Raw genomic sequence first — 72,089 nt, 5'->3', positions numbered from 1 at the left:
TATCTCTATATGGATAGTTATTTTATTTGTGAAACTTATTAACAATTACTAACATTGTTGTCATTTGTCTCCTTAATTTTCATGTTTTTGTGCTCTCCATGCTATTTACTTATAATATTAGGAGATTTTTTAAATTTTCTCTCTACCTTCCTCTCTATCTGTATCTCATAATCTTTCTCTCTCCCTATTACAAACATAATATGAGCATTTTGGTAATGGAGCTTGATTATCTTCTCCATTTAGAGGTTTCATTATAGTTGTGTTTAGATCCCACCAAGTGGGTGCATAGTAGATTTGCTAAATGACCTGTCAATTGACCTCACATATTGCATGCATACATGCAAAAAATAGAACAAATTTTTTCATAATTGACCTTCCATATCTCCTCGGCGTACTCATTGCACACCAAGATGAAATTGCTAGTTTTTATCCCATCGACGGTATGCACTGTTCAAGAATGAATGCAAGACAATTCAATGCATCTTGTCCGTTCAAAAAATTTCATCATTTTTAATGCTAATTTGCACTCCCAGTTTTACACGTCCACTCGGAAATGTTTTGCACGCACTTCTATTTGTTCGTCAACTGTACTCACTATTTTCGCTGTCATTTTTTATTCCTCGGCATCAGTGACAACACGTCACTACATGCCTCAATTGCAGCGATGCCTTTTTGTATTCATTTGCGTCTCTTTCACGATACGCGCGTCTGTCCTGTATAACACTGTACTTTTATCGCCATGTGTATTTAGTTTCAACAGTGCCTTCCTCTTTTTCGTACAATGTTGACTATTAATTATGGGATAAAATAATTATTCTATTGATTAGATAAATTTAGAATTTATTTTATTGTTGAATATAAAGTTGATAAAAAAAATATATCATGGATAAATGTATTTAATTTTAAAATTATTTTGTTTTACTTTATAATCATGAGGATAAGAATGATTTTTCTTTATTTATATTGTTTACTCAAGAACTATTGATATTTACTTCATAATTTTAGGTTTTTAATATTATTATATTTCTTAAATAATTAGTTTAAACAATAAAAATAAGTAAAAAATATCTTTTAAATAATTTCAAAGCAAAACATTAATTAGGATTACTTTTAATGTTTAAATTTTATTATTAATATTATAAATATTTAAATAAGTCTTGCTTTCCAAGTCAATTTTTAGTCTATGTGAACACTACACAGAATATTTAATGTTTTATTTAATTTTTAGTTTTTTAGTAAATAATATGTGAACTTTAATCATGGTAATCATTAATGCTTAGATTTGTAACCCTCAAGATTCATAAAATCTCATAATGCCTATTTTTTGCACCTGTCTTACTTTTTCATCAATTAAACTCAATCCAAGATAGTTTCAATGTGTTTGTATGTTCAAAAGGTAATGTTCCCCCTTATACTTTGATTATTCACCCAAGTGTCAAAACTCAAATTTGTCAAAGTGTTTTTCCTTAATGATCATTGAATTGCCTTTGGTTTTGATTTCTATACCTCTCACTCTTCATTACTTGCATGTACATCGACATCTCTCTCTCTATACATGTCTCTTTCCATCCATATCTTTCTTCCTCTATTTGCCTATCTCTTTAACTTATTCTCTAACCCTCTCCATACCTCTCTCTCACTATATATATCACTCTATCTCCAACTCTCTATTTATCAGAATCTCTCTAACCATACTCTTGTGTGTGTGTGTGTGTATCTCAATCCCTCCCCATCCTCTATCTATCTCTCGTCTTTTCTTCTCACATATATCTATCTCACTCTCTTCTTCTTCTCATATATCTAGATCACTTCCTCTTTCTCTCTCCTTGTCTCTCTCTTTCTACCTCTCTTTACCTTTATATATTAATCTCCTCCTTCCTCTTTCCCTCTATGTTCATCTCTCCCTCCATCTTCTTATCTCCCCCTCTATCTCTACATATGTCTCCCTCTCTCTTCCTATGCCTCTGCCTAGACTTTTGCAATTGTATATCTTTACCTCTATAGCTCTTTCCCTCAATATTTCTTCTTCCATCTCCTCATGTATCTCTAGACATGTCTCCCTCTTTCCCTCTTCATCTCCCTATTCCTCTATATTGATATATCTTTACCTTTTTAGCTTAAGTTCTCACTATTTCCTCCTCCATATCACCCTCTATCTCTATCTTATTATCTATCTCTCTATCACCTCCTATATCTATCTTTATATTTCTCTCTTTCTAATATACCTTTATCTCTTCTATCTCTATACATCCTTCTCTCCTCTCTCTTTGTCTCTCCCTCTCCTTCTCTACATATCCCTCTCCATCTCAAAATATCCATCTCCCTCTATATCTCTATCCCCTAAATCTATCTCCTTACCCCTCTCTCCATCTCTCTCTCACTATTCAATCCTCTATCTCTTCCTAGATTTATATATCTTTATGTCTCTCCCTATTGCAAACATAACATGAGCCTATTCATAATGAATCGTGATTGTCTTCCTTATCTTACTATCACTTCCCCACTACTACCTTCATTGTAAAAGCAAAATTATTTTCTAAATTGTCTCAATTGATCTCATGTACTATACTATTGTATGCAAATAATAGACCAATTTTTTTCCTAATTGACCTCCCATACCTATTCGGCGTACCCATTGCACACCAAGGTGCAATTGCTAGTTATTTCATTTACTCAACTTCACTTTAGTTTCCATAATATTCTCCCCTCAAATGACGTAACAAAATACTAGGAAACTTCACATTTGTACCAGGCACCACTTCTACCCATTCCCCACTTCAAAGGAAATCGAGATAATCCTGGATGCCCCACAAACAAACGTACCAATCACAGCTGGATGTGTCAGGATTAAGTTTCCTGGAAAGAGCTCGATAAGCTGCCTATTGAAACCCCAAACTGGTAGTGCCCAACACACTTGAGAAAATGGCCTTCAATCCCTCCTTCGAAGATGAAAAGCGTGTAGTGGTGAACCCTGAGAATTTGAGGTTCACCCAGCTCGATATTGGCCCTTCTTTCGCCGATCCCGAGTGCCCCAAAGTTAAGGAAGCGATCTCTCTAATCCTTCGGCACCAGCTGGATCCAGCTGTGTTCGGTGATCTCACTGTGCACACAGACAAGGAAGGCGTAGTGTGGTGTGAGAACAATCGGCGTCTGTATGTTCTCAGAAAGGCTGAAGTTCCTTCTGTCCGTGTCAAATTTGTGAACAATGACTACATATCTCGACGAATCAAAGAAGCAGATAAGATTAAGCTGAATGATTCCACCTTCATGCCCAGGATCAGAGGTGAACCATCGGGGGTTCAAATCCCGCCGCCGTCCACTGATCAAGAGCAAACGGGGACTTCTCTGTTAGGAGTTGTAGGCTTTGCTTCTGCTGCTCTTGTGGCTTGTTTTTTGGGATGGAATCTTTATAATAGCCAGAAAGACAACGAAGATGATGATGACGATGGCAATAAAAGGTAGTATTTGGGATCTAATTTTCTGCAACCTAGTTAAAAGTTTGGGTATGGGTTTTGAGTGCTTAGACTAATGTTGTAAGTTTGAAGCGTGTCTGGTGGGGATCTAACACAGAACTCAGTCTGTCTCAACCTGAATTAAACTGTGGTGGGTACTTTGTCAGAGTAGCGTATTTTGTGAGACTGTGTGAAGAAATCTAAATGTAGTATTTTGATATTAATCCATAATTACAATTAAAAATGTCTAAATCGTTGATTAGAACTTTCTCATGTGTGTAAGATGAAGTGTTAAGACTACACCGTCATTGATACCAAGTTGAATGTTTAGATCATCGTAATTCTTTCCCAGACGCATAAAGCACATTTGCTCGTAGATCTGAAAGTGTCGACAGTCGAATTTTGGGGCTTGCTCTTCGTCATCCAGTTCATGAAGAATGTTGGTCATATCTTCTTTTTAGGATGGATTGTGCAGTGATGGGAAATAAAGATGAAAACATATAAAATTGATTTTAAAAGTAGACTTTTGAATGGGTGTTTAGAAATTAAAAAACAAATATATGTATAATACATACCTAAAAAGAAAAGAAAAGTCTCAATTACTTTATTATTTCTGATTATCTGTCAACCCATTCTAATTTCTGCTTTATTCTGCTATAATCATATTGAAAAGAAATAAATTGGTTTTATGTAGAGAAACACAATTATATTGAAAGAAAAAGTTAGATTGTAATGGTTAATAATTGTGGATAGCTTTTAGACATGTGAATTTAGGCTATCTAATTTAATTAAATAATGAAAATAATAAATATAATTAATTTAGATAAATAGTTTAAAATTGATATATAAATAAGGGTATTTAATTTTAGATATATCTATTGAATAATATATTTTAATATAAATGATGTAATTTGATTTTTATTTATTTTTGATTGTGAAGTTTAGATTATTATGGTATTGTTATTAAGATTCAACTATGCACTTTTTGAGTCAAACTCATTGATTCATGTTTCATGAATAATGATTCACAAGAAGCCATCTCTCATGATAATGCATGCTTCACTTAGAGCTCATTATATCTAGGTGATGCTCACAGAGGTGAAGCATTGGGCCTTCTCAAGAGCTTACCCATCTGAGTACTACTCCAACTCAAGCGTGCTTAACCATGGAGTTTCCTCCAAGATTAAACCCACTTAGCTTGCAACCCCATCTGCAAAACCTTCACCAAGTGTTGTGCCTTATTAACCATTCATTATAGAGCCCCCTTTAACTCACCAATTGATAAGTAGGAGATATTTTCCATAGTAAGTCAAATTATGATATTGCTACCAGGATTCAATTGTGTAGTTTTCAAGTCAAACTCATTGATTGATGTTTCATGAGTAGTGGTTCACAAGAACCCATCTTACATGAGAATGAATTTTTCAGTTAGCACTCATTGCATCTAGGCGCTGCTCACATAAGTGAAGCAATGTGCCTTCTTGGGAGGTCACCCATCCCAGTACTACTCCAACTCAAGTGTGCTTAACCATGGGGTTTCCTCCAAGGTTAAACCCACTTAGCTTGCAACCCCATTTGCAAAACCTTAATCAAGTGTGTTTCCTTATGAACCATTCATTATAGAGCCCGTTTAGCTCATCAATTGATAAGTAGGAGATATTTTCCACAACAAGTCAAATTATGATATTGCTATCAAGATTCTACTATGTAGTTTTTGAGTCAAACTCATTGACCCATGTTCGTGAGTAGTGGTCCAAAAGAACCCAACTCTTAGATAGCCTAAGAAATGAGTTGTGCATTATTTTGTCATCTTACTTGTGATTTTTATTTCTACACTTAACATTTAATTCATGTATCTATGGTTCAAAACTTGTATTGTGGCCTTGAAATCTATTTTTGTTAAGATTTTTTTTTATTGGAGGGTTTTGTATGGAACTCATAGAAACATTTTTGTATAGAATTGATGACTGTGTAGGTCTATGATGTTTCTAGTTTTAGATCTAAAAGTGGTTAGATCAATTGCCTCTCTCAACATATTTAAAATATGAGTATGGCATTCATGTTTTTTAGTTTTTCTATTTTTAACATAATGTTTGTTTATTTTTTGGCACCATTGAAACCCTAAAGAAGGGTATGCTTGAAAAATATTTGGGCCTTGTTTGAAGCAAGGTGAGGTGCAACAATAGAGTAAAAAGGTGGTTTAAAAAAAACAATTGAATGAGAACTTTTGACATTGATTGAGAACTTGTATATTTTTAAGAAGAGGTAATTATAAAAAATGTAAACCTCAAGCTATTATTATACATTAAAAAAAAAAGAAAATAAAGAAGAAACCTCATGAATATAGGCCATTACATAGTTGAAAAGGCGTAATGAGAAAAAATAGAGAAAAAATTGACTATAAATAAATAGAAATTGTATGAAAACTTTGAATATAGATTGAGAAAGTTGTGCATCTTTAATATGAAGATGTCATTGGAAAGAATGCAAAGATCAAAAAATATTATGCATTTAAAAAGTAAATAAAAGGAAGAAGATATCCCATGAATAAAGGTCAACACAATTAAAGGATAAAAAAAGGAGTGAGTGTCATATAACTAGTGAGCTTGGTGAGGCACAATGAAAATAAAATGACACAAAAAGAAATATTAAAGTGCAAATATTTATTTTTTGTTTTTTATATACATAAACTAGCATTTGTATCCAATGTTGTAAAATTTTCACACATTGCTCCATTGTAAATGGGGACCCCCACCTTTTTTTAAGGATAGTTGTAGAGTCTTTAGCTATTTGTCGTTCATTTGTAAGATGTGTAGTATCTTAGATGGATAAAAGGTAATGAAGTTAAGTCTCTCACTTTAGGATGAAGTGAGGTCAGTAAAATTTCAAGGCTTAGGAAATAAATTATTTCATGATGATCATTTCATTTAATCATCATCTTGCTAAATCAAAGTTGAACTGCTAAAATTTGGCTAAGGCAACTTGTTTTTAGAGGTCAAATTTTGAAGAAAAGAGAGAGAGATGAAGTTAAAATTATCATGAGAAGCTTGGAGGAAATTGATCAAGATAGTGAAAGTCACCATTTTGGAAGACTTACTTTGCCTCCTTAAAAGTGTGACTCAATCTTTCAGACTTCCTTTGACTCCACAAATCAGCGAACTATGCTTTGTGTAGCTCATTGCTTGAACTAAGGTCATGATCTTGCTAAGTACATTGTTGCAAGGTTAATTAGTAGCAACTTAGGAAGAGGATTGATCACTTCCAATGAAGGCCCAAATCCATGACCTAAGGATTGATCATTTTCTTTCATGCCTTAAGTGTGTGACCTAAGAATTTCGGTACCCAAGCAAAAGTGTGATCCTTCCTTCCACTTCCCTCTCCACTCCTTGCTTCTCCCAGTGTCGTCAATAGGTGCTCAAACCTAACCACTCCCATTTCCATATCCTATCACTTCTACCCTTCCATCTCCTCTCATTTCCATTCCCTACCATTGCCATCCCCCTTTCACCTTTCCATCTTTCCTTTCACTCTTCACCACATTCTTCGCTATCCATTTTTCCTTCCTATCTTTCCACTTCACCTTTCACTCCCATCTCCTTCCACTACCTTTCTTTATCTTTCACCTTCTACGCATTATTTTTCTTCCATCCTCTATCCTCCATCCCTTATCCGTCCATCTTCCTTCAACTTTCTTCCTTTATCACTTCCTTCCTCTCACCTTCACACCCACTTCCTACCTTTCTTACATCCCTTATACCTTCATTTCCTACATTTTCTAACCCACATCTCACATGTCTTACCCCCCATTACTTCTCTTATCCTACTCATCCACTACCCACTTTCATTTCCATCCTTCATAACTCTGATCTTATTCTAACCAACCCCCCTTAGTTTCTTCCTTTTCCACAACATCCCTTTACCCCTTATGACTCCCCACTGGGACACTCATCCTACTCCACATCCTTTGTTTAACTTACCCCCGTGGCATCTGCTAATCACTCCCTCTTCTTCACTACATCCCTTTAAACTACCTTTGATCCCCTTCCACTACCATGCCATTGCTTGGGCCACACAAACTTTAGAATGGAGATCAAAATTTTTAAGGCATTAAAAACGCCAATTCACAAGCCAAATCATGACTTCCTTTGACGCCTTCAAAGAATGAGCTAAGCATTGACATTTCTTTTGACATTGGAAATGTGAGACATAAGCATTTGATGACTTACTTTGACATTGGAAATCAACAACTTAAGCATTTGATCACTTACTTTGGCAATGGAAATCAGTGACTTAAGGTTTGAGTTACTTCCAATGACACCCCAAATGTGCAGTTGACTTAAGGAAATATGATTTAGCAATAGGGAAACATTTGATATGTGTACCAACAAGGATAAGGAAGGATAACTCATAAAAGGAGGCATTTGATTTAAAAGATATGACTGTTAGCATTTGAATCAAAAGAAAATGAAACATTACAATGACATGTCAGCCTTTTCCATTTGAAAGTAGGAAATAAATAAATCATTAAATGGAAATCACCAAGTTGACTAAGGCAAGTAAGAGGTACGACTCATGTTTGGGGAAGCATATATAAGAGAGTTGCTAAGTTGCATTCCAACATCATTCAAATTTATTTCAAAGCTATTTAAGGAGTATACTGGAGTGTGAATTGAAGGTGAAGACATAAAAATCAGAGAAATCCTGAAGGATCAAATCAAATTTAAGAGAATTTCATCATCTTTATTTCTAGCAAGAGCATTCATGATTTTGGAAGAAAAAAATTTAGGAATTGAAAAGGACATTATTGTTACAAAGTTGTAAGTGAATCATCATTAGGACTCAATGGAAGAAGAGAAGATTAGTGCCACAGTCGAAAGAAGAAATTTTTCAGACCTGAGAGTAGTATTTTTATATTTTTTAAACATTCATTTCCAAAATTTTGAGTTTGTAGGAGTAAAATTAGAAATTTATAAGGTCTAATTTCTGGAAATTTTGAGGAAAAGTAGAGTTTCTTTATTCATTTCATACTATTTTTCAAAGAAAAATTAACATGGATATCTTTTGGGTTCCTAAAGATGGTTGTAATTTTATTTGATGTTTTGTATCTTGCAAAGAAAAATGAGAAGATGGCAAGGATGGACTTGCCATTTGAAGGAGAGGTCAAAGTTTGAGCCACACAAGTAGGCGAATGAATGATTCATCAACATATACACTTCACCATTTCAAAATTTGAAAAGGAGAGATAAAGGCTCACCTTCACTAAGGAAATATATCAACGTCTTCAAGGCAAGATCAAGATCAAAATCGTGAAAGTGAAAAATAACTTGTGATGAGTTACAAAGATCAATCAATATAAGGTGGCGCTTAATCAACACATATCCAATCGCATTATTTCAAGATAAGGCATCCAGATTCAATGCACCTAACTCATCCATCAAAGAGGATAACTACCACATATGGGCACAAAGTTTGATGTACCTACCATCGACATCTATTGGTCAATCATTCAATGAAGGACATATGTCCATTTTAATGCAATTTTATGATTGGTCAAACATTAAATGGTTTGTAATGGGTTTAATAAACCTTGATTAGGGTTTCTATCTTTCAATCTTGATAATTGATGAGGGTTTGATCCTGACCGTTTATTGTAATGAGAGCACTATATAAGGCTCCACGTCTTCATTTTTAAAGGTTAATTTAGACAATAGCTAAATAATTTTGTTTAGTAGTGAATAGATAGAAAGAAAATAGTTAGAAGTAGAGTAGGAGGAGAAGGAAAATATTGTTGCCAAGACTTTGTTGTAAGAAGCATGTAAATTTCATTGAAGACATGTTGGACTATGTATGCTGATTCAATAATTTGCACGGTCTCTACTTCTCATTTAATTTCTATGTTATTTCAATGAATGGAAGAACTTTATGCATGATGAATGGTAAAATTCATACATCCATACTACTAACACCTTGTTGATTGTAAAGTGCCTTGTGTAGTTAAATGGATCCATCTTAGCCAAGCTTAACTTCAATTATCGCTTCTTCATTGATATGCTTCACCTTGAGGGTATCTATAATTCTAGTGGTGATTTGAAAATTGTTAGCTATCCCTAGAAGATCACACTAGCCTTGTGGAGATGTTTGTTGCATGTCAAAGAAAAACTTAAATGAGTTTCACCAAAGATTGTCCATTGCTCTTCCATTCCTAGGATTAGAGTAGCTTCCTAAACCCTGTCTCTTTTGCTCCTTTTTTTAACACTAACTCATTTGGGTGCATTTTCTAATGGAAATTTTGGATGAACTATGGGATTTATTTTGTTTTTTCAGATCTTAAAAGATAGTTTGTTGCAATTTTTTTTTAAAAAAAAATCTTCCCTGACGTTTGTTGGAATTCCGATGAAACCAATTATTGTCAGAATCTTGCCCGACATTCGTCGGAATTCCGACAAAAAACAAAAAAGTGAAAAAGTAAAAAAATATAAAAAACCCTTAGGGTTAGTCAAGTAAATAATATAAAAAATCATGTGGACAGTTTTTTCGTACTTGCGATATCGTTTTGCTTGGTTTGTGAAGGTTATAGACCGAATTTTCCATAGCCTGATTTTTTTACCTGTGAAGAAAAATCATGTCAAATAATATCAATGAAGAACAAAATAAGGAGACAATTGCTTGATTGTGGTCTAGCTTGAAAAGAAAAGGTGATGAGAAATGTTATTGTCCCTGCAATAATTGTAAGGGCTTAAAGACTAGAAGACTTTTAATTACAAAAGTTGAGAAACATTGTAGGTAGCATGGTCACATTGTAGGGGGCATGATTATCGTCCATTGGTAATTTATTCCTTATTTATGTTTATATTGATTGCATTTGTAAATTTTAATATCGTTTTAATAATTTATATATAAAAAATTACTTGTTAATGAGATAATGATCATGGTTTATTTATGTTGATCATTTTTATATAGGTGGGGCACCCTAGGGCACATGATATGGACTACCACGACCCGGAGAATGTGGTTTTCCAAGTGGAGGAACATGGAGGTGTGAATATCGAAGTTGAAGATAATGATCCTATGGAAGAAGATGATCATGCACCACAAAACACAGTTGAAGATGATGGTACAAATACATTGATCATGACACATTTAGTACTAGCGTAGTTGATTATGATGATCAAGATGACTTCAATGTTGTTCATGATTTACCTGTACTTGAGAAGGCTTATGAGCCCCTTTACAAAGGCTCCTGAACAACTCTTCTCTCTGCTGTATTGTTGTTGGTGAACTTGAAGGTTATGAATGGTTTAATCAACATATGAATCTCACGAATGTTAAGTTATGTCATCTTTTTTCATCTATTTTTGTTGTTATTTCATCACTAGTAAATAAAAGGTGAAATATGTAACATTAATATTATTTATATTAACAAATTAATTTTTTCATTCTAGATTGATAAGTGATTTTTTGTTACCACAATCAAATATTCTACCTTGCTCATATCGAGAATTATCTGCCATTATGAAAGATATTGGAGTGGAGTATCGAGCAATAGATGCATGTCTCAATGATCATACTATATATCATAAACAACATGAATTTGCAACAGAATGCCCTGAATGTCATATCAGTAGATATTGAACAGATCAACTAGCAAAAAGGGTGCCTCGAAAGGTTCTTTGTTATATTCCCATTATTCCATGTTTGCAACGATTATTTAGGTGCGAAATCTTGGCACAATTTATGGATTACCATGCACACAATAGAAGTCAAGATGATATTCTTCGAATGCCTAGGGATGGTTTTGCATTTACGGACATTGAGGAAAAATGACCACACTTTAAAGAAGAACCTCATAATCTCAGGCTTTCATTGGCAGCGAACAGTGTCAATCCATTTGGAGAGCTGAGATCTATTTACTCGGTGTGGCCTATTTTTGTTATCAACAATAACATTCCTCCATGGATGTCAATAAAGAGGGATCACATAATGTTGGCAATGATTGTTCCAGGTATTTTTTTCATTTTATAGTCATGTACATTAAATTATATATTGCAGTAAAATGGTTATAATAATTATGTAATATTTTTGTTCATTCAACTAGGTAAGTACCAAGTTAAAGATATGAATGTATATATCGAGCATATTATTGACGAGTTGCTAGAGTTATGGAATGGTGTCACTATGTATGACGTCTCTAGATCAATAGGACAAAGACAATTTCAATTCCATGCAATGCTTGTATGAACAATTCATGATGCCCCAAGGCTAACACATTTTTGTGGTATGTTATAAGGTTCAACTTGCACGGTTTAATAATGTTTAATTTTTTAAAGTATAAATCATGCATTTTTAAAAATAATTCATTCAATATATAATTATAAAAATTAACATATCTAATCCAATTATACATGATCTTGCAGGTCTTCAAACAAAGGGAAAATTTGCATGTCCAGTTTTTGGTCCAAAGATGAAATTTGTCATTCAACAAGTTTAGGAAAGTAGGTGTTTGATGAGTATAAGCATTTCCTCCACAAAAATCATAAGTATCGAACTATTGAAAAACATATTTTCAATGGGAAAGAAGAGACTACATCAAAACCACGAAGAATGACACCTCGCCTATGGAATTTGGAATATAATAGAATTAATCATCAAGGTAATGTCATTCAATCTAATTGTTTATCTATCATGTATGATATGTTTTAAATTTATATTTTTATATTGTGTTTTGTTTACTCATGCTATAATTGACAATGATTGTCATTGTTAACTTTTTAAACTTATATGCTTCATGAAGGTCGTCAAGGCATTTATTACCACCTTCCAAAGGGACTAAAAAGTTATCCCAGATAATTTATTAGGTTGCCCTGCTATGAGAAGCTACAAATTGTGCATTTGTTTGATACTATGCATATTGGAAAGAATATAACAGAGACGCTATGTAAAATATTGGATGGAAGGCGTGACAAAGAAAAAATTATCAAAATTTGTAGTGACATTCATAAATCCAATCATGCAATGAAAAATGTCATTCAATTAAATAGCGATGGAGACCAAATTAATAGAAGTGCCCTTCCTTGGTTATTAATGGAGCAGTAAAGCAATGCTATAAAAGAGGTCATACAAAAAATTTGATTTCCCACAGGATTTGTTGTGAACATAAACAATCTCATAACAAAGAAAAGTGAATTTGGGTCAGGGATGAAAACACATGATTGGAATACCTTCATTAAGTTAATTTATTTTCTTGTATATTTAATATATATTCAAGTATACTTCATGTACTTTTCATTATATTATGTGTAGTACTAGTATTGGAAAAACAATGAAAAGATCATTTTATAATTGCTGTAGTACGTTCTACCTCTATCTCTCCCTAACCACTTCGATAATAATGTCAAGCAAGTTATATATGATCTTGGAAAATACATGAGGTAAGTAGTGTTATTTGTTCAATATGTTGTATAGTTATTATATTTGCCATTTGTTTTACTTGTTATGTAATATATTGTATATTATTGTTTTAAGTCTCATTAATATATTTGCATCTTGAATCACTTGTAGATGGTTGTCATCTAAAGAAATCCATAAAGAAGACATAAAATATTTGAAGACAAAAATTCCACGTCTAATGTGTAAAATGCAAAAGTGTCTACCTTCGACATTTTTCAATGCACAAGAACACTACCTCATACACCAAGTTGAAGAGATTGAATTGTGTGGACCTATACATACAAGGTAAATGTGGATGGTTGGGAGGCACTTGAAATTTTTGAAGGCTTTGGTTCGACAAAGAGCACATCTTGAGGGTTTTATGGTGGAGTGATATATGGTATACCAGACTATGGTGTACATTACTAAATATCTTCCTAAGTTTGCAGCAAAGATCCATGTAGATTGCATTTGGGATCCCAACTCCATTAACAAATTCGAAGGGGAGTACCTGATGGGGAAAGGTAGATTGAGGAAAGTGAGAGGTAATTATTGGATGTTCATGGAAATTAATATGAATACATTTTACATTTGGTTTTTATATATATTGTAGTTAATTAATTCTTAATCTTCAATATACATCAGTTGTAAATTTTTAGTTATTTTTTCTATAGTTGCTCCAGAGTGGGATACACTACATTTGTATGTTGCAAACGATCTTTGAAAGGATAACAGTATGGATTGAATGATATCAACAATCTAGTCACACATTAACATGGGAAGGTGTGGCTTCATTAGTTAAATAAGCTCATCGTAATGGAGATTCCAGTGTTACACCAAGGGAAATTGATTTGGCATATGGTTTAAGAGATAAATAGTTACCTATAAATATATTAATCACCCATATTATTTATTTATTTTTCAATGGTAATGATGTATATATATATATATGTTGTTTTTTTGCATACATTCAACCAAGATTAAATATGTTTATCAACTGGTGATGCAATAATTTTTACATGTTTGACATATTGCAAGTGAAACACCACAAGGCTATGTGGTGTAACTGTCATAAATTTCGCATCCAAAAGTTGGATGGCATGAAGAAAACTTGTGATTATGGGATAACTACAGTATTTTAGGTGACTAATGTTTCATCTAGAAGCGACATGCATCCTCAAGTCTCAGAAAATTGATACTATGGGATTTTGCATGATATACTTGAGTGTGACTTTGGGTCCTTCAAATTAGTTCTTTTTATTGTCCAATGGTACAAACTACATGTTATGCCTAGAATATTTATTTCCCCATTAGTCTCCTTGAGTCGAAATGTGGGCCCCCTTTTCTTTTTTGGGTCCTTTTTTGTTTTTACCTCAGAACTCCAGAGTCCCATAATCCCGAGGTCTTTTTTTGTTTTTACCTCGGAACTCCGGAGTCCTGGAGTCCCGAGGATTTTTTTTTTTTTGACCTCAGTATTCTGGATTCCCAGAGTCCCGAGGTCATCTTTTTCTTGCCTACCTTAGAACCCCAGACCCCCGGACCCTCGGAGTTCCGAGTAGGGTGTTTTCTTTTGAGCTCGGAACCTCGGGACCCTGGAGTCTGTAGGTCATGTTTAAGGTTTTGTATGGACGGGTTTGTGATAAGCTATAAATAGGATTGATGGAATTTTTAAAGTTCATTTTTGCATTCAGAGCTCTAGGTAAGGTTGCCATCAATGACAAAACCTTCAATCACCTACAATGTCTCATTGGAGTGTGCATATGCCAACAAACACAATAGTGTTATAACATAAACATGTGTTATTGTTATTCTATAAATTCCCACAAATAAAATTCTTGTCCTCTTAATTATCAGTGTCATTTATTCCTTAGCCACCTAAATTTAACCATTTATCTATAAAAGTTAACCTATAATATAAACATTACAATTTAAAAAGTGATAATAAAAACTCATACTTTTGAATTAGCCTAAGGGTTGAGAACTTGTACTCTTGAAAGAGAGGTCACAAGTTCAAATCTCATAGGGGTAAGGTATGTATGTATCATTTGTAGTACAATTAGGTGCCCTTGCATGGAGTATGAGGTACTCTCATATACTATAAATCATTTGTAAACTTAAAAATAGATCATCTAAGTAATGTCATATACAATAAGTCATTTGTATACCCAAAAAGACATATGTAGACCCAAAAAGAGATTACTTAATATTGTAGACTATACAAAGATCCATTTCCATTTCCATTTCCTTCATAATCTCACAATTTCTAGTTCTCATTTTCTTGTACTGAATATCACTTGTATTTCCATGATATTTTACATAGACCCAAAAACAAATTGCTTAGATAATCCCATATACTATAAATCATATGCAAAACCAAAAATAAATCACTCTTAATCATAGACTATAAAAGAATCCATTTTCTTCATAATGTTGGTTAGTCTCACAATTTCTAGGTCTAGCAAACACCAAGCAACTTCTGATTTGTATCTAGCACCACTTCTAGGTGTTCTTTCAGGGCCTACCACTTTAAAAAGAAACCAAAATAATCTTAAATACTCCACAAATAAAATTTCCTATCGGAACTGAAAGGATATCACTCTATATCATAAACTATAAAGAAATTCATTTTCTACATAATGAAGGTTAGTCTCACAATTCCCAGGTCTTGCTTTCCTTTATTCAACATCGCTTTAATTTTCATGATATTCTCCACTCAAAATTCCTAGGTCTCTCTTTTCTCCATTCAACATCACTTTAATTTTCATAATATTCTCCACACCACTACCAAGCACCACTTGAAAAGAAATCGAGATAATACTGCATGCCCCACAAACAAAATTACCTATGACAGACGGATATGTCATAATTACATTTTGCTGGAAAGAGCTCGGTAACCTGCCTATTTAAACGCGACGAATCAAGCTGAATGATTCCTATTGAAAGTGAGGTATTTCAATTACACTATTGTATACACAACAGAATTTGATAGTCTTCCTCGTATTGTTTTATCTTTAAAATAATAATTCCCCAGGTTTAGAGTGCATTCGTACCGTCCGTACAGAAACTATTTGAGCTAGTTAACGCATGTTTGTCATTATTCCCTCCACCGACGGAAAAAAAAAAACAAAGCCGAACGATGAAAAAGAGAAAACGAGGAAACCAAAAATGTCTCTTTCACCTTAGGAAAGACTTCTTAAAGACATTGTTAATGTAAAGTTCGTACACATTGGAAACCAAAATTTCTCAACACGTCTCCCGAATAAGATTTTATTTTGCTTTATTAAAGACATTTATTTAATGAAACCCGCAAATTTAACGTATCACTTAGTAAAAAAATTGTACGGGTTTGTTGAAATCTATTACGTATTCGAAATGATTTGTTTGAAAAATAAAAACTAAATTTTATATTATGAGAAGAAGAGCAACAATGCGCTAAAGCATAGCGCCCTGGAGAAGGATGAGGCCACTAAAGCATGGCAATCACTAACCTCAGCATTCCCAAAACACCCAGCAGGAATGAAATCGGTGGCAATGAGTTTTGACACCCTGACTTCTCACCTCTGATCTTGGGCATGAAGGCTGGATCTTTTGTTTGTGGGACATCAGGGATTATCTTTATTTGTTATTTGTTTTAAAGTGGTGGGCCCTGGGGAACAGGTGGGAGTGGTTCCTCGTACAAATCAGAAATTTCCTAGTCTTTGTGCTATACAATTTGAGTGGAGAATGATGCAAATTAAAGTGATGTTGAGTAGATGCAAGTGAGTTTGAGTGGAGAATATTATGTAAATTAAAGTGATGTTGAGTAGATGAAAGTCGGGAGTAGAAATTGTGAGATTAAGTTTACTATACCAAATCGAGTCGACAACTAGAGATCATAAATTTGCATGTGTAAATTACATTAGATATAGATGTGGACTTTCATAGAATTAATCCAAAATAAAATGATATGAATAGATGTGATCTTTCATAGAAATAATTAATCATATTATTTCTCAAACAAATAGAGATGTAAATTTATCAATTTCAATCTTTAAAAACCAACTTCAATACCAAATAAATATTATTCTTTATTAAAGATAAAAGTAAATACTTATTATATTATTTTATTTTAGTTTTCTTAGTCCATGGTATCTTGGGTGAGCTAAGGCAAGACTAGTCCCTAGAGATGTACCAAGTCATTTGCAAGCTAGGTGCATCGGTTGAGTCTAGGTCTTGGAGTCAAACCCAAGACCAATGGGGAGAAAACACACGACCCAAGTCAACTCCACTACCCATTTGAACTTTTATTATATTATTTTTTATTAACATTATTTTAAAATTGTTAAATTGTATCTCTTAATTAATTAATTTAATTCATTTCAAATTTATATTTATATATTTTATTAAATCAAAGCGAAAAAATAAAATGAAATTTCACAAATAGATCTTATATATAATAAAATTTTAAAAATAGTATCAATTTTTTCAATTAAATATAAAGTATCAATAGGGGATGAATCAAAACTTACAAAAATACATCATACCCACTTACTTACAAAACATAGGAGTAACATAGAACAAAAACAATAAATAACTACACCCCGTAGTGAGTCAAATTATGTGTCTATATCAGATAAATTGTTGTTCCCAGCTAGGGGAACCCATGCAGTCCATCCATGGTCCCCTTCCATCTAGACTTCAATCAGACCATTAACAATCTGTTCTACATGAGGGTGTGCATTTTGGGTACGAATTTGTTCTTCTTCTCCACATACAACATCCATCCTAGCTTGTCTTTGTTCCAGTTGGTGCATGACCCTCAACATGGCATGTTCAAACACTATATTGTTGCTACCGACTTGATCCCATGTACAACCATAAGATAATTCGTTCAAATAATCAATTGTAGAGCCATCCTTGATCCATTGATCAGATTTGCCTTCATCTAACCGAAGGACCATAGTTACCTGCACTGAAATTAAGTGAAAAATGAGTCTCCTCAGAGGCTCAGTAAGGTTCCTAGATTTACCAGTAAAGACATCATCATTGCGAAATATTCATATAAGCCATAAAATCTCTAGAGAAAGATAAGACCAAAAGAGACTGGCCATCTTCTTGCAACCTTTAATGAATCCAAGGCAAGCATCCAACAAAGAAACAGAGCTAGCACCAAATTTAATACCAAAAATTTTCCACACTTCCTTAGCAATGTGACAGTCAAAGAAAACATGTTTTACAGTCTCTGGGAGGCGATATATTTTACAAATGAAGAATTTTCTCTCAAAGTCTTTCAAGGGCATTTTATGAAGGATTAGATGCCAGCAAAAAAAAAATATTTTTGGTTCTGAGGGACTTGCCCAAAATCTCATAAAATAATTACTCCAGCATTGCAGCGGCCAAACAAGGTTCCAAGAGGAGTTAAGGTAATCAAAGATGCAGTTAATATTTAACAGGGAATCATAGATAATTTTGGCCTTGAGGAGGGGTATGGGCGTGCCATCCAACCAACAAAGAACAATGGGGGGAGATTGAGAGGGGCAGTAGGGGTGCTGGGATAGGATAGGGGAGAGGGAAACTCTTAAGACTTTAAAGGTTCTAGATTGAGAGTGAGGAATACCAAATTTGATGGAGAGCTCCTTCCAAGAGAGCAAAATTTCATTGAGCATAATATCATCCAATACTTTGATGCCTCGGTTATGCCAATTGAGGGTAGAGTAGCCTTGCAATATAGCAAGAGGTTTACCATTATGCTTCAAATTCCATCTGATGGATTTATCCCCTGTGATAGAATCTAAATTAGAAGACTATCTAATAAACTTCCTTACAGCTTCCTAGGCTTTCCATAATGACTTGAATACCTCAGACCCAGACGGAGCCACCTGAAATTCACTTGCCAGCAAGTTACCTAAAGGAAGATTCTTCTATTTTCTAGCTCTCTTTGGAACCGATCAGGAAATATTGTATCTAATAAGAAACTTCCAAGGTTCATTGTCATCCATGGCCCTGAAAATCCATTTGGATGCTAGAGCAATACCTTGCAACCTCAGATCTCTGAGCCCCATACCGTCCTTTTGTTTCTTGATAATACACTATTCTCATTTAACAGCATGCTACTTCCTACTCACTTTCCCATCAGACCAAAGAAAATTTCTGATTCATTTTCGGATATAGTTAAATTGGTAGTTGCAAAAGTGCCAGACCGAGGAATACTAAATGTTATATGAAGAAATAATCTTTTGGCATACCTCAAATCTTCCTGCCAAAGACAAAAACTTTCTATTCCATTTAGACAACTTCTTATCAATCTTGTTTCTAATCCACTCCCACATTTCTTTCAAATTAGGGACAACAAAGAAGGGAATGCCAAGGTACTTCACAATTTGATTTGGACCTTCCCATTTGAGAGGGAATTTCAAAGCCATCTCAGTGGAGTTTCCTCCCATCCTAGCAAATAAGATTTATGTAATGTTTTTTTACTTCCAAAAGCATGGAAGAATATATCTAGGTTCTCCATCAAGGTCGATAGATTACCTTCTTCCATTTCCATAAAAATGGTTGTGTCATCAACAAATTGAATGTTTCTTACTCCATTAGGGAGACTAGTACCTTTGACCTTGGGAGAAACTTCATTGTTATTTAAAAGGTAGGAAAGAGAACCAACAACAAGAACATGGAGAGCAGGTGCTAGGGGACACCCCTGTCTGATAGACCTAGAGAGTAGGAAGCTTTCAGATCTTAATCCATTAACTTCAACCATGGCATTAGAATCAGAGAGAAGAGTCTTGATAATATTACATAATCAGCCAGGAAAACCTAAAGATTTAATCATTTGGAGGATAAAATCCCACTCTATCCTATCATAGGCGTTTTCAAAGTCGATGAGTATCATGGAACTCTATTGCCCAGAATATTTGGACCAACTTAAAGCTTCCCAACAAGTCAATGAGTATCATGGAACTCTGTTGCCCATGAGTATTATGCAAATTAAAGTCATGTTGAGTAGATGAAAGCCAGTGGTAGAAATTGTGAGATTAACTTTTGTTACGAAAATGAAAATGGAGCTTTTATGAGTGATTTGTTTTTGGTTCAATAGATGACTTATAGTAAAGAAGACTACTTAGACAATCTATTTTTAGTTCTAGAAATAACTTATAGTATATGGGAGTACATTTAGATGATCTATTTTTAGGTTTATAGATGACTTATAGTATTGAATAGTAAAGACATCTATGAATTCATATGGTATCACGTGATTGCAATCAAATAACATCTAATTAGAAAATAAACGATAAAAGCATTTTAAGTGGTGTATCCCCCAATAGATTAACTTGCAAAATGCAACTTTACAAAATAAAATAGGTGAATCATGTGAGACCTATCTTGGCTGACAAGATTCCTTACCCTTAATCCTAATATTTAGGATTAGAAAAATATATTTAGAAATTCAAAATTCAACTATAACTACTCCTATTGTGCTTTGCCTTCTTCATGATAATATATGACAACTGATATCAAGATTCTAAGAGAGTCTAAAGCATATATTAATGTTTATTTCTATTTTAGGAATCTAGGGACAAATTTCAAGACTATCCTAGCAATATGGATATTAGTACTCCCTTGTCCAAGTTTAATCTCATGGGCATGAGATGGATATTTCTACTACACTTAGGGGTATTCACCTCTAAAATGATACCTTATCATTTGTATGTATATTAGGGCTTGTAGATAATTAAAATGTGACTCGATAATCACTTTGATATTAAGGGAAAGATGATCATTTAGTTAATTTGATACTAGTAGCTATTGGGGTTTGAGAAGAAACCATTGAAGGAAGTAGGGTGGTTATAAGTGGCATTAAAAATCCTCTACTAAACACTTTTTATACGTCCATCAACAAAAAATATTATTTAATATGTGAACTTGCCACAATTGTGAAGCTATTTTTTTCCTTTTGAATATAATTTATAAAAATTCTAATCATACAATTATGAACATAAGAAAAATACAATCTCTTGTGAAAAATTAAATACAAGCTCCTTATAAGTAAAAAAATTACCTATTGAAAACTAAGTCACTACTTAAAAGTCTACTTTTTTAAGAAACCACATCTTCATTAGAATCCAACTATGGAAGAACAAAAGTTAATGCCTAGATTTTCCTATGGAGATTTAAAAACCTAATATATTAACCAAATAAACTCATCCCCTTGAACAAGCTATCTCTTTTTAATGTAACATGTAGTATTTTATCATGTCAAGACCTCATACCCCAAGGGTACCTAATTAATTCCAGCTCTAATATAGTTACAAAATCAAACAATTGCCACACTAAGATCATATAGGTTTTATACAATCCTACTCAAGTTTCATAACATAAATAATTGGAACACTTTTAATATTGTTGTGACCTATAAGTATCAACAAGTATCTTTAAAACCCTTCATATAGTTTAGATTACTATATATAATTTGCATTGAGATATCTATTGTTAATGGAATTAACTATAGAAGTGGCATGGCAAGCATTAATGTGCTGAGATGTATATAGAAAAGCTTAAGAAATGAAGAAATATTTGTCATAATTGATCTAGATTTTCATTGTTGAGATTTCACTATATGGGATGTTAATTAATTTTGATTTTGAGTCCGATGTGAGCATTAATGGGTTGAGAAGTATAAAGCAAAGCTTTATGAACAATGACTTATTTATCATAGCTACTCTAGATTTTCATTGTTGAGATTTTAATGTATGGGATGATAATCAAGATTGATTTTTTGTTAAGTTCACATATGATTCCTAATGAAAGGGGGGTATTTCAATTATACTATTGTATTAAAAGGGGATATCAAAAAGACAATTCAGATGGACAAATAAAATTAGAGGTATTACTATTACCCTAAAATAATGTGCTTGATATGTCATTGTCTATTAGATGAATCTCCTAGACACCTACATAACTAACCTTTAAAAATTAATTATTTAAGTTGGAATTCAATATCTCCCACCATATTTGAATAGTTGTTATTAGACAACTAAAAATGCATTTGCATGATTTATTATCATGTCCATATATTTAAAGGAATTCAATTGTATTAATTGATCATTCATATATATTATTAAAAATTCATTTACATTTAAGGAAGGAGCATGCGGGCAAAATTTCAATTGCAGCACTTAAATAGAACCTAATTTTGCATTCCATCATCATAAGACATTTGCATGTCTGCAGGTTGATCTTTAGCACAACTAGAAAGCCAATATCTCCTAAAATTTGGCATAGGAGAACTTGTGCACTTATAATCTATCACCCCTCTAAATGTATATTGATATTCCTTAGCATTTAGGGGAGCAACTCAAACTAAATGGACTAGGAAATAAAAAAGGTTTAGTATACCAAATTGAGTCCGCAACTAGAGATCATAAATTTGCATGTGTAAATTACATTAGATATAGATGTGGATTTTAATAGAATTAATCCAAAATAAAATGATATGAATAGATGTGACCTTTCATAGAATTAATTAATCATATTATTTCTCAAACAAAATAGAGTATCAATTTCAATCTTTAAAAAATCAAATTTAATACCAAATAAATATTATTCTTTATTAAAGGTAAAAGTAAATATTTATTATATTATTTTATTTTAGTTTTGTTAGTCCATGGTATCTTGGGTGAGCTAAGGCAAGACTAGTCCCTAGAGATATACCAAGTCATTCGCAAGCTAGGTGCCCAATGGGGAGAAAACCCATGACCCAAGCCAACTCCACTACCCATTTGAACTTTTATTATATTATTTTTTATTTAACATTATTTTTTAATTGTTAAATCTTATCTCTTAATTAATTAATTTAATTCATTTTAAATTTATATTTATATATTTTATTAAATCAAAATGAAAAAATAAAATGAAATTTCAAAAATAGATCGTATATATAACAAAATTTTAAAAATAGTATTAATTTGCATATAAATACTTGACTTATTCCTAGAGATTGAACCAGGCTTGAATAAAGTACTGATTATCCACTTACTTATCGACGAAGAAAAAAACTCTTTTATACAAAAGAGAAAAGTGAAATCTTAAAAAAGAGAGTTAATTGATGACGCATTTCCTTAGTGAGGAAGCGAAGAAATTGAAGAAGAGAAATTGAAGAATAGAAATGCAGATTTAAAGCAGCGTTGTGTGATGAAATTCAAATGTGAAGAATAAATTCACATTTTCCAATGTTTTTCCACCGCTTTGCTTTTACTTAACAGAGCTTCGTGTTCTTTTAGTTTTTATCAGATATTATGATTAGAATATGTTTGATGAGATATTATGATTAGAATATTAAAGAAGAAGAAGAGAACACAGCTGCAAACCATAAATAAAACTACACCTCTGATAAAAGATATTTAGATCTCTTCATACATAACTAGTCTCACAAAATTCACCATACTGAGAGAGAGCCCACAACTGTTCAATTGACTCTTGAAACAAAACAGTCTTAGCACTCAAACATTATATAACTTGCAGGCATATCATATCAAATCCTAAAAACCAATTCTACTCGTTGTTTACTAGCGCATAAACAGCTCCCAGTAAGCAGCGATTAGAGCAGCACAAACAGCTCCCAGAACTTCCAGCAGGGAAATCTCCTTTTTCGAAGAAATGGGTGGAAATGGAGCCCTTCACAGCAATGAGCAGAGAAGTCTCCGTTTGTGAAGAAATGGGTGGCAATGGGCTTGGAACCCCTGACCTCTCACCTGATCTGATCTTGGGCATGAAGGCTGGATCATTCAGCTTCTTTTTATCTGTGTTGGAACTTGGGCAGCAGCCATTAGTCCTTTCGTTATTGTTTGTGAGAGGCCCTGTGGGACACAAATAGCTTTCTGAATATCATAATTTATACTACAGTCAGGAATTATAGGGTTTATTTTTTATTTACCTGTCGTTCAGTTTACATACTTTTAATTTAAAAAAATAATAGTGAAATGTTAAAATTAAGTATTGATTCGACTTTGGTGCTTAACCTCAGCGCTCGATATGAAAAAAGAATATATATTCTTATTGAGGAAGCAAAGAAATTAATGAAGAGAACTGTGAAAAAGTGAAAGTAAAGTTATGTAATGAAAGTAAGATATGATTCTTATCTCATCTTTGTCAATTCACAGTAACTTCTAATGTTTTTCCACCGCTTTGCTACCATGTTTCGACGTTATTTCGAATATTTTGGAGGGGCACTTAAGTGGATGGATAAAATTTTTAAAGGTGCAGATTCATTCCAGAGAGTTTGGAGTGTATTCCATTTTTAGGGTGGAATTGTAGTACTGCATTATTTTTTTTATTTTTTATTTATATTGGATATATTGTAAGGTTTAGATAATCTTGAATTTCAATAGATATTTAATATTGATGAAGTTAGTATTTTGTTCTTGGATATTTTTTAATTTGAATTCTGGTTTTGGTGTTGGGATTAAAAGTTTGTGATGATAAATATTGACAAACTTTATTTTTACAATATAGTTAATGACTTTATATTGCAATCTTCAGAAATTTTAATTTGAAATTCTCCATTTTATTTTAATAACTTTATATTTGAATTTAATATGAAATGTTTCGAACAATAATTCTCTTTAGAAATTTACATTTCTTTAGGTAATTTTCAATTGGAGTGGGGGATTTGAGGAGAATGAATCTGTAGGAAAATGGTCTTATGGAATACTTATCTTTACAAATTAAAAAATAACATTTTAAAATTTTATTTTAATGTAAGGTCATTTTTATGTGTATCTTTAAAAAGTTGGTTTTTTTGAGTTTTTGATGAACATGGAGTCAAAAAATTTATAGGCAAGTTTGTGGGGACTTTGATGGATGACATCCCCTTGCATGTGACTATTTAGTTAAAGGAAACTTTTTGATTAAGATGAAAATCAAGGGAAAGGAATAGATTTTCAAATAAAGGAATAATGAAATAGCAAGCAGACTTAAAACAATATTAAGTAAGACATAGGGCTAGAACGAGTTTGAAGTTTCTGAAAATAGTCACTAGATTTAATCAAACTCAATCCCAAATTGTAGATGGAGACATGATGGAGACCTCGATTTGCCTAACAGCGAGGAAAAGGCAGATGTCTTTTTTAGGGGAAATAACGGACAAAGGGTTGAATACCATCCTCAAATAAGAACATCCATTGGTACTTTATGCAATCAAAGCGGTTCTAGGGGAATAATATTTAACGGAAAACCACAAGTATCATGTTAATTCCAACATATCTTCAATGATTCTGGCATTATCACTGGACAAAGGATTGAGTAAGGAAAAGGGTGGGGACCTAACAAGGGCACTATTCAAAGTCCAATTTATAGGAGGTATGGAGGAAATGCTGAGGAACATAGAAGAAAATTTGATCCCACTGTCAAAAGATTATGATAAAAAACATGATGAAATAAAAAATCTACCAATAATCCTGTTGGACGACGAAATAGAGTATTAGGACAACAAAGAAAGGGCTTTAAGGTGCTTAAAATTCTTACTAAATTGGACATAAGTGGTAATCAACCCTAACCCAATGCGGATAGAAAACTTCATGGAATAACAATGCATAGAGGAACATAATGACAAGAGTGGCTCAGATGATGATGACCATGACAAAATGAAGGAGTAAAGGCAAGGGAATTGATATTTTGAAAAGATATGTTATTTTGGTTAGTAGTTCTAGTTTATTTTAGTAGAAAGGTAACGATAGGGAGTTTCTGGTTATAGGTCGGTGCTATAAGTAATTAACAAAAATCATGGGCCTGTGAGCCTCTATTTGTAATTAAGAAATCTAGAACTATGCATTATATATATTTAGTGAGAGATGAAGTCTATTCTACAAATAGAACTATTTTTATGAAATATGGAAATTGAAAATGTATCTTTTGATTGCCTAATGAAGGGACTAGCACTAACCAGTAGTTTAATTATCAAAAGAAAAAAAAAGATGTATATTTGCTCATAGTTGTAATTCACTTTTTAAAGACATAAATGCCAACATCTATGTAATTCATTTGTTTTCATTCAAAAATATCTTATAGGCAAGTTTCAATTTATAGATCATTGAAGGAGTTTCATTTGTTGGTGGAAAAGTTTGGTTCCTTTGTGAGAATGGATGTGGATTGGGATGACTCTTTTGGTAGCTTCGTCAAGTTTTTTTTTTCTTGATCTTTCTTGTCATGTTATCCGATCCATTCAAATTCAATCCTATCGAGGTTATTGCTTGTAGTTTGTTGATTTTGAGTTTTTTACTTTTCATTATTTTTACTACAACTAATTACTATATTATTTTTGCTACCTTAAGGTCATAGCATACCCAAACCCATGCACACAACTTGCTAGATAACTATGATCCTTATTAATAGATGTAAGTATACCTTATTAATAGTATAATTGTTATGTCAACTACAAGCTACCATTTTTCATAATGTTTCCTCTCCTCTAATCAGGTAGTAGAGGTCTCATAGCCCATTGAAGAACATAGAATATGGATAATATGTACAAAAGAAATGGAAAAATAATAAACTTAACTTCTATATAAGAATATTTTAATCAAGTGATGCTCTTTTGAAAAATATTTTTCTCTAGATGAGATGGATAATATTGAACTGAATCTCAACACTCATTTATGAATTGGTGGACCTACATTGAAACTATTTTGTTTGACATGCTTGATTATATTTCTTAGGTATAGACATTATTTATCTATAAGAGGCTAATATTACTAGTTATTTTTATTTTTGCAACATGTCATGTCACTTGGGATTTTATTTATTTTTCATGTAGTAGCCATGAAGTAGGTTAGAGTAATGTTGTCACCTTTTTCTCTTCTAAGTGGAATCAATAGTCAGTTAACTAGGCATATGACCCTATTAACTAAGTGTTTTGGGATCTTTTCAATATTAATAATAAGTCCTTTTGTGTCATTAATGTTTATGTTTCAAATAATGTGGTTAAGAGAGCTAGCCATTGGAGATTGATTGTCAATTAAATGACTATTATCACTTAGATCATCTTAAAGTATTTAAAAGAACCTATATTATCAATCTAAGGTCTTGCATATGCAATGGATAGTTGGGAAAAGAGAGTCTTGGTTCTCTAAATGGAATTAATTTGGAATTTTTAATTCCTATTGGTTGAGCTACTAAAATCTTACAATGTCATACATTTGGAGTAATCTTAAAGAAGGGGCTAACATAATTTTCAAGTGTTTTGATCATGCTATGATGTCAAGATAATCTTTTTCTCATTTGCTAGCTATTATGCAATATTAGTGAAGTCTTTGCAAGATATTTTTATTTTGAACAAACCTATTTCCTACATCATTTTGTATTTGAGTGGAAATTTGTCAAACCCAATTTTTAAAGACTCAATTACTGGTACAAATGTCATTACTATATTACAAGGCCATGCCTACTTATGATCAACATGTTGGGAATATAGAGCCACATCCCATATATGAGATTGGATGGATAACCTTATGGAATGATGCCAAGACTTTTACTTCCTAGATTATCTATATCTATGGGTGTTGGTCAACCTAATTTCACTACTAGTCATACATGGATTCTACCTCAAAGCTTCACCAAGCCACCACTACTTTGAAAGTAAAAAACCTTTTAATTTGCATTCTCAACTTCAATTATTTCAACTCCACCATCAAAAATAGGTTGTAGATGATCACACTATGTTGGAGCTCAAAGTAAATCTCAACTCTGGACTAGCTCATGATTGGAGAAAATATCTCAAATATTTCTTCAAGTATTTGAGTGATCACCATATATCTCAATCTATTAATCAAATTAGTGAAGGGAAGTAACTCCCTAACAAAATTCCTCACAAGCTTCAATATTTTATTTCATGACATGAGAAATTTTTCGCTACTTAAAAGTACACTTTAATTAAGGTTGTTATCTTGCAACATTGCCTAAATGTGGTTCCCTACCTAGTTTCCACTTCCTAATTTATCCTCTATTATCAACATGTACACCCTCAAAAAATTGGTCATCAAATATATATTTATCTTACACAATATAATTATTTCTTGCAAATGAATAGAATGGGCTCATTGTTCTCAACAATTTGTCATTTTTAATATATTTTTTTAAAGGTTTATGTTAAACAACGAGTGACCTTCTATTCTTAGCATGCTTTGAGAACTGGGGTTTGGTCCTTGTTGATGTTTACATAGCGTATATTATTATCAATAGTAAATAGTCCAAGTAATTTAGACTTTTTCATTCCAACTAGAAATAAAGGATTACCTCTTACTCTGGTCTCTTTATGTGCTTGTAAGAAAAGGATTTAACTATATATTCTCATGAATCTTCTCGTGACTTGATTAAGGAGATTTAACTTTCTAATTCTCCCTATTAGTTAGTCAATGGTTATTTTCTTAATGATTCATCCCTCACCTTCATTGAAGATAAAGACAACATTAATTAGGCTATTCAATGTCTTGGTAATTTTTTATAGGCCTTTTGTTAGGATTTGTGAAATGTGAATCCCACAAGCCTAGTTATCTTCTGCAAGAATAGTTGTCACACATAAAGAGAGAATTGAACAACAAAATAATTGAAGACAATAAAAATGAAATTGATTGAATTTCTTTGAAATTTCTTGAGTTACAATGAAGGATATGACATCCTTATAAAGAAATCTAAGTCTAAATATAAAATCCCTAAATGGTGGATTTTACAAGATAGACTGAGAGTTTAAACAAAATGCACGAATCAGTCATGTATGCATAAATAGCATAATAGACTAATTAAATGCATGAAACTCTCGAAATCTAAACATAGTTTTCTTTTCCTAGTTTCAATTATGCATGGAGATAAATATTAATTAATTATCTTTAATTAATTAAATAACTAAATAATAAATGCCAATAATTAATTACTAATTAAGACATAGATTATTTAGTGAATTAATGTAATTAAGTGAATAATTAATGTATGAATTATTCACTCCAACACCTTTGGCTAAAGTATCCAATGACAAAAAACTCAATGCTATAGGAAATATTTTCTTTCTAATCTAGATCAATTAGATAACTTTGTTTGGAAATGGAGTAATCATGAAGAATCCTTTAATTTTTTGATTGTTGTATTTGCTTTTAAGATTATCCTATTTTCTTATTGTTGTCTTTGTTGTTAATGATGTGAATCCCCTTTAGATGATCCATAAATTTTGGGTTAAAGCATTCAAGCCTTGGTGGAAGGATTTAAATAGTATCATAATTCATTATTTATAACTATAGGCCCTAAAAGTATATTTGTGGATTTATTTTCAACTTCCTAGAGTTTGCTAGTTAAACCACTATTGGTAGCTTCAATGATTTATGTAAACCTACCATCTCATATTCAAGGCTATTTTGATTAGCTATTCTTGAGCCTAACATAGCTCATTTTTCCTAGTCTATTCTTTATCAAGGTCTTCCTCTTGGCTCCCATTTAATACATTTAGGAGTTCCTAAACTCTATTGTAGATTTTGTGGATATAAGAGACATGCAAGCATATTTTTTGGTTCTACACTAAAATCTCAAGAAGTTAGATTCCACAAAGAGTGATGTTGTGTATGTGGAAGTTATAAAAAGACCTCGTGTACATTGGAGGGATGGCTAGAAAAGAGAGGAGGATTTAGTTGAAGAGAGAGAGGATAATCGACTTGTTTCTTTCCCTACTCTTGATGTAGCCATGGCATATATTGGTCAAATATTTGATCACCAAAAAATTGATGTTGTCTCATTGTTCCTGACAAAAAAAGACAGTCTGGGGAGATAGTTTGCAGGCTTATTCCAACTACTTAGAAGGCTCGGGAGGTTAATCAAGTGAATAGGTAGGTGAAGAGTTGCAAGGTGCAGGAGACCTCTGAGTTGAGTCTCTACAATGGTGACCTAGATTTCATGCCCCTTCATGAGGGCAGTTGTGAAGATGAGGAAACCTTGAGTCAGGAAGAGGAGAGTGATGTGCAAGAGAATTTATTTGATGAAGATGAAAAATGAGAGGTCTTAGAGCTCGAATCTAAATTTGATGCTGAAGAGGTGGACCTACTCAAAACCTTCAGTCATGGCTTTAGTGTTGGTCATCAATATTACAAATGATATTTATATGGGAGAGGCCTGGAGAGAGGGAGGAAATGAGGTGTTTTGCATTCTGGACCATGGTATTGCAAGATCTAGGAATGTGGAAAGTCTTGAGAAGTTACTAAAGACCCCAGGAGAAGAGATAAATCTCCATATAGCCGCTATTAATGAGCAAAAGAAAGTGGAGACTGAGGATGAGTATGAGGCTTCAACAACACCAAGTGTGGGAGATGGTGGTTGTGTTACTTTGACGAAGAAGCCTCTGCTATATGCTATGAATTGCATGGCATTAGAAATGAAAACAAATTTGAAAAAGAGGACAAATGACCTAGCCTATGCTCTACATAGAAGTCGAAAGCAGACTTGGGTGTTGATGGAGCAAAGTGGTGCTTTTCTCACCGAAATGCTTGAGGATGGTTGGCAAGCATTTGTAGCTATCAATTCATGAGATCTCCCTGGACTAAAGATAGAGGACATAAAAAAATTTAGAATCTAGAATTGCCCCTATTCTTATAGCCAACTGATCAAAAAAATATAATAATATAGAAAACAAATAACAACAATAAAAATAGGTAAAATAAAACACAACTCAGAATTTAAAAAAATTAGAGTTCTCTGTTTTTGGAACAACACACACATTCTATATTACTGCTTAATAAAAAGAATACAAAGATTCCCTATAAATAGAGTTTTCCATCTCCACTAACAAAATAATTCAAAGTCTTTAAAAATAGAACATACAATACTAAGGATAGAGCATGCTATGCATGCATTTATTTGGTGGAAAAAATCAAACTAAAAATCTAAAATAAACTCAAAACTAAATTTAACTAATAGCATGCACAACATGCTTTATTTGCATGATAAATAAAAAACAATTAACTAATAATATACGATCTAAATTAAGCTAGCTGCATGTTGGTGTATGGTGGTGGAGGCTAAAAACAGTTATGCGCTGCATGGGGCTGCATGCTTGAGCAACATCAGTTATCAACATACTCCCCCTTGATGTTGAGAGGGCTCACAATCTTATCTCGTAGTGCTTAAAACTGAGCTTTTGCAACCGCTTTGGTGAATATATCCGCTAGCTGATCCTGGGTGTTGATGTGCTTCAATTCAACATCCTTCTTCTGCACCAAATCTCGTATGAAGTGATATTTCATATCAAAATGCTTTGTTCTACTATGGTGAACCAGATTCTTAGCTAACTTGATGGCACTCACATTGTCACAATAAATTATTGTAGGCTGAATTTGCTTTTCTCCAATTTCTTCCAAAACTTTTCTGAGCCAAAGAGCTTGTGTACCTGCTAAGGTAATTGCAAACCTTATGTAGATGAGAGGGCAACAATACTTTTTTTTTGAGCTCCAAGTAATCAAACTAGAACCAAAAGAAAAACAATCTCTAGATGTAGACTTACGGTCATCCATAACACCTCCCCAATCTAAATCACTAAAGCCTACAAGATTGAAATTTTTAGAAGAACTTAGTAATAAATACCAAAATTTAAATTCCCTTTCACATACCTAAAAATCCTCTTTCCTACCTTCATATGTATTTTCAGATGGATTTGTCATATACCTTAAAACAAGTGAAACTGGATATGCAATATCAGGCCTTGTGTGGGTTAGAAACATCAAGCTCCCCACAATACTTCTATAAGTTGTCTCATCAACTAAATCAGCACCATCATCTCTACATAACACAACTCCATGAGAACTTGGAGTGGAGGTAGGGTTACAATCAGCCATATCAAATTTCTTCAACATATCTTGTGCATACTTTGTTTGACAAATGAAAATCTCATCATTACTTTCATAAACCTCCATTCCTAGAAAATATTTCATCAGACCAAGATCTTTCATCTCAAATTCTTTCATCAAAGTAACTTTGAATTCATCTTTCATCTTAGAACTACTACCCATATACAATAGATCATCAACATACAAAATTATGATGAGAATATCAGTACCTTCTTGTTTGTAGTAAAGGGTACGATCACTCTTACTTCTCTATAAGCCATTCTCTTGAAAGTATCCATCAATCCTGGCATACCATGCTCTTGGTGCTTGCTTGAGACCATACAAAGCCTTCTTCAACCTATAGACATGATGGTCTTTTCCTTCCAATTCAAAACCTTGTGGTTGCTCCACATAAACTTTCTCTTCTAAGTACCGATTCAAGAAGACACTTTTCACATCCATATGATGTATGCTCCACTTCTTCTTAGCTGCTAATGAAATCAGCATTCTAATGGTGTCTTGTCTTGCTACTAGTACAAATGTCTCTTCATAATCAACTCCATACTTTTGTGTGAATCCTTTAGCAACTAATATTGCCTTGTGTCTTTCAACACTCCCATTCTATTAAGGTGTGTATGCAGTTGTGAGTTGCCTCTTGATGCCATTAAGATCACAATAGCTTTGGAAAGCCTTTGAGAGAAATTCTCCTCCACGATCAGTCCTTAAACATTTGATCTTGTACCCTTTCTCATTTTCTACGAGGGCTTTGAAATTCTTGAATGTATCCAAGGCTTCATCTTTGGCCTTCAAAAAATATGCCCAACAATTTCGTGAGTAATCATCAATAAAAGTGATGAAATATGATGACTTACCCAAACTCTTAGTCTGTATAGGACCACATATATCTGAATGAACAAACTGAAGTGGGTGATGGGCCCTCCATGCATTTCCCTTTGGAAACTTTTCCCTTGCATGCTTTCCTTTAGCACAACCTTCACAAACCTCCTTGTGTTCATCAACCTTGGGCAAACTAGAAGCTAATGCATGCAACCTGTTAGAAACTTCAAACTATGAAAATTTAAATGCCCATACCTGAGATGCCTAACCAACTTGAATCCTCATAAGCCATATTTTCCAAAATGTTATTATGTTCGCCAAACCTCAAGGGAAACATCCTATTTCTTGTCATAGGAACAACAGTGATCACCCTATTATCCTTATTCTTATCATAGATAGTAGATGTCTTATTCTTAAAGACTACTTTATAATTTTTCTCACATAGCTGCACCCAACACTTAACAAATTATGCTTCAATTGTGGAGTATAATAATTATCATGAATACTCTTTGTACCTTCTTTTGTTTGGACCTTCATAGCTCCTTTGGCAGCAACCTCTAATGATTTATCATCACCAAGCTGGGTCTTGGATTTGAAACTTTCATCCTTTGTTGAGAACAACTTCTCATTCCCTGTCATATGGTTAGAGCATCCAGAATCTAGGTACCAAACACCTTTACTAGTATTTTTACCCTTGGCATAAGATAAAAATAAGTGATCAGGAGGATTCTCACTACTTTCTTGAGCATAGGTAGCACTTTTACCTTCTTTCAATCTGCATTCTCTTTCAAAGTGGCCATACCTGTTACAATGGTAACATTGAATATTTCTCTTATCAAATCTGCCTCTACCTCTTACTCTGGAACCACCTCTTACACTTGAGCCACATCTACCTCTACCTCTTGAAGAATTTTGGCTTTTCCCTTTACCTTGGCCTTGATTGATTTTGACACTACTGCTGCTTGCATCTTCATTTTTTGTGATTTGTAATTTAGAGGAAAACGCTTTCTCTACACCTTCAAAAGAATCTTTCAATCTTTCTTGATGAGACATCAAGGATCCAACCAGTTGATCAAACTGTAATTTTGTCAAATCCTTTCTTTCTTCTATTATTATGACAACATGATTCCATCTAGATGTCAAAGATCTCAACACTTTTTTTATCAAAACTTCATTGCTTACAATTTCCTCAAGTGTAGCCATTTTATTGACCACATCTTTGACTCTAACACAATAATCACTTATACTTTCAGCTTCTTGCATCTTCAAATTCTTGAACTCTCGCTTCAAAGTCTGAAGTTGACCACCTTAACTTGATCACTACCCTGGTAAGCTTCTTGTAGAGTCTTCCAGGCATCTTTGGCAGTTGTTTCTCTTGATATTCTTGTAAATAAGCTCTTATCAAGAGCTATCTGAATGTGAAACAAAGCTTGAGCATTCTTTTCCCTTTCTTCCTTTCTTGTTGTTCTTTCATTGGTTGTAAGGGCATTCCAATGAGTTGGCTCCTCATAACTTGATTCAATAATCTCCCACGAATATTTTTCAATAAAAAAGGTCAACATCTTATTGCACCAATAATAATAATCATTCTCATCAAATTATGAAACAAGCATATGGTTAGAATTCGACATGATTAACTTTGGTGAAATTCCAACAATAAAACTTAAACCCAAAACAATTTTACCTGTTCTAATACCACTTGTAGAATCTAAAACTCTCCCTATTCTTATAGCCATCTAATTAAGAAAATATAATAACAAAGAAAACAAAGAACACAAATAAAAATAGATAAAATAAAACACAACTCGGAATTAAAAAAAAATAGAGTTCTCTATTTTTAGAACATCACACACATTCTATATTACTGCTTAATAAAAAAAATACAAAGATTCCCTATAAATAGAGTTTTCCAGCTCCACTAACAAAAGCATTCAAAGTCTCTAAAAATAGAACATACAACACTAAGGATAGAGCATGTTATGCATGCAATTATTTGGTGGAAAAAAATCATACTAAAAATCTAAAATAAACTTCAAACTAAATTTAACTAATAGCATGCACAACATGCTTTATTTGAATGAGAAATAAAAAGCTATTAACTAATAATATATGATCCTAAATTAAGGTAGCTACATGCTGGTGTATGGTGGTTGAGGCTAAAAATAGTTATGAGCTACATGGAGTTGCATGCTCGAGCAACATCAGTTATCAACAAAATTGAGGTGGAAGATGAGTGGCTTCTGTAGATAAGCATAAAGCATTTTAAAAAAGATGATGTAAACATGATGGGATAGTTTGGAGTTGCGCTTTACTCTTCTTACTTGGTAGCAGAGAAAATAATTGTGATTGCCAAGATAAATGCCCATGACGAAGTTACTGGGGAAAAGGTGATGATGAGTAATAGCATGTCCTTGGTGGTGGGTTGTTTTATGTAGGTTGTGAATGAGCAGGAGCACGTGGTTTTGGTATTCTCAGAGCTATTGGATGATTCTAATTACTACAAGTTCTCGCATGATGAAAAAATAATGTTAATGTGAATAATTCCAATATTAAAATTGGTGTTCTAGATAAGTTAACTATTGAATCTCTGGCACAAAAGGGTGAATTTATTTCTAGTTATAGATTGACTGATGAAGTAGTAAGGGAAGGTGTTTTTTATTCTGATTTAATTTGGAGAAGGCTGATCTAAACTATACATGAACAAGAGTTAGCAAAGTTAAAGTCTTGTCAGCTCGTTGTAATATGATCTTTGGAATAGAAGCAGGGATGTCATTGTGCATGACTGTACCAGTTGGCCTTCACAGGGGAGATTGTTGAGAATGTGAAGCCCAATGATCACATGACTATTTGTCTTCCCCAGACTCTTTGTTTCATGCCGAATAAATGTATAAATAGATGTGTATAGACATGTACTACATATCAGTTGATAGATGAGATTTACCTGCTTAAGAGTGGAGGTAGTCAATTGCTGAACCACTATAAATTCACGTCTCTTGTTATTTGCTTTTATTCTATTTTTGTTTTTGTTTTCTCTACTCATTTTAATCTTTACAACTTTCATTCCCCATCAAATCTATTGATGACTGTCATGTGGACAAAACAAACTGATCAAATAAAAAATATGTAGATGTCATTAAAATCTCTTCATTCGTTCATGCCCCACTATCAATCTTCAATACTTCATTCAGTCCAGATACTATCATGTTCGTTCATCTCACTGTACATAGTGCCAATGTGCTCAAAATTTATGACGTTATGTCTTTTCCTTTCTTTCAAGTCCCACCACTGTTGTGTTTACTCAAAATGGTGCACTCTTTTTCTCATTTATTTTCTTCTTTTTATAAAGAAACTCTCCAATAATTATGTCACTCTCTTTTTTGAGTAGTGGGAATGAAATGAACAATTTTAATGAGATTGGTAGGATCAGGAATTCTATAGTATTTCAGATTGGAAAAAGCATATAGAAAGCATATACAAATTGTAAACGATATATTGGATTTTGACGATTTTTTTGGTTGTCTTCACATTTGACTTAATTACTTATAGTTATTGTTTTGGCTTTTGGGTAGTAACAATGAACGTTGTGGGAACTGTTATACACGCAAGAGTAAAAAAGCATACTTTTCAAAGTGTCAATCGATACTTGTTTAAAGATGCCCCAATAATCGTGCACTTAAAATCACCAATACTTATGCAAAATTTCCTCGTAGTCGTGCCTTATAGGTACCAATAAAAGTACACAAATGGGCAATTATGATCCAAAAAAGCTAAAAAATGAGTAGCTATTGGTACATGTGTAATTTATTAATGATCTTTTAGTTATTTGTTTTATGAATTTTTTTAAGTTAGTAATTGGGGGGTTGGGTGTGCAAGGAGTGAATGGTCTCTGGAAAATGAATGGTAACTGGTGCTCATGTCCTAACTCTTAAAACAATCAGCACTGGTTTCCTTCAAAAGAGATTCTAGTATTAGGGGAAGACCACCCATTATTGTCTATGTTTCAATTATGGTCCACTCTTCTCATAATTCATCGATTACTAATTTTAGAGAAACCAAAAAAATGATAATTAAAAGTCTATAAATAAATTGAATAAGAGAGTGGTAGATCTTTGGTTGTAACTATACTTATTGATCCTTATTTTCCTCTAAATCATATCTTATTATAGTACATGATAGAGCGTATAGCTATTTTCTCTATACTATTTGCTAATTTTAAAGAATTTGTTCCTCTACGGAGGTTGCATTACAATAGAATTTTCAATTTTACTCCAATCAAACATGTCGTAAATATAAATTGTGATAATCTTCTTAAAGAACAAAGGCTTCCAAAATTCTTACTGTAGACACTCAAAATTGTCATGTTTAATTAAATAAATATTTTATTTATTTAATTATCTAAGCCTAATTCTTCTATTAATTAAATAAATTTTTATTTATTTAATTAATTCATTTATCCTCTTCTAGCCTTATTTCTCATTTAAATAAATACATTTATTTATTTAAATTATCCCTTTCCTAAATTAAATAAATATTTTATTTATTTAATTGTCCTATTTCTTCTATTAATTAAATAAATCTTTATTTATTTAATTAATTCATTATCTTTTTCTACACATGACACATGTCATTCATCTCTTATTTCCTACACTACCTACCTCTTTCATTATTTTATTATTTCTTTTACCTACCCTCTAATCCTAGCCGACCTCTCTTTTTACACCTCTCAATCTTAACCCTCCATTTCTTATTGTGTCTTCTATTTAAGAAGATGCTTTCTTCATTGTCAAACCCTAATGCCTAATGACACATCCTAATGATCTTTCATGCAACTTGGCTACACTACAATTCCACTTGCAACCACATTCCGTTCTTTATTGAGCTCTTGTGCATACAAAAATCTGAGAGCAAGCATATCAAACAAGATCAATGGAGATAGGAAGAATGGAGATCAAAACCCTATTGGACATGTGATGGTATAATCTTTGTGATTTTGAGTTATTTGCATTGTCTTAGGTTATCTTCATATGTTATGGTGGATCTTTGTTCATTGTTAGGCTAGGATTTGGTGGTTGAATCCATTTAGTCTTTCAATATTGTTATCATTGTTATCCATTTTCACCATAAACATTTTGGCACGCCCGGTGGGACTCTTGTCCCTTTGCATTTAACATTTTTGTTGCAGATTTTGCATTTTTTGAAGTTGCAGATCGGACGATTTCGACGACATTTTAGGTTTTTTTCGTGTCTGCGAGTGTTCGGATCGCGTTTTTGTGTTTCAGAAGCGTCTGTGATATCGTGAATCGCGCCTGTGTTTTTGCCAGATTTTTATTTTTGCAGGTTTCTGGAATCGCGTCTGAGAATTTTAATCGCGTCTGTGACTGCTATTATCGTGTCTGTGTTCCTGAGTCGCGTCTATGACCTTTAATCGCGTCTGTGAACTACAGAACTGCGTCTGTGTATTTCAGACGCGTCTGTGTCTGGTATAAAGGCGTCTGTGCTTTCTGTTTTGCAAATTTTTCAAGTTTCTTTGATTCGGGTTTTCGGATTTTGTACTTAGGGTTTCAGATCTGGTTTATTTTCGGCTAACCTTTGCAGATCTAGCTAACCTGGTTTGTGCAGCTTGCTTTGGAGGCAAAAACATTTTTGTTGAAGGCCCCTTTTCACAAAGTCTTTTGGGTTCTTCTAAAATTTACCTAACTTGTGTGCTTGCAGGAAGGGGTTATCATTTGAAACAACCCAAACTACTAACAATTTTGTTGCAGGGCCTTAGCTAGGGTTTTGTGATTTTTATTGTGTGCCTTGTTTTCATAGCTTAGTAAACACTTCAATTGGTGCACTAAAATTGAATCATTGTCTTTTGTGTCTTGAGCAATAGGCTCTTTTTGTTTAATCTTTAGAGGGCCTGTCTTCCCGTGTGGTCATTAGGACTACTAGTGAGAAGAGAACGACCCAAGTGGTAGCGAGGAAAACCCACCTCATCCAAACCACTATAATCAAATGTATTCATGGTGAAAACTATGGATAACGTGTGCTGATTAGTTCATACCGACACTATGTCTCCCCATAAACCCGTTTGATCAAATTTATTTGATCATTTGTAGGGCGTAACCCCTACCGACTGGGAGCCTTCTGTATTTACAGAGCTGAAAGTGCCGCATGTATGGCCACACGAGCGGATGCCCTTACTAGCACCTCTTTGTTTTAGATGCCCAAATCCTTCTAGTTGTTGAGGCAGGAGGTCGGACCTCTGGTAGCGGCCCACACACATACGGTTCTTAGTAGAGATACAAAGTTCGCCATGGGGAGTTTTCATGGGGACTGATGCTTGGCTGACTCGAGAAGTGAGTGCCGAGGGTGGAGCCAGTGAGGTCAAGCATCTAAGTATCCACTCTGAATAGCGTAGCCTCGGGGGTAAAACCCTATGTGGGATCAACAACTATTGTCTTGGCTAGCCCTAAGATTTGTGCTTGTCTTATGCTAAACACTCAAACATTCAAGACAAAACAGCAAAACATTGTGTCTTTTGTGTCTTCAAGTGTATGCAAAAAAAACTTTTTACATCAAACAACACACTTTTTGGAGTCTAAACAGTCTGCAAACATTGAGTCATCAACACTGTGTCCTCTTGTCATGAAAAACAGTCGAACAATCAGATTTGGTCACAGCAAAACAAATTCACAGATAGGAAAGATTGCACTAAGGTTACAGAAACGCGTCTGTGTCTGTTCAAACCGCGTCTGTGTCGGATAAACGCGTCTGTGAAGTACAGAATAGCGTCTGTGTTTTTATCAGCGTCTGTGTCGAACAGAGACACGTCTGTGTCTGGGAATCGTGTCTGTGAAGTATACAGGCACGTCTGTGTCCACAATTGCAAAAAAAAAAAAACTGTTATAGTCCCAGCAAACATCAACAGGAAAATCTCAAAATCACGTTTGTGTTTAACAGAGTAGCGTCTGTGTCTTAAATCGCGTCTGTGAAGTATACAGAGGCGTCTGTGTCAGGATTTGAAAATTTTAACATTCCATCAAACAAAAGAAATCAGTTTCGGAATACTTGAGCTTCCTAGGTTGTCTCTTCAGATTTCATCTAGCATGCAGCCTGTTCTAAGGTCTCACATAGTCCATCATTGCTTCACATCTCATTTTACATTCACAATTGTCTAAACTTGAGTCAAAAGGTCACTTGCTTGTCCTCATCATACTTTGTCAACACACTACATACTACTACACTTTGCTAAGTGGTCCCTCATCAAGGTTTCTTACCTTTGGGTCTCATTTGGTCTTACTTAGAGTCAAGGTCAGCTTACCTCATCAAGAGAAACTATCCTCTCTTTGGAAGTCACACCTACTCTACTTACATACTTGGTCTTACACTTTGGACATTGCAAGTACACCTCAAGATTCATTTACACTCCATACAACTCTTGGTCTTCCATACTCTTTTCATTTTTCATCTAGTCTCTCACATATTGGTCAAACACCTAGTTCATGGTTGAAACCCGCCTTCAAAAATCTAGGAGAATAGCTAAAGAAGCTCAAGAATCCGCAAACATGAGTTCTTATGAGTATGACAATGATCTATTCTACAATCCTGAGCACACTACATTACCAGACATGAATGTTTATAGACACAATCCAAATGTGGAAAGCGCAAATGCTATAAACAACAATACTACACACAATGACAATGTTGACAACTCTTCAATACTATCAGCAGACATACAAGAATCCATAATGGATCCTCAATTCAATAGATTGGTTGAAGAGATAATGAGGAGAGATCGTCAATACTTTCTAAACATGATGGCACAAAGTGGAGCCAAAATACCGCATGATTTTGACTTATCTCAACTTATGGAAAGTAGACCCTCACAACAAACTCAACATAACATGGATCAAAGGAGACCAAATAGTGGAGGACCAAATAATATGATGCCGGAGTCACCATCAGTTTTGCTTCAAAAACTAGCAATCCCACATACACAAGCTCAAATATATGATACTTACACTCAAAGACCATCATGGAGGCCTTATGCTCAAACACATGCTCAAGATATGGGTCAATCAAGACAAGTGGATACTCAAGGACATCCTCAAAATTTTGACACAAGGAGACCTCATGTCAAAATTGGGGGCAACACAATGGAAAATGAAAGACCTGTTGAATATGGTGTATATACGCAAAACAGATATGGGGTTCCTCAACAAGAAGTTATGCCAAGTGCTCCATATATGTCGCAACAATATAGACCTCCATATGGACATGTTTACGATCAGTATCATCCATACATGCAACAAGCTCCTCCTCAAATGGGTGTTTCAAACATGGGGTATGCTACAAGAAATCAATCTCCTCCCAAAAATAATTTGGAGCAACAAATTAGAGATCTACAAAAGAAAGTGGAAGACATGAGTACATCCAAACCTACATACACTATGAGAGATATATGCCCTTATCCCTTCGATAAGAGCATTCCAATGCCTCCATTTCCTCCACACTTTGTAACACCAAAGTTCGACAAATATAGAGGGAGAGGAGACCCCAAGGCACATATAAGACAATTCTTCACAGCTTGCATTGAGGTAGCGGCAGAAGAAACATACTTGATGAGGTTATTCCCACAGAGCTTAGGTGATCAAGCTATGGAATGGTTTTCTCAATTACCTCCCGGTATTAAGTCATGGGGCGACTTAGCAGAGGCATTCATTCAGCATTTCTCTTACAACATTGAAACAGATGTCTCAGTTACTACCTTGTGCAATACGAAACAAAAAGAAGGAGAATCTTTCGCAACATTTTTACAAAGATGGAGAAAATTAGCTAGCAGATGCTCTTGCGAAATCCCGCAAAAACAAATGGTGGAGATGTTCACACAAAACGTTAATAAAGCTATTGGCTATGATCTCAGAAAAGCTTGTTTGTCTACATTCAAGGATGTCATTGAAAAGGGCCTAGCAACAGAAAAGGTCTTAATTGAACAAGGAGTTATCAAGCTATTCAAAGAAAACAAAGAGGACTTCAAAGGAAAGGACAAACCAAAATTTTGGAACAAGAACAAGAACACGGTTAATGATGGTGTTGTTGAGGCCAACACAGTAAGACCAAAGTTCGTCTTTTCTAGTTCAAGTTCTACCAACAATCAAGTGAACAATCAAATGGCTACTAAACCACGAAGGAAGTATAATCCATTGGGAGAACCACTTGAATCAGTATTCAAAAAGCTTGTAGCAAACAAAGTGATCACGGTCCCAGATTTTCCTCCATATGAACCAAAGGTAAAACCGAATTGGTGGAATGATGATGAATTTTGTGAATTTCATAAGAGCAAGGGTCATAAGACAAGTAATTGCCATCGATTGAAAAACATTGTACAAGATCTCATTGACAGAGGAGATATTGAGATTGAGGGACATTCATCTAACCAAGAGCATGAGGTGTTTAAGGAACCATTCCCAAAACATGACAAGGGAAAAGGCAAAGTCACAGATGATCAAGCCAATTACACTAGAGCATCTTACAATTATGATTCCACTATTAATCACATCTCAATGGACAATCATATTTCTACCATTACTATCAAAAATAAAAATCCTGAGAATTCTTCTCAAAGACCCAAAATTGTCCTAAAAGGTGTGGGATCTTCGTCCGCATCTACCTCTGAATGTCATGTTACAACCCGTCGAGGTAAGATTACATTGCCAGGTACCTCTACTAAGAATACCAATCTTCCGTCAACTAAGCCTGAGTACGACCTTGTAGAGCAATTAGGGAAAACACCCGCACTCATCTCTATTCTTGAGCTCTTACGTATATCTCCTGCACATAAAGCTATCCTTGATAAAACCTTGAGAGATACTGCTGTCCCTACTGATCTGAACGTGGACCAGTTTCAAGCCATGGTGGGATATTTATCCATTCCACACTCCCTCACATTCACAGAAGCCGATGACGCCTCCATAAGTCAGCCTCATAATGCACCTCTACACATTGAAGCCTTCATACATAAACACCAAATAAAACGAGTCCTGATAGATGGAGGAGCAGGTCTTAATATTTGTACATTGAGCACCATCAGACAATTGGGATATTCTGACAAAGCTGTAAATTCTACAAACCAAATCACTATTAAGGCTTATGATGATGAAGAGCGCTCGTCCAAGGGTACAGTCACCTTACCACTAAGAATAGGGCCAGTCACAAAGGACGTGGTTTGTCAAGTCCTGGATCTAGACCTCACGTATAACATATTGCTAGGACGTCCATGGATTCATGAAATGAGGGCAGTCCCATCAACATACCACCAATGCATTAAGTTTCCTCATAATGGAGTCGAGGTAATGGTCAATGGTGATCCAAATCCATTTATATATTGCAATAACTTGAGATCACATACTGAGACTATCATTCCCAGCAATCGCGAGGCTACTCCTTCTTCAGCATATATTGATCCTGAGTCATTAAAGCCCTCGACATCCAAACAAGGTGAACTTAGAGCCAAGTTTCAAGACAAAGGAATGGGAGAATACACTCTGAATCAAACAATGTTCTTACGACAAGTCATGACCTCTCCCAAGGAATATGGGAGGCCACATCCTAATAAGCAAATCTCCATCATGCTACTCAAATGGGATCCTACCATCTTTCAAAAATGGGGCGAACTAGAGGAAGAAAATTTATATAAAATGCTATATAAGGACGCTGAAGAGGATACACATGATCAAATTATAATACCCTGTGAGAACTATGGCAAAGGTTTCAAAATTTTGCAAAGATTCGGGTATGATGGAAAAAGTCCTCTTGGACTACGCAAAGAAGGTGTCATGGAGCCTTTACAACCTGAGCTAACTACAAGAAGGGAACGCTCCAAGGGGCTTGGTTTTCTAAATCCCAAGATTCACAATAAAAGAACAAAACAGATATGGCGAGTCAAAGTGGCTAAAGTTCAACAAGAAGATGACTATTCTACAGATTCCAACGAATGGGAATGGGGTTCAGACAAATCCTCCAGCGACTATGAGCTCAACGAGATATTTAGAGAGCCAGAGGAACCTACAGAAGAGGAGGAGTTTTACAAGAAATTCAGAGTTGGTCAAGAACCGACCCATGAGGATCCCGCACAAGATTCATTTCAAGGCCCTAGGTCAAGATCACATAGGATGAGGACACCTGTCCCTAAGGGTGCTACTAGTGATGATAATTTGGACTCACTCACGATCGAAACTGATGAGGAGAGTGCCATTGATGACCTCGATGACTATCTTGACATACCTAAATATAACCACATCTTCACTATTAGCCTTGCGAACTCTGAAAACACTAAAGACCTTCCCCTCGTACACCCCCAACTCATTGACTGGGATCAGGATGGACCAGCACAACTTGATACATTTCAAAATGACGAAGCTATTGTCGATTATCTTGGCATTCGCGACGATCTTCCTCTTGGAGACCATAAAGCAGGATACGCCATAGAGCTTAATAACATGGCATACTTTGGTGAGGGTGTCGGGCCTTCTAGTTGCAAAAATGTGAAAATAAAAACAAAACAAGGGTCTTATGGCGAAAACCACACCGTGGCGCTATCTGACTTTAAAAAAGTAAAAAGAAAGGACGTATCTGAGGGTGAAAACCTCTCTGAGGCGCCCGAAGATGGAAGGCTTGACATTCTCCCAGCATCATACGAGGAAAAATCATCCATGTTGGTAGAGGAGACTATAAAGACAAACATTGGTACAACAGAGGTTCCACATAACATATTTTTGGCTCAATCATTGACAGAGGCCGAGAAAGCAAGATTCATAAGCTTCTTTAAGGAACGACAAGTTAACTTCGCATGGTCTTATGCTGATATGCCTGGACTAGACCCCGATTTAGTAATGCATCATTTAACAGTCAAACCGGGGGCAAAACCAGTAAAGCAGAAATTGAGGAAAATGCATCCACAAGTGGCATTATTAGTCAAGGCAGAGCTGGAAAAATTACTGGATGTTGGATTCATACGCCCAATTGATTATCCCGAATGGATTTCCAACTTAGTACCTGTTAGCAAACCAGATCGCAGCATCCGAATATGTACAGACTTCAGGGATATCAACAAGGCTTGTCCGAAGGACGATTTCCCATTACTAAACATTGATTTAATTGTTGATCTCACAGCAGGCCATGAGATGTTATCTTTAATGGACGGATTCTCTGGATATAATCAGATCAGGATTGCACCTGAAGATCAACATAAAACATCATTTACTTGTCCATGGGGAACCTTCTGCTAGAATGTCATGCCCTTTGGGCTGAAAAATGCAGGTGCCACGTATCAACGAGCTATGACTACTATCTTCCATGATCTCATGCACATAACCATGGAAGATTATGTTGACGATCTTTTGGTTAAATCAATAGACAGAAATACACACTTGGACATACTTTCAGTCGCTTTTGATCGGTTGGAAAAGTACAAGGTAAGGCTAAATCCTAAAAAATGTGTCTTTGGAGTAACCTCCGGGAAGCTCCTAGGATTCATTGTGTCTAAAAGAGGAATAGAAGCTGATCCAACAAAAGTCAAGGCTATCTTAGACATGCCGCCACCCAAGAATATCAGTCAACTTCGGTCTTTACAAGGGAGACTCCAGTCCATACGAAGATTCATAGCACAACTTGCAGATAAGTGCAATCCTTTCCAGCACCTGCTACACAAAAACATCAAGTTCAAATGGGATAAGAACTGCCAACAGGCTTTTCAGGCACTCAAAGACTATCTTTTGAACCCGCCAGTTTTGATGCCACCAATTCCAGATCAACCATTGCTACTTTACATATCAGCTACTCCAACAGCACTGGGGGCACTCCTAGCACAGCAAATACCTGACGGCAAGGAAAAAGCGGTCTACTATATCAGTCGCACATTGGTGGGATATGAGCTGAACTACACACCAATTGAGTGTGCATGTCTCGCTGTGGTCTTTGCTTCACAAAAATTATGACATTATATGCTTACTCACAAGACTAAGTTGATTGCCAGAATTGATCCACTAAAATATCTTCTCAACAAAGCTACACTTACTGGGTGGCTGGCCAAGTGGGTAATGATCTTGAGTGAATTCGACATTGAATATGTGGATAGAAAAGCCATAAAAGGACAAGCCATCACAGATCAACTAGCAGATGCTCCCATGATAGATGATGTTCCTCTACAGTCAGAATTTCCAGATGAGTCCATTCTAACAATATCACCTGCAAAGCCATGGCAACTATACTTTGATAGCTCATACACACAGCATGGGGCAGGAGCGGGAATACTCTTTATAACTCCTCAAGGCGATTCTATACCAAAGTCATACCGCTTATCATTTCCTTGCACCAACAATATAGCGGAATACGAGGCATTAACAACTGGGCTAAGAATTGCAGTTCAGTGGAAGATCCAAGAACTTCGTGTTTTTGGGGATTCTCAACTGGTCATCCGTCAAGCAACTGATGATTATCAAACAAAAGATGAAAAGCTAATGCCTTACAAACAACTGGTAGATGATCTGAAACAGCACTTTGCAAAGATAGAGTTTGAGCAGATACCAAGAGAACAGAATCGTGCTGCTGATGCCATGGCTACAATTGCTTCGCTCATTGATCTACCGCAAAATGAGACTCGCTATGAGTTCCTGGTTGACAACCTGCTGATTCCGTCATATGAGATCACTCCTACAGAAATGATATGTGTTGTTGGTCCTGAATCCCAGTTATATGGTTCCATATTCACATACCTTCGCGACAATATCTTACCTCCCGATCTATCGAACAACCAACGCCGCACTTTCATTCGCCAATCCTCCTGATACGTTATCCTAGCTGATATCCTATACCGACGAGGTCTAGATGGCACCCTCCTTAGATGTTTAGAGAGTGACGAAGCTCAAATTGCATTACGAGAAGTGCACGAAGGGATATGTGGTCCGCATACTAGTGGTCCTACCTTGGCCAAGAAACTCATCAGGACTAGATACTACTGGCCTACTATGGAAAAAGATGCATATCAGTTTGTCAAAAAGTGTAAGCAGTGTCAAATTCATGGAGACCTTATACATGCACCAGCACAGGAACTACAGCCACTTGCATCTCCTTGGCCCTTTTGTCAGTGGGGACTCGATCTCATAGGCAAGATTCACCCTCCTTCTTCCAATGGACATAAATTCATTATCACAGCCACAGAATATTTCACAAAGTGGATTGAAGCCGTGCCTCTCACACAAGTTACTGGGAAACAAATCGCTACTTTCATTCTGAACTACATCATTTGCCGATACGGGATCCCTACTTCCATTATTACTGATAACGGGCGTCCTTTCAAGAATCAGGATGTTCGTGAACTCTGTGAGCGCTTCCATATCTCTCATCGTTTCTCCACACCATATTACCCTCAAGGTAATGGCCAAGCTGAGGCGTCTAACAAAACAATTCTCAAAATCCTTAAAAAGACAGTCGACGATGCTGGCCGTAACTGGCATGTCCAACTCAATCCTGCACTTTGGGCCTACCGCACAAGTGTCCGCACACCTACAGGAGCTACACCCTACTCACTTGTCTACGGCGCTGAAGCCATCTTGCCTATTGAGGTCGAGTTACCTTCTTTACGGGTCTCCTTGAGAAACATAATCAACGATGAAGACTATAGGGTCTCTCGCTTACAAGAACTAGAACTGCTGGAGGAACGACGACACACTGCTTTTAATCATCTCAAGGCTTACCAACAACGAATGAGTCGCAGTTACAATCACAAGGTCAAGCCTCGCACATTTGAGGTAGGTGACTTAGTCCTCAGAGAGAACCCCAAAAATCAGCAAGACAGAGATAAGAAGGGCAAATTTGAACCCAACTGGCTTGGTCCTTACATCATCACAGCAGTATATGGATCTGGGGCATATCAGCTCTCAACTACAGAAGGCGAACCCTTGGAGGATCCTATCAACAGCATGCACCTTCGCAGGTTCTACACATAAGCTCTTCGGAATATCCTAATTCAAAAATACAAAAAAATCAAAAAATTCAAAAATACAAAAAAATTATAAAACAAAAAAATCGTTACTTGGTGAAAACCTGGCAAACAGGCACCTTGTGACAACAAAAAAATTGAAAAATCCAAAAAAGTAAAGAGAAATAATTTCGTCCAACGGTGAAAACCACTTCGGTGGCGCCCTGGGCAAGTACCATGGTGAAAACTGGGTCACCAGCGCCATGCGTAGAGACTTTGCTCCTCCCTCTTTCAAGATTCTCTTTCATCCTTTCACTTTGCACACACTCACAACCTATTCATTCACAATAAACTTACCCATTCCCATCATGGCTTGTTATTGATCTACCTAAGATTGGTTAGCCATCCATAATCCTCCCTTTTTCACTCCCTTTCCATCCATAATAAATCGGCTCCTATCTGTGACTACGGCCAATTCCTACGTCTAGTAATGGGTGTGGAACTGAGAACATCACATGTTCAAGGAGTACAGTTTCTTCCAGCTTTCTTCAGTCTATCCGCGCACAATCCGCAATAAAGCAGCATTTGCATCGCCAGTCCACAATAAAGTTCCATCTTCTCCACAATAAAGTATCAGTTTCATGGATTCAGTCAGTTTCAAAGGAGACACAGCAGCAACAATGAGATTCAAAATCAAATCTTTCAACAGACTCAGACAACATATGGTTCAATGCTATCTATCCTTTTTGTGAAAGTGAACATTGTGACCACAATCGAATAAGACTTAAACAAGTGACAAGAGACACTAAACTTGAGGACTACAGTGGATGTTGGTGTCGAGTCTTGGTTTTCTTTTGATTTTATCTTTTTGGTGACATGTCTTTTAGCTTTTCCAGGATGTCTTTGACTAGAGATTCTATCTCCAGGATGTCTTTGACTAGAAAGGCGAGGATGGGGTATCGTCACCTATTTGCATTTGCTGTCTGTCGATTGTCTTTTAGTAATGCTATGACTTGTCCAAGGATATGAGGACACTGTGAGTCTAGTATGAACTGGGGCATTCCTTGTTTGTGACTGTCTTATCTCCATGCAAATAGGTACAATGACTTTCTGGGCCGAACATATGCCTCGATTGTCATAACTTATTCTGCCATAATAAGCTCAATGATGATAATGCACAAGAAGCTCTTTCACATTCATATCTTCTGTCTTCCATCCCCCTTTCTTGATTGACTTTCATTGTCCTTCTCGAGTTCGCGTAGCCCGCTATCACATGACTGAGTATAATGACACACCAAAAACATTTGCATTTCATATAGCTACACCTACATCACCACATATAAGCATTTCATACATACATATAGATATCACAATTGCATCACATCCTGCATACAACACCTGTTAGCACAATTTACATTTGCATTATCATATTCATTTGCATTACATACATTCACATTTGTATCATGCATCACATATAAAACATAAAAGAACAAAAATATATTGCATTGCATCATATAAGCATCCATATCATAAAACATATACATCATAGAAGCATCTCATCACATAAGGTACACATGCATATAGCTGCCGCAAAAATGAATCATCTCTCATATATAATCACAATGTGTCAGGATACAATGATGTCAAAAGAATCATATGGCTACAAAGAATCACCCGCAGGTGTCTACAATACAACAATGGTACATATACTGATACAATGGGAGCCCACTATAGCTATGAGGAACTCCCTCCCTCGGAGCCGCCTGGCCTCGACGGAGTCTGAGCTATAGATGGACCCGCTCCAGGATCCCCCTGTCTCTCTGGTGGTGGTGGAGGCCCCATGACCCCACCGCTAGATGCCTGTCTCCTGCGACTCCCTCCCGTAGCCGTCGCTGTGCGCGACGATCTATGGAAGCTCCTAGCCCGCTGATCTGCTGGCACGGCTGCATAGTATAGATCCCTCCAGTAGGCGATCTCCTCTCCGGCTTGCAAAACATATGCGTAGCCTGCCCCTGCATCCTCTGCTACCCGCCTCCCTGCCCTCAGAGCTGTCTCGGCCTCTGTGTATCTCTGGATGGCCTGATCCCTCTCCCGCTCTGTGTCTCTGACCCTGATCCTGAGGTGGTCTCTCTCCCGCACCAAATCCTCAATCTCATCTGCCTGGCCCTGGCAGATCTCCCGCAGCCTCAACACCTCATCCTCCTCAGAATCTTCGCTCTCAGCCTCTGCCTGTGGCTCCTCCCCTACAGGTGCCTGTCCCTCAGCCTCTGCCTGCACCTGTCCCTGTGCCTGTATAGGTACCTGTGGCTGTACCTGTCTCTGTCCCTCTGCCTGCACCTGTCTCGGTCCCTGTCTAGGACCCTGTGCTGCTGGCACCTGTAGGGGCAGTCCACCCCGACCCCTCACCACCGGAGCTGCTCTCTCCTGTCCTCCCTCCCTCCGAGGTGCCACCCGCCTCTCTCCCACCACTCCCCTCCGCCTCCGCCAGCCCCTACCTCCATCCCCTCCACCATCATCGTCATCTCCTCCACCCTCTCCCTCCAGTGGCTTTGCCGGATCTATCAACCTGGGAAACAGATGCTCTGCCCAATACGCAGAGTACTCTGCGTCCATCCCTGCATCATCTACCTCTGGCCACATGTCCCAGGGCATCGGCATCATCTCTGCTAGCTGTGTCACCGCCTGATCATAAGATAATAGTGGCCCAAACTGCACCTGATCTCTGACCGTACGGGCATACATGCCCGAGCCCCGTGGCATCCGTTGGATCCGCCCAAACTGCCTGCATACCCTGTCTACGAGCTGCCTCTCCAGAATATAGGGCATCCGCCCAATCAGATACCTGCTCCTGAATACATAGGGTAGCTCCAATGCGTCGTCATCCCACTCCTCGCACCCTAGGTACGGCCTCCAGATGACCATGTCTATGTCATCTATGATGCGCCTCCAATGCTCCAATCTACCAATCCGAGGCTGGGATGTAATCATGTCATACAAGTGCACGAAGCTCCGCCCCTGTCCTCTGCCTCTGAAATGAATGGGCCGTGTGATGGGAAGGTGCTCATAAGCCCACACCTGCAAGAGAGTCACGCCACAGCCCAAACCCACTGATCCGTGGTACACAAACTGATGCAGCTCATAATATAAATGTGCCAGGACACATGGCCCCCATGCATACCTAGTGTGCTCTGCCATCAGCATCTCCAATGCCCCTCCCCAGCCCACTGCCAATCCTCGTGTGGCCCTGTCTGGACACAAGTACCCACTGATGACTCCCCCAATAACTGCCGGCAATGCTAAACCTGTGGCAGTCATGGTATCCCAGGCTACATGACCTGCTCGCATCTCCAAACTGGGATCTTGAAACACCCGTCTCAATGCCTCCCTGTCATCGTCACGGTCATAGGGAATCAGCTCTCCATCAATGGGGATATGCAGTATCCTGTAGACATCCTCTAATGTCACTGTCATCTCACCCATCGGCAGGTGAAACGTGCACGTCTCCGAGTGCCATCTCTCGGCCAACGCAGTCAGCAACCCCATGTTTGCCCGAAACTCAGGCACATAGAGCACATGTGTGAGACCCATCTCCTCAATGGATATCATGTCCTGGATCGACAACTCTGGTCGCAGTCTCTGAGTCGACGGGAATCTCTCCCGTGACTCTAACATCGGCAAATACTCCTGCAGTCACACAATAAATCTTGTCAGTTATCGTGGCATTCACTGTTTATCACAAAATGCTACTTGCTACCTAAATGCATCTAGTTATCTATCCTAGTGACACTCACTGTTCATCACAAAGTGTTGCTATCTACCCTAAGTAGTGCTCCCTGTTCATCACAAAGTACTACGTGTGTGACATTCCCTGTTCATCACAAAGTGTCACTCACATTCGCACTCCCTGTTCATCACAAAGTGCTGCCTATCTTGGTGCTCCCTGTTCATCACAAAGTGCCTTGATCTATCCTAATCTTCCTAGAGGACCTGCTTGAGTGTATCCTCTCAGCAGCTTATCCAATCGACAGCGTATGTTCATCACAGAACTGCCGATTTGACCTAAAAGACTAGAACCATGCATTTAAACACACAAACGCACTTTTAACACACACACGCGCTTTTAACTCCTAAATGCGCTTATAGACTGCACAAACGCGCTTCTGCTACACAGACACGTTTTCTGAACACAAACGTGCCTATGCCAGACACAAACGCGACCAGGGAACACAGACGTCCCTACATTACATAAACGCTCCTAAAAAGCACAGACGTTGCTACATTTCACAAACGCGTCCGCATTCATCACAAACGCGGTTCCAGGCATAGACGCGCCTGTTGGACACAGACGCGCCTGGAACTGACACAGACGCGGTTGCGCGTTTTTTGCACTTTTCAACTATCCTATTCCTAGCGCATTTATTGCTCCTAAACATGCATTTATGACAAAACTTGAAATGCGTGAAAGTACGAGGAGGTTTTCGGGTACTTACCGGCTCTCCTGCATCGGCTGGTCGCTGGAATCGGCAAACACGGTCGAATCTATGAATGAAAGCCATCGCTGCTGACTGCTGCTGCTCTTTTCTCGCTCTGCACTGTGATCTCGTAAGGGTGTGGATGACAATGAGGATGTCTTTTGCCCGTGGCCTCTCTTATAGCCTACCCTAGCCCTCGCCCTCATTTCCCGAGTCAGTATTCTTCACTCCTGTGACTTTGTCACTCTATCCGATCAGTCCATTCTATCCCATCTTTCTTATTGAGAGATTGTCTGCAATCTTTTCAGACATTTTCATCCAATCTCTCGAGGGGGCATATAATTCCCATACTAGGGCAACTTTGTATCAGTTCATCTTATCTTCTTTGAAACAACGCGACAAGCCGCATTGTCTCAAAGAGGGGCAAAATGTAGACACTCAAAATTGTCATGTTTAATTAAATAAATATTTTATTTATTTAATTATCTAAGCCTAATTCTTCTATTAATTAAATAAATTTTTATTTATTTAATTAATTCATTTATCCTCTTCTAGCCTTATTTCTCATTTAAATAAATACATTTATTTATTTAAATTATCCCTTTCCTAAATTAAATAAATATTTTATTTATTTAATTGTCCTATTTCTTCTATTAATTAAATAAATCTTTATTTATTTAATTAATTCATTATCTTTTTCTACACATGACACATGTCATTCATCTCTTATTTCCTACACTACCTACCTCTTTCATTATTTTATTATTTCTTTTACCTACCCTCTAATCCTAGCCGACCTCTCTTTTTACACCTCTCAATCTTAACCCTCCATTTCTTATTGTGTCTTCTATTTAAGAAGATGCTTTCTTCATTGTCAAACCCTAATGCCTAATGACACATCCTAATGATCTTTCATGCAACTTGGCTACACTACAATTCCACTTGCAACCACATTCCGTTCTTTATTGAGCTCTTGTGCATACAAAAATCTGAGAGCAAGCATATCAAACAAGATCAATGGAGATAGGAAGAATGGAGATCAAAACCCTATTGGACATGTGATGGTATAATCTTTGTGATTTTGAGTTATTTGCATTGTCTTAGGTTATCTTCATATGTTATGGTGGATCTTTGTTCATTGTTAGGCTAGGATTTGGTGGTTGAATCCATTTTAGTCTTTCAATATTGTTATCATTGTTATCCATTTTCACCATAAACACTTACTTTCTCAACATATAAGAAGAATCACATTGATATACTTCAATTGATCACTAAATAATGTTTTTTATACTTTCTACAACCTAAAAAAGCATAGAAATTACTCTTTTAGTTGATCCCAAGATATGGTCACATGGTACAATTCCTTTTCCTCATAGCAAAGGAGTGTTATGATAGTTGCAAATCTATCATCTTATGAGAAATTGGACACAACTAGGCTTCATACATCGACACCATCTACTTGATTATATTTTTTTGTATTTACTAATTTAATTGAAAATCAAAATATAATTGTTTAATAATTTATATTTAATTAATAAATAGAAAAAGGTATATTCAATGGCACATTCTGACTCCTACTAAGTTGTTTCCAAGAAACTTAATTATAATCAATATTACTGTGATAGTTTTGTTTGTTGGGATTCGGAAGATACGTAGATCTGTATTTTCTTCTTTTTATGGCAATGGTAGGTTTGGGGTGTGGCCCTGGGGTGCCGCTAAAGGAGGAGTGTGGTAGGAACATAGAGCTTCCTGGTAATGGGTATACCAGTACCATATCATTAGTGGAGTTCATTGTAAGAATTAAAAGGATATTTAGGTAGTCCATGAAAACCAAACTTGCAATTTAATGAAAAAAGATTGGGAGTTCATTCTTTTAGAGGAGATTTTCCCCAATTATTAGGGGAGGGGAGGGGATGGGATTTATTGGGAGAGTATTTGAAATTACAGAATATAATCTTGTATATGCTTATATTTTATGTTGTTAAGGGATATGTAGGACTTGATCTTGTGCTCCTCATCTTTTCATTTCTTTTTTTCTTTCAGAAGAAAACTCTTCAATCATCATATCATTAAAGACGTTTCATTTCTTCTTTCATAAGGAAACTCTTCAATCATTATGTCAGTTCTCTTTTAATCTTACACATGTTTATATTCTATGTTAAGAATTGTGTCATACTTGATTTTGTGGTCTTAGTCATTTCGTTTCTTATTTTCTTTCATAAGGAACTCTTCAATCCTCATGTCACTAAAGACATTTCTTTTATTCTTTCACAATCATGTCACTTTGCTTTTCTTTTTTGAAATTACGGTTTGAGAGATGCTTACATAGGTATACAATTTTCAATGGAGTTAAAATGATTGTTTTTTTTTAAAAATGGGTTATAGTAAATATGATATTTTTGCATTTTATAAAAATGTTTAGAAGTATTTTTAATAATTGTGTAGATATTTTTTTATATCATCAAGCAAATAAATCTTAACAAGAAAGGTTCAATTGGATGGTTCATTATATAGTGTTTTAAGGATTTCTCCTCTTTGTAGCCTATCTTTGGTGGTCATTTATTCCTTTGTAATCAATTTTATTTGATACAAAATTAAATTAAATTCTAATTTATCATTAGCAGGAGGAAGATGAGTTTGATAGTTCTATATTTTAGTAATGGTTAATTTAATCACATATCCATGCTCTTTTTTCTTATATTTTTGGATTATAATTATTATATTATCTTTGTGAAATAATAAATGCCTAATTCATTGATACTCATCAAATAGGAATAGAATGCATAAAGAGCATAGGAATGTAGCTAGCATAAAAGTCACTAGAGTTACATAATAAAATGTTATCAATGTAATACATGAATCTATGATAACATCCACTAACACTTCCCCCCTTATTACATTGTTCATGCAAATGTACCTTTAAAACTCAAAATTTTGCCTAAGGGACTCCCCCCTCCCTCTAGGGGCTAACACAACAAAACTTGTTGATTATATAAAATAAATACCAATTTTTAAGAACTTTCTTTGAAGAAATAAATATTGAATCAAGTGGAGCTCCATCAAGTTACCTCATGACCATCATAAGGGTGTAGCTTCGAGTTGAATTCTTGAGTTCTTAGTCCCAAAATCTTGAATCATTAATTCCTAAATTATTTGACATCACTTCATATTGATCTATGACAAAGATGCATCAAGTTGTCCAATGATCCTTAAAAGGATATAATTCTCAAACATAGTAGATCATAAGATTTTTGGACAACAATCCATATTGAGCTCAACACCAAATCCCTTACTTGTAGACCAAAAATTAAACTTCACAATACATGTAATCTTCAAATCTGTCAACATCTACAAGGAAATAAAAAAGGAAAGCAAGAAACTAAAGCCAAAACTAGTTCTCATTCAAAACATCACCTCAAAGAGAGAAGTTAACTTGGAATAATGGGAATTACTCCATCCTCTGATGCTAAGAACCTCCAAATAACATGCAAGGAACAAATCAACGACTTGCCTTAGTAAAATGCTAAGTTTCATTTACACGATAGTCTATAAAATTGTTTTAATATTTTGAAATACACTTTCCCTAGCAGGAGTAGTAAGATGATAAATCACTTGATTGGCATATCTCAAGTTGAATTTATCAATTTCTTGAAATATTACAACACTCGTAAAACTAGTTGTAGTTACATCTTCTCTTGCGAAACAACTTGCCTCGAAGCTAGATGAGTTTTTGGCACCATTTTAGCAAAAATGCTAGCTTCTCATCATTAAGAAAGTATGGAAAATTCTAAACCAAGAAAAAATTCATGAAATACTTTAAATAGATGATCACAACCCTTACCCCTAATTAAATAAATATTTCTTGTTTTGTAGTCTTCATATTGATTTCACTATGCAATATAGTATATAAGATAATATCAAGGCATTAGCCAATATACTTAAAAAGTTTAGTGGCTTTATACTTGAGAGAGAAATCATGGATAAAATCATCTTGATAAATAAAATTGTTCAATTGATAGGAAAAAAAAGCATGATGATAAATTTGGATATTAGCAAGGACTATGATAGGGTGTTTTTGATATTTTTGACGATGATTTTGGAAAAAAAAGAGTTTTGTAATCAATGGCTACAACAAAATTTTCATTATTAAATTCCTTGGCTCATTTTTTCATATTTGAAAATGGAACAATATGTGAGTTCTTTGAAGAATCAAAGGAGATTCATTGAGGTGATCCACTCTCTCCCTTTTTATTTAATAATGGCAAAAGACTTGAGAAAATCAATGTCAAAAATAATAGTTGGGGCATTGGATGGGTGTGCAAGTGGAAAGAGATGTGGACACAAAGACTCACATCCAATTCATAGATGATACAAAATTATCTGGGGAATCAAAAAAATGTGTGATGCTAAAAAAATAAAGAAAATTTTGGATTTGTATATCTCAACTTTCGACAAACTATTGAATAAGTAAAAATCAAAGATATATTTTCTCATTAGCAAGGTGTGGAAAAAAAGAATAGTATACTATTCATCATTCACAATTGATTCTATTACAACAAAGCATTTAGGGGTTCTACTATTTAAAGTTGTAGCAAATGACAAGACTTCAAAAAAAAGAAGTCATAGAGAACTATAAAACCAAAGCCTCATCATGGAGAGATAGATGGCTTATGACACCTAGTCAAATCACATGATGATTAGAGGAGTTCTCACAACAATACTGATATAGACATTATGTATTTCCTACAACTCTTAAAAAAAAGAATTATCTAATTTGGACATGGAGTAATGAAGATTTTTTTGTGGGAAGGATCTAATGCAGAGAAACACGAACTCCTTTGTTACATTGGGATACTTCATGTGGATCCACCTTTGAGGGAGGAGATATAATAAGAGTCATTTGCACATAGAACATGAAATTTGAGGAAAAAGGGTTTGAAAATTCTATCATTCCCCCAAAAAATTAAGGTGTAGAGTACTTCAAATGAAATATTTTGATGATGGACACCCTAGACGAATAGTGGCTATTGTAAATACTAATAATAACTCTCAAATATAGAAATTCATATGGGCTTATTGTTAAATCATCATAGATCACTTATTTATCATGGAAAGTAAATGAAGAACATGGAGTAGATTTCTAGAGAAATTATTGAGGCAATCATAGACCTCTCATTGAATTTGTTGAACCAAGAGGATTTTGAGACATGATGGTGATATTATAAGATTCAAAGTTGGAAAATTACTTATTCCCATTGCACACTATCTTAAGAAAAAACTATGAGTGGGTTGATGTTAGGAAATTAACAATAAGTGAAGAAGATAAGAAAGTATTATTTAAAATGATTAAAAATTATATCCTCTTTGAATTCACATCAAGATAAAATCTTGTAGTATGGAACCAAATCTAGAGAGTAATCGATGAAGGTCAATTAAAAACTCTTGCACATATTGAAAAATGATGTTACCAAACCTAAATACCTATGTTTCGATAAATATGTTTCTTGAATGTGGGAACCTTCACATGGAAAAAAGAAATAAAAAAATCTTAATACGAGATCACCTTCACATTGTTGGGATGATGGACCCAAGTAGATGCCCACTTTGTAATGAAACAAATCATTTACTTCTTAATTTTAACTTTGCTTTTCAATGTTGGGACTAGTTGCATTTGAAGCTCAACAAGCATGGACTGTGAAAAGAAGATATCTTATAAACTTTGAGTAGCTAGCCCCTATTGCATCAAAAATCATTTTGGACTAGAATTTAGATAACACCAGACTCAATGATATCATGACAACTATGGAAGGAGCGTAATCAACGAAATAGAAAATTCAATAGACCAAGGTATCTAAATAATAGAGAAATGGATCACAAAAGCAATTAACACAAGAGTTAAGGAATTGAGAAAGACCACATTTACCAATTGGGATGATGTATTGATGAAACAATAGAGGGAGCTCATATTTTCTCTACATCTAAATCTAAGTGATTGGTATTACCTCTAGAATAATTATTATTAAATGGGTTAATCCCTCTAGAGGAAGACTCAACTTGAACTTTGACAGAGCCTTAAAAGGAAACTTAGGTGTTGTTGGGTTTGGGTGTATAATCAAAGATGAGTTTTGTTAATTGGTATGGGATTTGTCAAAAACTATTAGGGATGCAACCAATAATGAAGTAGAAATGGATGCAGTGGTAAAAAGTTTATGGTTGTGTTAGAAGACATATAGAAAATAAATATTGGAGGAGTTTCTCAGATTTGTGTAAATGGGATAAAAAAGATTACTTCAAGACAAAAATATCTATCATGAGTTATTGTAATATGGAAAATTTTGGTATTGTTTGAGGATTTCTCAATAACACATGTGTATAGTGAGTTGAACAAGGTGGTAGACCTCCTAGCCAATGTAAGAGTAAGACAAAAATAATCAATTACAATTGCTAACAATTTGGCTTCTTGGGATGATTTAGACCAAATACTAGCCAATGTATATGTTAACAATGAGAATTTATCATATCCCATAAATTGCTTTTTTCTTATAATTCAATTTTTTGTATGCTCATTCTTAAGATTTTGCATCACTACTACTACTACTTAAGCATAAAGTCACTTCACTCATAACTAGTTCATGTCAGCAAATTTTATGTACTCTTTGGGACATTGGACTTACAACTGATATAAAAAGTTGTCATTTTTGTGTGAAGCATTCATTAGATCAACCTTGGGATTGATATAGAGTAGTATAGGTACTTTCTCAAGCACTATAAAATCACCCTCATTATTTCCTACACCCCTTTGATTTGACAGACTCTTCATGAGCCTCTCCCTTTGAACACTATAAGAAACTATGGACACTTTACTCCTTGCAAAATGATCTGGCAAAGGATCTTTGAGATACATTGCAATGACAATGAGGAGGAGGTAGAGGAACAAGTAAGAGGGTTATTTAAGAGAGAATTTTAATGCACAAATGAGATCATGATAAAGATAATAAGTTCAACAAATTGGTCTAACAAATAGATACATGATGAGATCTAGTTTACTAGATATTTATAACTTATATGCTGCAATTACTGGGGAGGAAGAGTTGGGGATGTGTGATGGAAAATGGTTTGATTCATACTACTCAAAAGGAGGTTGTACAAAAGGCTATACCAACCATAAACAAGATACCATTTATAGGCACCATCATGACAATCTTTGACGCTAATGTTATGTAAAAATGAGTATCCAAGTAGGGATTGGTTTTTCTTCAGGGAAGGATTGACATGGAAGAATATGAAAACCTTTATTTTTTCCATCAACAATTATGGGGATTTATTTTCCCCATCCCAGATTGACATCTCTCAAAGATCATTGAAGAACTGCTTTTTTTTATGTCTCTTGGATTTGCATGAATTAAATATTTTCTCTATTTAAATTGATTAATATTTTTATCATCTTAATATAATGGGAGTTGTCCCCCATGACTATGCTTATTTATCATATGTGTGTTGTGTGCACATATACACGAATGTATTTACATGTACAAGTACATGTGTACATACATATGCTTAATGATTAGGTGGGATCTTATTTCCTACAAAGAAAGTAATGAGATTGTAACTAAATGATGGATGGTGGATCTAGAAACCCTTTCATCCCTTTGAAGTGATTGGGAGGGTTGGAGGATTACTTGGAAAACATGAAAAAAATTCAAACTTTATTGCCCAAGTGGGTCTTATGGACATTAAACTCAAGGGTTCATCCTTCACATTAACAAATAGTAGACTTGACAATCAATTGATTCAAGAATAGCTAAATAGGTTCCTAATTTCATATAGCTGGATGAGTTTGGAGGATGTTAGTTTGAACACTTTAGTAAGAGACAAATATAATTCCAACCCATTTTATTTTCTTGTGCTTAGAGTGTCCTTAAAAAGACACTTTTTGAGGGAGCTCTATCTTTTAATCATTGTCATTAGTCAATTAGATTTACCATAATTTATTTTGAAATTTTACACCTTTATTGTAGAATTTTTTTAAATAAAAAAATTATAACTTCTAATTTATTTAAAGAATGTTGATTATAATAATATTACCTATGAAAAATATCATAAATGATTTGAAAAATCTTTTTAAAAAAATGAAAATGTGAAAACATATTGGAAGATTCCGCCTACATGATTCTTAAAATATTCAACAAAAAAATGATGTTGGATAGGGAAAGGGTACTAGTAGTCATTATAGCTAACTTCCGTGCACCTTAAGCTCCTAAATGGTACATTAAATTTTGATGATTTTCTTTTATTTTCTTCATATGTAACAGAAGTGCTTATAACTATTATTTTGGCTTCTGGGTAGTTACAATAAATGTTGTGGGATTCATTATGCACGCAAGGTTCAAAAATTGATCATTACAAATTGACATCTCATACATATTCCCTATTGCCCTGATAACCATCTGCTTTGACCATCACAAAATTTGCACAATTGATCCAATACTGCATACAAATGTCCCAATAATCGAACACTATTATTTATTTATTTTTGGTTATCGTCAGGTTGTCCCTACGACCCCAGGCCAGCGCCCTAACCTTACCCTAGTTCAGGCAAATGGCGAGCTGGGGGTGAGACTAATCCCTATGGCCACAGTGCAATCAACATCACCCCTAGGTGTTTGTGGCAGAATAAGTCTGGGAGAGAGAGTCGAACCCAAGACCCCAAGGAGAAAACATGAGACTTAGTACCAACTACTCTAACCCGTGGAGGCCCCAATAATCATACACTATTGTTACTAATAAAGTTGGACAATTGATCTAGTTACTAACATTTTACTAACTATTAGGTATACCAATGGACAACTATTGACATACTAAATAATTTTTTAATAGACTTTTATTTATCAAAACCCAATAAAAGAAAATTAAAACATGGATTGTAACTAAACCCCCCAATCTTATAAATCTCTATACTCTGTCATTCTCCCTACAATAAAAGGTTTCTTTTGATTTATAAAAAGAAAAAGAAAATAGCCATAGTTTTTCCTCACAATTTCTCAAGTCTCACTTTCATGTACACCTCATTGCAATTTAAGTTTGACAATGATTTAGCCTACGAGAAGGCCAGTTTTTCTTTTCGTTGTTGTCTTGAAAGAGAGGTCACAAGTTTAAATCCCACAAGGGGGTAAAGTATGTACACCTCATTTTTAGTGCATTAAGGTACCTCCCACAAAGAATAAAAGGTAGTCCCATATTGCTCCAACCCATATACAGATTGTTGGACTATAAAAGATCCTTTCCCATTTTTCCCTTTTTCTCATTTGTTTTCTTCATCCATAAGTAATTACATCAAGATCTTACTATCTTAGGTGATCTCATCGTATAGGCGTTGTATGGTGTGATAACAACTACCATGTGTATGTGTTCAAAATCACTGACATTACTTATTTTCCTTTATTTCATGTACTCAACATCACTTTAATTTGCATAATAATCTCCACTCAAACTGACATAACACAAATACAAGGAAACTTCTGATTTGTACTAGGCACCACTTTAAATCAAATTGAGATAATCTTGGATACCCCACAAACCAAATATAACCAATCACAGCTGGATATGTCATAATTAAATTTCCTAGAAAGAGCTCGATAAGTTGCCTATTAAAACGTGAAACTGCAAGTCCCCAACAAACTTGAGAAAATTGCCTTTAATCCATCCTCCAATAATTTGAGATGGATCCCAATAATTTGAGGTTCACCCAAAATGATGTTCTGATAGCCCAGGCAAAAAATAACAATCTGGAATCTCTGTTAGCAGATAGAAAAAAGAATGAAAAGAATGGCAATCTGAATATAATTTGTATTCCTGTAAAAACTATTACAACAAAATAAAATAAACAAGTAGATATAAAGAGGAGGCAAAAAACAGTTGTAAACTGTTATACAAAACTGCCAGAACAGAAAAACCTAATAAAATAAACTAATGAAAAATTAATCTAAATAAAACTTAACCCCTGATGAGATATTAACATCCCCCCTTTAATTTGAAGGGGTTAAGCCGCGCATTTCTCTGAACTTCTCAAACTTTTTTCCGCCCAAAGCCTTGGTAAGAATATCTATTGGTTGATCTGTAGTGGGGCAATATTTAAGGTATATTCTGCCATCTTTCACATAATGCCGAATCAAATAAAATTTTGTATTGATGTGCTTGGTGCAATCATGAAATACTAGATTTTTAGCCATTTTGATAGTAGATTGATTGACAATGAAGAGTGGAGTTGATAAAATCTGTGGTGTTTGCAAGTCTTCAAGAATTCTTTGAAGCCATAAGATTTCTTGAGTTGCTTCAAAGGTGGCCATATATTCATCTTTAGAAGAATAGGTGGCTGGAACAGATTTCTTTTTAGATCTCCAAGAGATGACAACAGATCCAAGATACATTAAATACCCGGACGTAGATTTTCCGTCTGTGGAATCGCCTACATAATCAGAATCAAAATAGCCAACCAAAGAAAATTGGTTTGTCTTGGAGTATTTGAGCCCATAGTGTTGAGTACCTTGGAAATAACAAAGAATTCATTTGGCAGCTAACCAATGAGTTTCTCTAGGTTGTTGCATAAACCTTGAAAGAACTCCAACAACAAATTAAATATTCGGACAGGTAGTTGTAGCATAAATCAAACTACTCACAAGTTTCCTGTAGATAGTTGCATCAACCAATGCTGAAGGGTTATCTAAAGAGAGCTTAAGATTTTGCTCCATAGGAGAACTAAGGGGCTTACAATCAACCTTGCCAAACTTATGCAAAATTTCACCAATAAATTTTTGTTGGGTGATAAAAATAAAATGAAGTGTTTGAGTTACCTCAATACCCAAATAGTAATGAAGATGGCCCAAATCAGTCATATCAAAACCTTGCTTCAGTTGTTCTTTCACATTTTGAATATTATTCTCATTAGGACCAGTGATAAATAAATCACCCACATAAACTACAAGATAGACAATAATGTTATCAAGTTTGTTAACAAAAAGTGTGGCATCATCAAATTCAAAATGCTAGAAATTCAACTTTAAGAGATACTTAGTAAGTTTTTCATACCAGGCTCGAGGAGCTTGTTTCAAACCATATAATGATTTGACAAGCTTCCATACCTGATGTTATTTTCTATTGACTACATACCCATCTGGTTGAGTCATATAAACTGATTCTTTGAGATAACCATTTAAGAATGTTATTTTAACATCCATTTGGTGAATTTTCCACCCATATTGAGCTACAAGGGCCAACAAAGCACGAATGGTGGTCCATTTTGTTGTAGGTGCAAAGGTTTCATCATAATCTATGCCCTCCTTGCAAGCATAAACTTTGGCAACAATTTGAGCTTTGTGTTTGTCAAGTGTACCATTTGCTTTATATTTATTCTTGAAAATCCACTTGCAGCCAATAGGTTTGCAACCAAGTGGAGGATCAACCAACTCCAATGTGCCATTTTTCAAAAGAGCATCATACTCATCTTGCATAGCTTTCCTCCATACTGTAATATTTTTGGCTTCATTATAGAATGATGGTTCAGAGTCAATTATGAGATTGAGCTCACCAATGGTCTCCAAGTTATCTGTACTATTGGTTTGAGCTTGGAGCCTTGCTTTGTAAGAGCTTCTTGTACCTGTTTTACCTATTTCATCGAGTCTTAAATCTTTCAATGTTTGTTGGACTTGTTTTTCCCACTTATGAGAAGACTTTGGTTGCACAAAATAAGTGACCATTTCATTACTAGATATTGTATTAGTGGTTAGTGGTTCATAGAGTTCAAGCTCATCATGATGGGTTTCTTCTTGGTCATTTATTGATGAAGCAACATGAATTAGATCACTTGGAGATATAGATTCTATATGTGGAATCTCACAAGAGTTTTCTATCCAAGGAGAAAGATTTATAATTGTATCAAGTTGTTTGAATTTACATTCATCATTTTCAGCAATGTTGCAGGTTTCAACAAATACAACATCACATGTAATAAAGAAAGTTTTATTGACTTCATCATATAACCTATATGCTTTGGAAGATTTTGAATAACCAAAAAAAGTACACTTAATAATGTGATGCTACAACTTACTTCTTTTGTCCTTTTAAATTAAAGCATAACAAGTGGAACAAAAAATGCGAAGACGTCAAACATAAGGAGGATATCCAAACCACACTTCATATGGAATAGATTGGTGTAATGTAGATGATGGAAATCTATTATGAAGATAAACTGCAGTTCTTGTTGCTTCAGCCCAAAAATGTAATTTGATTCCTTTAAAATATAACATTGCATGAACCATATTCATGATAGTTCTATTCATTCGCTCAACAACACCATTTTGTTGAGGAGTACCTAGAACAGTAAGATGATGTTGGATCCCATTTTGACGTAGATAGTCCTCAAAAACTAGAGAAGTAAATTCTCCACCATTATCTATTCGAAGAGTACCAATTTGAGATTGAGCTTGTTTTTCAATCATAACATGAAACCTTTTAAAAATTTCAAAAGCTTATGATTTTTGCTGCAAGAAATAAATCCAAGTCATGTGAGTGTAATCGTCAATAAACAACATGAAATACTTAGATCCTCCCTCGGAATTTACTGGTAGAAACCCACATAAATCAGAATGAATAAGCTACAATTTTCTCTATGCTCTCCAAGTGGAGCGAGGAAAAGAAATTCTATGTTGCTTGGCAAGAATACATGCTTCACATTTTTCAATTGTTTTAGGCAAAACGAGTAAGCCATAAACACCATTATTTTGCAAGATATGAATCTTATCATAACTAATATGCTCAAGTCTTGCATGCCATAAAAGAACAGGAGATAGACTACCTTCTTTAGTAAGATATGCAAAAATTTTAGAAAAAGAAGAAATGTCATTTAGTTTTAATAATCTCCCATCCTCACATCCAGTGAATACAACTTGATTATTTGATTGTTTTCTAACAACAACTTGCTCATCTTTTAACATAATAGAGTAGCCTTGTTGTCAAATCAATACTAGTGATAACAAATTACATTGTAATTGAGGAATAAACAATACATCATGAAGCACAAAGTCTGGAAGATTAGGCAACTTAAATCAAATAGTTCCTTTTCCAATAGGTTTGAGACTTGATTTATCAGCTAAATAAATTGGACCACATGCACTTTCATGAAATTCCTCAAAGCAATCATGTCAGAATGTCATATGTTGTGTGGCTCCAGTATCTAAGATCCAAGAATCATACCATGAGGAATTAGATGCAAAGTCAAAAATAGAAAGCACATATTGATCACCATCACTATCACAAGAAAATTGGGTTGCTCCTAGAATTTTATCATTTGAATGTTTATCATCATTATAAACTTTTGTTTTATCTTTTTTCTTAAAAGTATTTTCTTTAAAACTTTCTATCTTATCCCATGACAGCTTGCATTCATGTGCTTCATGACTTCCTTTTCTACCACATCTTTTACAATATAAATGTTGCCTACCATTTTCATTATCATTTTTCCTCCATTGACCTCTACCTTAGCCTCTATCATTATAACCTCCTCTTGAAGAGCTCTTATTTAGAGGTTTTTCTTGGTGAGAAAAACAAACATTTTCATTAGTATTATCTATTTTTCTTCCAAAAGCTTTTTCACGTTCAACCAACTTTTCAACCAATAAATCAAAAGTAATGGTTTTCAATTGGTTACTTGCTTGAAGGGACTCTAGAACAGTAGAATGTGTTGGAAGGAGTACCTTAATAAAAGCAGTGAGATAAATATCAATTTTCCCACCAACAACATTAACATCTTGTTTTATGGCTCTAATTTCAAAAGCCAAACTCATAACATCACCATTTTTTAATTCAAGATTGAACAATTTTAATTGTAATTGAATAAATTATAATTCTAAAAGAGAATCAAATAAATTTTTTAACTTGTCAAGGGCTTCCCAAGCAAATTTGCATCCTTGTATATGACAATATACATCTCCATTAATTGAAGCTCTTATCGAAGTCAAGGCTTTTGAATTTTTATAATTCCAAGTTTCTTTTTCTTTAACATCTGTTGGTTCTGTAGGTTAGGTATATCCATTACATATTTTATACCATAAATCATTAAAAATTAATGTATTTTCCACTTTTCTATGCCATTCCAACCAACTATCTTTTCCGGTTAATATTTCCCCAATCAATGAAACAATAGATTGCATTGTAAAGTGAAAATAAATGTATATTAAATTTGAATAGTTTGCAAATTTATAGGATTGCTCAAAATCTCTTGCCAAACTTTACCAAATATAACAAGATATAAAATTCTTGTAAAAATAAATAAATTGATTTCACCTAAATCAATTTTTGTTTCCGTATTTTTATTCTGTAGAAAGCTGCAATCTTTAGATGATTCACATAAAAATATACTCCAAATTCCAAAGCTCTAATACCACTGATAGCCCAAGCAGAAAATAACAATTTGGAATCTCTGTTAGCAGATAGAAAAAAGAATGGAAAGAATGGCAATCTGAATATAGTTTGTATTCCCATAAAAACGGTTACAACAAAATAAAATAAACAAACTGATATAAAGAAGAGGCAAAAACAGTTGTTAACTGTTATACAAAACTGCCGAAACAGAAAAACCTAATAAAATAAACTAATGCAAAATTAATCTAAATAAAAGTAAACCCCTGATGAGCCCCTTCTTTCACAATCTCAAGCACCCCAAAGTTGATGAAGCGTCTTCTCTGATCCTTCAACGCTAGCTGGATCCAGCAGTGTTCAGTGAACTCACTGTGCACAAAGACAAACAATTAGGTGTTGTGTGGTGTGGTATATTCTCAGAATGGCTGGAGTTCCTTCTGTCCGCGTCAAATTTGTGAACAATGACTACATATCTAGATGAATCAAAGAAGCAGATAAGATTAAGCTGAATTATCCAGACTTCATGCCCAGGATCAGAGGTGGCGTTTAAATCCCATCGATATCCACTTCTCTTTCTACTGCTCTTGTGGCTGGTTATTGGGGATCAGAGGTGGTGTTCAAATTCCGCCACCTCAGACTTCTGGGCTGAGCGTTTTTCCAGAGCAAAAGGAGACTTCTCTACTGGATGTTGTGGGTTTTGTTTCTGCTGCTCTTGTGACTGGTTATCGGGGATGGAAGCTTTATAATAGCCTGAAAGACAACGATCATGATGATCGCAATGAAAATAAGTATTTTAGGGTTTAATTTTTGTTCAACATAGTTAATAGGTTAGTATGTGTTTGAGTGTTAAGATTGAAGCAGTAACTTTGAAGCGTCTGGTGGGGATCTAACATAGAATTCAGTCTGTCTCAACTTAAATTAAACTGTAGTGGATTCTTTGTTCATACAGCATATTTTTGGAGACTCTGAAGAAATCTAAATGCAGCGTGTTTTGTTAAAATCCAAAATTATTACTAAAAAAAGTCTCAATAGTCGATTTGAAAATGCTGAAGTGTGTAAGATGAATTGTAAGGCTGCAACGTCATTAATATCAATTTGTATGAATATAATCATATTTCTTTCTAAACTATCTATCATATGATGGAGACTCATGAAGCACATTTTCTTGTAGATGTGTGAAGTGTCAAAAGCAATCTTTATATTCCATTTTTCTGAAGAATGTTGGTCATATTATTGGGAAGTTTCAGTGAAAGCATTTGAGTAGTCCTTATAGATAATTTTTGTGTACACACAATTTCTAGATGGTATATTGGATTTTGACATTTTTTGTTGTTCCTTAATGGCTTATAGCTAGGGAAAGAGCACTAGTAGTTGAGCATTTATGAATTGTTGTAAGGGTTGTTGATGTTTTTTGCTTCATAAATAGTACAAATAAAAACTATTGTTTGAAACATAAAATATCATTTTTTGTGTGTTTATATACTAATTACACCGAAGGTGTTCCCTATTTGAAGTGAACCAAGCTAATTTTGAAAATCAATGGTTTGTAATACTACATAAAGGATGCAAGACGATTGGAATCATCCCATCCATTCATTAAAAAGTGTCCGTCATCCAATGAAAAGTACATAGATCGATGCCTCGATAGTCAACCCGATACTTTTTCCCCTAGTACCACCGACGTTTTTATTCTACTAGACTGTCAAGACCTACGAATGATGTGAGATTTCTCGGGATATGATTTTCTTTTTGCCATCCTTGATTATCAAGATGAATGGAAGATTTTTTTTCCCATTGGATTGAGATTGGGTCTATAAAATATTTTGCCTTCAGAAGTTGCGAATTGATGAGTCCTCAAATTCGGTCTGTATATGTGATTTCTTCTATTGTTTTGTATTATTTTTGGTATACTGTAGGTGCAAAGAATACAAGCCCCTTTCACATACAGATCCTCAAAGAATTCCTCCATGTTCAAGTTAATAACATGCTTGACTGTCATTTTTTATAATGTTTTGGCAAAATCCAATGTTCTTCAAATAGAAGCCTTCTTTATTAAAACTTACTCTTCTTTCACCAAATGTAGTCCCTGTGATGCAACCTTGACTCCATGTCTTTGTATTGTGTTGTCCTCCCAAATCTCTCAGACGAATATGGAAGATGGATCCTGGAACCTATCATGTCCCTGTGCGAGGCTTTTGAACTTATACATTTCTCATATGCCATGGTTTGGTGGTCCTAGTTTTTAAATTGATCTACATGATTGTGAATTACACTGCAACCCAAGTTTGCTACAATGCCAAACAAGTCCAATTTGAATAGCGAAAAGTTGTCAGTCTCGAAATCCAGTGACCTGAATCACAAATTTTCCAAGGTAATGAGAACACATCACCATTGGCAGTGTGCCTTGTCTTCTCAATAAGAGGATGTGCATAGATAAATCTGGGATAGGTTCCATATCTCTATGGATAAAACCTTGCTCCTGAAAATATACCATTCCTTCCAACACCTCTGAATGTAAAATACCATGAGATTTTGAAAAAAGATGCCAATTTAAAGGGCTTGATCATGCTCAAGGAGCAAAAGAAGACCAGTTTACTCACGAAAAAATTAGAGAAACCCAAAGTAGAGAGTGGGGTGAATGACCAAAGGCATAGTAGCAAAGATAGTAAGGTACAAATGCTTGGGGTTTGAATTACTCAGGGAAGATGATACTTTACAACAGAGGAAAATATAAAATTTCAAAACATCAAACCTTAAAATGCACATTATCCTTTTCCACTCACATACGATATTGAATTTTTCCCATGATTTATATGCCTTTTTTATTTTTATCTTTAAAATAAAATTATAACAATAAATTACGTCTATATCTATTATTATGAATGCAATCTTTAAAGCAAACTTTATGGATTATCCCTGTATACATAATAATGGTTTGGGGTCATGTTGTAGTTGTTATAATGGATTAATCGAGAACAATGGAGAATTCTTATTGACCAGAATTTTGATGTTGATCCGATGGCCATTGGTTGTGTCTATTTTCCAAACTCCTATCTTTCTGAAAATATCAAGAGAAGAAGCGTATGTTTCTAAAATTATTTCTTTGGATCTATAACATCATAAAAAATGCATAACTTCCTCCAATGAGCCATTGTAATGAAAAATATTGATGTTATTTGTAATAGAGTAGTTGTTGTGAAACTAAGGTCCTTTCCACCATCATGACCTTGAAATGAAGTTAAATTTGATGTAGACTTTGTATGTTACATCAAAAAACTTTATGATGTGTATTCATTACTTTTTGTTATGGTAGTTTACCTTTTAATCAACTGAATCATTTATATGGCTTGTTACACATATCCCCTAGATCTCTCTTTCTATCCTTATCTCTTCATGTCTCCTTGTTGCAAGAAAATCATTTCTTAAATAACCTATCAATTGACATCACTACCTACACAAATTTACGCAAAAAATAGACTAGAACAATTTCCAAATTAACCTTTCACAACTCTTCGATGTACCCATTACACACTAAGATGCAATTGCTAGTAAATATAATACATTGCACCAATAGTTGTGACTTTAAAGTTGATATTGCTATGAAATGTACTATTAATTGTAAAAAGAAATCAATCATGTGATACCACATTAGCTACACAAGTATAGGGGCCTCTTTTGCATGCCTATTGGTCTCACTTTTTTTTTTTGGTTTTTTTGGAAACCTTGGAAAAAAAACGTGCCCATATGACCCTAAAACCTTAGTTATAAGTCAGGAACTTGCCAACTAAGCATGTGTGAAAAATTGGAAGTGATTTGAAATTTCCAGGTAGGATTTTGAGAAGTGAAGTTAGGGTGCACAAGTACTAGTTCCTCTCTCCTATTGTTTTGGCTTTTTGGTAGTAATGATGCATGTTGCATGATTTGTTATGCACGCAAGGGTCAAGAAGTATGCATTGCAAAGTGGCGTTCGATACTTACTTAAAGATACCCCAATAAACGTGCACTTAAACTCGCAAATAATTATGCACAAATACCCTAGTAATCATGCACTATGGGTACCAATAAATGTGCACAAATGGGCCAATTATGGTTCAAAATTGCTAAAAAATGAATGGTCATTGATACATTTGAAACTTATTAATGGGATTTTAGTTATTTGCTTTTTGGTTTTTTTAGAGTCAATGATTAGGGGGTTGGGTGTGTTGGATCTCAAATCAACAAATTGGATGAGTTCTAAGGAAATGCCAACTCCTATGATCAAACCCTCCAATTAACTTGGCCAACTTACAGAGTGAACCTATTTGGTTACTAACTCTCTCACTTTAGGCTCTGCAAGACCTAGGCGGGTATACCTATTCACTAGTGGCTTTCAATGACTAGTGTTTTCTATAGTAGATTGAGTGTCTTAATCTAAGTTCTTCCCTATCTCAGAATGACATAGGTTCCTAGGATAGGTAGCTTTTAGATAAGTTCAAGATGGTTATTTGTGAAAGCTATTCGATATTTGCACTTGAAATTTATATATTTACACTATTGCTAGTTTATTCTATATTTTCTACTCAACCATTCCTATTGCTTTAAAGTAAAGATAATTGATATGGTAAAAAGTTATGATTTGTGAATGACCAGTGTCTTTCCTGTTATTTGGGCTACAGAGTCTTATATTTCTCTAGGACTTAATGTATGATTTATGAGACAGTTTTTAAACTTACCCCCTTTAGTAAATTTGTTCGTTACTATTTCTTATGAGATCTGTTAAATATCGCTTGAATGAATTTAACCCTAACCATAAGGGACCATTCAAGGAAGAACTACAAGGAACAATTACAATCCACGAGTAGATCTTTTTAATCCAAATTTATAACATAGGAACATAGACTTCAGTGTAAGAATACAAAAACCTTATCTCCTTTAGATAATATCACAAACAAATTCCTATAGAAAATGATATAATCCATAACACTTATGTAAAGGAAAACAACTGATTGAATTGATGGTTCAAAAATAATACAGTATTATCCAGAGTTCATATTATATTTCTCTTCTATTTCCTCTTCTTTCTCTCCCTCATATCTACATTTTTTAACCACTTATATATGTGGTTGAATGGGCACCATACCCCTTTTGGGGTGAAAAGTCACCATTTTACATTAAAATTAACAAAACCCTTTGAAATTATTATGCAAACTAGTTAGTGAATATCCTTGCTTTAAGCTATCTTTTGGGTTTTTGTTTGGTCGCTAGCCTTAAACTTCAGATACAAATCTGAAATGTTTTATGGTGGTAGGAATCATCCACTTCTAAAATGGGTCTTCATCAAATTTGACATTTTCATGCATTTTCATTCCAAGTTGACATCTTCTTTCATGCGGGTCGAAATAACAGGTTTTTTTAGCCTTCTTATGGTCTTCTGTATGGTCTACAGCCAAAAACACATTGTACATATCTAATATTTTTACTGGAGCTTGGAAACGTGATTTTCTAGTATTTCTTATATTTTCATGTTTCATTCATTTTAATTCTCTATTCATATCATCTTTTCTATAGATAAAAAACACTAGACTTTCATAAGGTTCATTGGAATTAATTTATTCATATCCTCCTTTACTCTAGGTGTTCAAATCATTAATCATCCATTATGTGTCATTTCCATGAAGTGACCACCATTTTCAATAGTAGGGTGCTTGAAAAAACTTGTAAA

This window comes from Cryptomeria japonica, chromosome 1 (genome assembly GCF_030272615.1).
Source record: "Cryptomeria japonica chromosome 1, Sugi_1.0, whole genome shotgun sequence".
NCBI lineage: Eukaryota > Viridiplantae > Streptophyta > Pinopsida > Cupressales > Cupressaceae > Cryptomeria > Cryptomeria japonica.
The sequence above is the reverse complement of the archived record's forward strand: the minus strand, read 5'-3'. Positions refer to the sequence as shown.